We start from the raw sequence: 70,293 nt of genomic DNA, 5'->3' as shown, positions 1-70,293 counted from the left end.
TGCCGTAGTTGAGTAGTGCCTCCAACAACTCCACCTGGTGGAGAACAGGAGAGATACACCGTGACCACGTGTGCCATTGTGCCCACCAACAAACTTCCACAAGGCGGACCTGGGATTGGGGGAAGGGCTAGTTTTGTATGTGCTGACACAGCAAACAAGACTGAAAAAACTCAAATTTTGAATAGATGCCTACTTCATGCTACTATTTAATGAGATAAAACTATTTTGAGACACACATTTGTGTGCAAGAGACAGAAACATTTGGAAGATTATACACCCAATTGTCTTTCCTCTAGGAAGAACATCAAGGTTTGGCTTAGCCTTGTCTTTATTTTTTATTTTTTTGCGATTTAATTTTTTTTCACAGCATGTTATCTTGAATTGCTTGTATAAGACATATTTTTTAAAAATTCTCGAAACAAAAATTATAAAACACCACTTTTAACACCATGTACCCAGTATAGGGCTCAGAGCATTATATATATATCTGATTCAGTTTTCACAATAACCCCTTGAAGTTGGTATTACTGCCCCCACTTCACAGACAAGAAAACCGAGGCCACAGAATGAAAGTGACTTTTAGGACCAGCAGCAGGGGCAGAATTTGAACCCAGATTTATCTGATTCTATAGTTCTTGCTTTCTGCATTCTGTGTTCCGAAATCTGATAACTTTTTGTGAATCTTTACATGTGAGTGTTTTACCTCCGAGAACATTCTTACATGCCACACACAGATGCAATATTAGTGTGTCATCATTTACTTCCTCCTTCATTCCCTGAAAGGGGTCATCCTTTGGGGTCCCTGTGAGCAGCGTCTCTCCCCACAGGTTATGCATTTATTTCCAAGTTGTAAGTCCGTAAGGGAGGATCTGGGCAGCGCAAGGTAGGGGGAGGCTGGCCAGAGGGACCAGTGTTAGCAGGATGGTGAAAAGTAAGATACTTATTACAGGTAAGTTCTACCCATTTCCTCCTTAGCCTTCTCTCGTCAGAAATCTCTCCCTGATCACTTCTGCCCACACTGATCTTCCCACTATCTTTCTTATTTTAATATAGGGCCATCCATTTTGCCACTTGTCCCTCCTTGTGGAAATCACCTCTTGGTTCAGCCTACCCAGCACTTAATTCCTTCTTGTTTCAATAACAGAGTCCCTATTTTCCCCTGGGGGACCCTCCTTTCCGATCTCAGTCCATATGGCTTGGGACTGAACATCCTGGCTCCAAGAGTATAGGTGAAACCCATGTTTGTCCAATTTTTAACCACAGTGATTGACTAAAGAATGGCCACATGACTCAGATTAACCTAATGAGAGCTAGCACCTGGATTTTTAAAGAATTAAACTACAGGGGCACCTGAATGGCTCAATCGGTTAAGTGTCTGCCTTGGGTTCAGGTCATGATCTTGGGTTCATGGGTTGGAGCCCCACAATGGGCTCTCTGCTCAGTGGGGAGCCTGCTCTCCATCTCCCTCTGCAGCTCCCCCTGCTTGTGTTCTCTCAATCTCTCTGTCAAATAAATAATAAAATCTTAAAAAAAAAAAAAAAGAATTAAACTACAAAATTTTCAGACTTTCCACCAGTGGGAAAAACCTGTCAGAGAACGAAGCCAACACAGATGAAAGCAGAAGGGAGACTTGGGGAGAGATTCTTGATGCACTAATTTGAGCACCTAGATCCAGTTTTGCCTGAAACTTCTAGCCTTGGCTTTTTCCATTTGTTTTTTAGTTTTATGACCCTATAAATTCCTTCTGTTGGCTTAAGACACTTTTAGTTGGCTTTCTATTCTTGTAGTGAAAAGAATTCTGTTCAACAAACAATTTAATTATATCTTATCTTCTACTGGGATATAACGGTTGTTTGGCCCGATGTTTCAAGTCCTTGAGAACTTCTACACTTTTCTATGGCACAGAGTAGCTCTTCTCATTTTTCCATTTTCTCCTATAGGTGCCATAATATTGTTTAGTTAGCACACTAAATTAGTTAATACCTTAATCATTTCATAAATAAAAACAATAATAACTTACATTGAACACTCCAACTTTAGATTCTTTCAGTTCCACTCGTACCCTATAATGAATCAAAGAAGATTCAGAGATGGGGGCATTATGTCCATGGGAAACCTAAGCAATGTGGGGGTCCCCAGAAAGGAGGTACTGGCTTGAGAAGACACAGAGCTGAGGACAGGGTAGGGATGGGACTGGAAAAGATGGTTAAGAACTCAAATCAGTGATACAACCTTACTGGGAAGACTCACAAAGGGGTAGTGTGTGTCAGAAACTCAATATAGCTGATGTAGAAAATTTACAGATTGAGAAAAAGCAGTATTAGTAAATTCTTTAGAAATTTGGAAGTAGGGATCCCTGGGTGGCGCAGCGGTTTGGCGCCTGCCTTTGGCCCAGGGCGTGATCCTGGAGACCCGGGATCGAATCCCACATCGGGCTCCCGGTGCATGGAGCCTGCTTCTCCCTCTGCCTGTGTCTCTGCCTCTCTCTCTCTCTCTCTCTGTATCTGTCATAAATAAATAAAATATTAAAAAAAAAAAAGAAATTTGGAAGTAATGGGGGATTAGGTGGAAAGGAAGTTTGTGGAGGCAGGACCAGTGGGGCAAAAGAATTGGGCCAATTGGGGTAAAATATAAGTTTCCTTCCCTAATGGCAGGGCCCTAACATTGAGAAGAAGATCTGCTCACATCCCTACGCCCAGCTACAGAGAATTGGGTAGAGTGTCCAGATGGAAGGAGCTCAGTTGAGTGCCTCCATGTGGGCAGGAGGCTGACTTACTTTCCTGGTTTCAGGAACCCAGTGATCTTGCTGGTGTTGAAGGTCAACGTGGCAGATATATTAGTAGCCTGGAAATTCCAGTAGAAGAAAACAGGTTTAAATGAGAAAGGTTGTCACATATAGGAAGGATACTATTTGGACCTGCTGTTTCCTTTAAACAAACAACTCAGTAAGTTAAAGCAGGAACTTATTCACTAGACTGCAGACTCCCCGAAGGCTCATCATAGGTACTCAATAAATGTTTGAACTTGGACTTGAACATTTTTTACTTGAAGTTGCTGACTGTGATAGTGATTGAACTTTGAATAGATTACCACGAGGTATAGAGTGCCTATCCCTGGAGATCTCTAAAGGGATTGTTTCAGGGCTAAGAGTCAATTCTAGTGGTGATAATAATAAAAATAATTTTGTTTTAATTTATATTTTGGGATATTTTGTTTTAATTTATAACATATAATAACAACAAATTTGATAACAACAATGACAAATCAAATTGTAGATATAGCATTTAGAAGCAATCATCCCTCCAGAAATTTGTCTTGTTGAATTTCAAACCCGAAACAAGAGAGTGAAGTTCTTCAACCAGTGAGCAGGAACCCAGAAGGACTCAGAATCCCTTCGCTCTTAGGGTACATTGAGAAAGGAGAGACACCACCCCCCTCAATATTTAATTCAGAGGGACTTTAACATAGGGACTTGGCTACACGAATTATGGAATTGCCAAGAAGCCAAAGAGAGTTAGAGGGGCGACTCAGGTACTAGCAGAGGCAGGAAGCTGCTTCCACCCCAGGACTGGAAGAGCAGAAGGAGGAATTGGGGTTATGGGAACCACCATGGAAGAGACACAGTCACTGCTTGAGTCTCTGTCCAGGACAAAGACAGAGGAAGAAATATTCTGTCTTCTTCCTTCTTCCTGCCCTCTATTCTCTTCACAGAGCTTTTCATTTGCTGATTTGGTTAGAAGTCAAAGTCCAAGGGAGCCTGGGAAATGTAGTCTTCAGGGGTCAGATATAGATGCAGAGCAAACAAGTCAAAGACCCCTACTATGCCTTCCTCTCAACAATAGCCCTTTCTCACTTAGTGGGAAACATATGCATTAAGCAAATAAACCTGCAGACAGCAAAGTAAGTATCTTTATAATAAATGCTATGCAGAAAAATAATAGGGCGCTTTAAGAAAACAAAATGACAGGGGGCCTCAGGTGGTAAGAGGCAATCCAAAAAGTCCTCTCTGTGGAAGTGATATTTAAGTTGAGATCTGAAGGAAGGGGGAAGAGCATGCAGGAAAAGGGAACAGCATTTGCAAAGGCTCTGAACCTTACCACACTAAGCTGGAAGACAGGCTCCCTGCTGGAGCTGGGCAGGAGCACAAAGGCTTCAATCTCCATGAGGGGTGCCAAAGACAGATTCCCGGGGCTGAAGTTCAGGAATGGGGCTGAGGCCATTGTTCCCTGGAGTTCCAAGTTCATGTTGGGGTACAGTCGGGCTAACTGGGGGCAGAATGACGATACTATGTCAAGAGAAGGAAATATGCAGGTTTACCAGCGGAACCCCGAGGGAGTTGGATGAAGCTGAGAATGCTTTTTAATTGATTCTATTTTCACAAAATGCTTTGTTCCCTTTATCTCTTAATGGTGCAACTGGAGATCTTGCCCTGTCAGACATCCAGAGTCTGCACCATGTATTTCGTGACTGCATTGGGTTCTATCGGGCCTGGGTAATGTAACCACAGTGGGCATCAGGTGGTCTCCAAGGTTTTGTCATTATAATGATCACTGCTATGTGTACCTTGGCTATTTGGGAGTGAGGGTGGGAGGATGGGGGATGTTCCTAGACATGGAACTGCCGAGTCAAAGGGCAGGGATATTTTTCAAGCCTTTTATGGGTATTATCAAACTGTCCTCCAAAAACATTGGGCCAAATGTGTCACACCCCTCCCTCCCTGAGCACGGGGTGAGAGCTATTGTAATTGGGTAACTGTACACGTGGAGACCAGACCCCAGCAATTTTGAAATAGGACACAACTAGATCCCACAGTTTCAAAAGTACTCACAAATTTCTGTTTAACTAGTATTTAACTTAGGGGCAAAACTGCTCCTTTTTAGGGGGAAGGATGACAGTCCCTGTGAGCTTTTTGTTGTTGTTGTTATGAAATGTGTAAACTTTACATCCTCTTGTAAAAGGGAGGCACTGTAAAGGTTGAAGAAGGTACAGAGCTTTATTTAGAAGGTGGGCTGAATTGCTTCTCTGCCAGGTTATTGCTGACATGAGCAGGAAGAGGGAGGGAGAGTATCTTCCTCTTTCTAGGACATAAAGGATATTGGAGCCAGGATGTGGCCACCAAGGGCCCTCCAAATCTAGTTCTGACAAATTGGCAGCAGGATGAACGGTTCTGGGGCTCAAGGGAGAGAAAGGGCCTATGAGGGCTACCTTATGGAAGGACACGACCCAGGCACTGCAGGACTTGAAGTTTAAAGTCTTTTCCCATTATAATTCTCTCCGCCATCCTCGGGCCTTCTACAAGCCATGTTCAACACGACCGCCTGTCTGAACTGTGTCTTGGGAGGACTGGGAAGGTGGGGGAGAGGACAAGTGGATTTCTGCGGGATTAAATGACGAGCTAAGCCCCGCGATGAGAGTTGCAAGGTTAGTCACTGCAACACTGCTGTAGCAACACCTGGCGACAACTCCAAGTCCTTCCTGGGAGACCCATTAAGCAAGCTATGGGGTAAGTCCATACAATGGCCGGCTGGGTGCCCAGGAAAACATGAGTATGGAAGCTCCTTTTCTACCTCTGCAGAATGATCTCCTAGGACGGTAAGGCAAAAAAATAAGGTACAAATTGGTGTGTATAATATATCTCTGTTTTGTATAAAAATGGAAAAGATTCACAGCGTTTGTTCTCATATACATAGAATATCCCCAGAAGAATGTAGACTCCGGATGGGAACTGGGTGGTTAGGGGCCAAGAGTGGACAGAAAATTTTCCACTCTAGGATCTCTTATGTCTTATGTGTTGAACCATGAGAATTTAGTATTGAGTCAAAAAATAAATTTTAAAGGACCAAGAACAGTGCCTGGTCCCTAGGGTGCCCTCTGCAATCATCTGATATTATTAATTAGGGTGCATTTGGTGGGACATGTTAGCATTCTTTGGGATTCTCAGATATCGTTGATAAAAGACTGGGCAACCTGTGGTCCCAGGGACATGGGGCTCAGGTCTCTGTTGTTTGGGCTTTGGAGAGAAGGGGTCCTGAGGCCTGCAGAAGGAAATCCCTGCCCTCAATGGGGGCCTCACTGCCACATTCTGACTCTTGGTTAAACTGAGAATAGTACCGAGGATTTTATTTTTTGGTTTTTTTTTTGTAAAGATTTTATTTATTTATTCAAGAGACACACAGAGAGAGAGGCAGAGACACAGGCAGAGAGAGAAACGGGCTCCTTGCGGGGAGCCCAATGCAGGACTCGATCTCAAGACCCTGGATCTGGACCTGAGCCGAAGGCAGACACTCAACCACTGGGCAACCCAGGCATCCCTTGTATCATGGTTTTAAAGAGAACCCCTAGAAGGCTAGTGCGTTTGGCCTGCATCTGCCTAGGCCTGAGAGAAGGCTTACCTTGGGGACTAAGGGGCGGAAGGACTTGGTGGTCAGACGAATGTTAGAGCCAGGGGGAACCTGCAGCAAAGAGATACAAAGTTTTATTTGGGTGCTCCCACTGCAGCTGAAGGTCTAAGAAAGATGGGGAGGTGAGGGGCAGGGATACCATACTACCTTGGTTACCATAGCAACAGTGAGATACCTGCCCTGCACTCAGCACAAGCAGCAGTTGCCAGAGTCCTGGCCACTCTCCTCGGGACATAGGTGACATGTGGGGCACACCCAGAGGGTCTGTGGTGGGGAGATTTGCAGTCATAAGGACCTAGGGATGGCTCCTGGCTTTGTTACTGTGTGGTCACAAGCCAGTCCCTTCACCTCTCTGAGGTTCAATGTCCTCATCTATAAAATGGGGATAATAGGAGCTCCCACTTCTCAGGTCATTGTGAGGGCTAAGTGGGACAGTGGGTACAAAGCACCTAGCACAAGGCCCAGCGCATAACTATTATAAAACACCGCAAGCATGATCCAATCCACTAAAAGAAAGGACTGCACCACAGGCGGGGTGGGTTATTCAAACACGATAATAGAAGTAAAAGGCCTGTGTGTGAGTGTGAGAAGTTACTGAGAAGACAAAAAGCCACTCCATCCACCCACAAGATGGCCCCTCAAATATTATTAGAGCCAGCTGATCAACCAAGTGGGACTGCACTGCATTTCCCTCATCATCCTGACATTGTTCACGAGTCCTCAGCTTTATAAAAGGCCACAAGAAATAATTTTCTGAAACCCAGAAGTATTAAAGAAACTTGAGAATTATTAAAGATGTGATCCACTATAAAATTTAATATTCCTTATACAAAGTCCCACTTGAAACACTTGTTTTAGAGGTAAATCCTAGGAAGCCTTTGTCTCTCCTTTCACCAGGAATCATGAAATCATGGACCTTTTTCACTTTGGCTATAAGGAAGGTCCCAAATAGATTTTTTATAAGTGCTTTCATAAGTGTGCTTTACTTTTAACTTGGTCTTAATTTCCTACTCAATAAAACTTTATGCATTTATTAGTGTATCTATTATCCTGCCTCACTTACTAATTTTTTAGAAGTTTTTAAAAAAAACTTCTACAAACCAACATGAGAGAAAATATTAATTAGAACAACAGGTCTAGAGGGGACAAAAGTAAAACACAGACAAGGAAGTCACAGTCTTTCACGGTTCTGAGGGAGAAAGGATTTTGGCTTGAACTTCCTGGCAACCAAAATGAAAAGGGAAATTGTGCTAATGTAGATATTTCCTTGTCTGAATCTTTTTTCTCAATAACTTCCTATTTAATTTATGTAAATGGGATGGAAAGGAAAGAAGGAAGAAGGACAGGTTACCCTGTCATTTGTGAGTGCTACTTTGCCACCATCCTCACTCACCATGTCATCTGTGATGGTGAAGTTCAGGTAACCTGTCTCATGATAAACCAAGCTGGCTGTGTTGAAGACATAATCAGAGATGGCGAAGTAGACCATTCGGTTGTGTTCTTCAGGAAGGCTCATGACAGGAGCCAGGAAGGTAACTGGGGAATAGTGATCACGGTTAAAGATTTCACCCTGGAGAGAGAAATAGGATGCATTTGAACTTTTCAAAGTCTACCCCAGGGCTAGACATCTGACCTGGGCAGTTGCTCATACAGCCTGATGAGGGGGCACTGGCAAGTCGTTGCCTAAAACTCTCCCATGAAAAGTATTTTTCTTTGGATCAAAGGGTTGTGTATCCAGAATTTATAAATGAAAAACTCCCCGACTGTGGCAAATTAGCCCATTGTACGCTTTCTGCCATCTAGCCCAGTTCTGATTGACCTCACCTGCATGGTAGTCAAGATGAGGAGGGGAAGAGGGTGAGTTTCAAGTCCCAAGAGTTGTAAGACACCTGTTGGGGCCCGGGCTCTTGAAACACTCCCCACCACTCCATGTTGCCCCATCCTCAAAACAGCTGGAACCACTTGGGAGATGAGGACAGATCTGAAGCCAGAGAGACAGGAGGCCCTAAGTAAGGGCTGCCCCTGAGGGTACGGTACACTGGGGCCGAACCCATCCAAGCCCCTGGTCTAGGACTCTCACCTTAAACATCACGTCCAGCATTTGGGCTGTTACCCGAGGGGCTTCCACTAAACTGTAATCAATGCCAGCGAAACTGTCGATCTGTGTTGTGACTGTGAACCAGGAGAGAGGAAGAATTAGGAGCCAGGTGATGGGGGCTCCGACTGAGCCACACTCTTCTGACTTTCATCAGGGCCCCCTGCCCCTCTGCCTCGAGACCTTCTACCCAGCCCAGCCCTGGAGCAAAGAGCTGCTTCTCCAAAGAGAGATGACATGGTTCTTCTGTCCCATTGGTGGGCTTGCGATGAAGAGGTGGTATGCTCAGCTGGGGCCTGAGTGGGTTCCGGGTTCTCTCTCCCTCATACAGACACACACACACACACACACACACACACACACACACCTGAGGGCAGGAGGAGCCCAGCTCTGGTATCCCCTCCATACCTGGAACTTCATGCCAAAGAAGCCACAGAATGGGGAGAATTCTGTATATATATATATATATATATAAAGATTTTATTTATTTATTTATTTATTTATTTTTAAATTTTTATTTATTTATGATAGTCACACACAGAGAGAGAGAGAGAGAGAGAGAGGCAGAGACATAGGCAGAGGGAGAAGCAGGCTCCATGCACCGGGAGCCTGACGTGGGATTCGATCCCGGGTCTCCAGGATCGCACCCTGGGCCAAAGGCAGGCGCCAAACCGCTGCGCCACCCAGGGATCCCAGATTTTATTTATTTAAGAGAGAGACAGAGACCGTGCAAGCAAGGGGAGAGGCAGAGGGAGACAGAGAAGCTGACTCTCCACTGAGCAGGGAGCTCAATGTGGGGCTCGATCCCAGAACCCTGGGATCATGATCTGAGTTGAAGGCAGACACTTAACCAACTGAGCCACTCAGGTGCCCCTTTATTTTTATTATTTTTATTATTTTTTAAAAGATTATTTATTTATTCATGAGACAGAGAGAGAGAGAGAGGCAGAGACACAGGCAGAGGGAGAAGCAGACTCCTCGCAGGGAGCCCGACGCGGGACTCGATCCTGCGTCTCTAGGATCATACCCTGGGCTGAAGGCGGCGCTAAACCTCTGAGCCCCCTGGACTGCCCCCTTTATTTTTATATACAAAAGAAAATATCTAAGGGGTTATATCCCAAACAGAAGTTACCTCTTAGAAGAAAATCTGGGGGTGAAAAGGATACTTAAAGTTATTACTTTCTACATTTCTGTCCCATTTAAAGTTTTATAAGGTATGAATATGTGCATATATAAATTAATAGAGTATTCCAGAGATGGATGGAGTAGCCTACCCGGCAGAGTTTGGAGATAAGGCTGTAGATCAGAGGTCACCGATTTCTGGAGCATTTCACAAATCTGAAACACATGGGAGGAGAAAGCCTGAGTGGGTCCCCCTGGCTTTGGTCTGCCACTGTGCTAATTGCTTTAGTCACGGTCTTTCATACATCTGCCCATTGGTCGATTCTACAAAAACTAGATCAGTGCTTATCATGTGCCACGTGCCAGGAAACAGAAATGATCAAAACCATGCAGGCCCCCACGTGGACCTCAATAGGGTCCAACCGGACCTTTCCAAGTTCCCAGGGCTAGACATCTGAGCTAGCTAGTCAGCTTCCCAGCCTGGCGAGGGCACATGGGCTGGAGGTGCTGCCCGACATTCTACCTTGAGAGATACTTTCCTCTGGGAGTTGCTGGCTTCTCAGAATTTAGAATTGAAGAGCAGAACTAGATGGTCAGTAGAAATAGCCACACACACAGGTGTACTTAGTAGATACTTCTCAAATGTCATCCCTTAACAAGTTGGCTGGACTGATCAGTATTCCACGTTTCCCCTGATGCTCGTGTCCAGGAGGCCGCCACACGGTAGGCACGCACACTTCATGGTGGCCACTTGAGTGACATGCACCTCACGAAGAGGGAATGTGTGTTCCCAAACCTGTTTGCTATACTTGCTCTTGTAATCGTTCGAAATATTTATTATGTAAACCAAGATTACGACCGAGGGAACCTAAGTACTCTGGAGAGGTGAGCTGCTTAGAGAAAATACTGTTAGACATTCTTGGTGTGAACAAGCAAACGCTTAGGAGGGAAGAAATCATAAAAATCTAGAAGGATTCTTCACTGGGATTGCTTTGCAAATGTCTTTGAATTCTCATTGTGGTTAAAGCAATCTGAGCTGGAACGTGTAGCAGATCAATGTTTCATGCACGAAAGACAAAGTCCAGTGTCAATCAGGAGACTATTTTCAAAGAACAGTTCTGGGCCCTGTGTGAAAAGATAACAAATGGATTTGTATTTACTGTATCTTAAAATGTTTAGATTTATATGTAAATATTTCCTGTGTTCATGTGTGTATGTGACTCCCCACAGTACACAGTTGTTTTGACTAAGCAGCCACCACCTCTTGTGCAGATGGATCCACATATCTAAGGGGGGTGGGCTCCACCAGCGTGGGAGGTGACATTTTAAGGGCAGGTGGAAAGATGAGCAGGCATAAATCAGGCACATGGGGGACATGGGGAAAGGTCTATGCTGGACGCTGGGCAGGCAAGAGGTGAAATCTTAACCTTCCTTTTGCAGCTGGCTCAGTTTTGGGAGGGTTTGTGGCCAAAAAGCAAAGAATGGAGGTGGTGACAGCTCAGTTTGATCAAGGGTTGTGGCCAAAAAGCAAAGAATGGAGGTGGTGACGGACAGTCACAGTTGATTTCACAGGAACCAGGAAACTGCTGGCCTCACTGGAGACTCTTCCCTTCTTGCTTTTCCCTGAGACAAAGGCCCATCAGATCTTTCTAAAACCTCCCTGAATGCCCCACCCCTAATGGGACCTGCATGATGGGGCAGGGAAGGCTCTTTGGCCCTCAGGCCTCCTAGAGAGGCAGGTTAAGGGTGTAGTAGGTGAATTGAACAAACTTAGGTTCAAATCCTGTCCAATCCTCCCACCCCCTACCAGCTGTGTGACTTTTACAGAATCTCTCCCTGCTTTTGAGTTCTTACCTACAGGATACAAGGCCAAGTGCTTCCCAGAGATTGGGCTGGGAGAAACATGGGATGAGACAGTGAGTATATATGACCCAGAGAGCAAGCATACAGGGAGTGCTTATTCTTAGTCCTGGTGGTCAGATACTGCCAGTGGGGAATTTGAAAGGTCCTGTACCAGGCTCTTTGTTTTCCTAGATGTAGCAAATCTCCGAAGACCCATAAGGGTCAGGGATCAGGTGAGATCTCTACCATTCCCAAGACACTCACCCCTAGAAGACTTTTGGTACAAACTGCCTCACATTCTAGGAACTTCGAATGCTGACCTAGTGCCTCCCTAGCAAGGTGACCACTGGGCAAGTTACTCCACCTCTCAGAGCCTCCTAGGTCAAATGTGGGAAATGGCACTTTCTTCGAAGGTCATGATTAAGGTGGAGAGCTTGTTCAGTGGTTGAAAGCTTAGCACACTATTCCTGGCCAAACCACAGTCTCAATAAATAGCCGCCATTGTTATAGATAAGAATAGTTACACAATGATATATTCTGTATCACATTAATTATATTATTTAACCAAAGCGAAACGAATTGCATATATCAAAACCAATTGTAGTATATTACTATTATTGTATAATAGTATTGCTAATCTTTATTTGAACCGTCATCAGCAGGGTAGTATAAATCCACACCGCTGTAGAATACTGTGTCCTACTGAGAAAGGCATGGCTACATGGAAATGAGGTGCTGAAGAAGGAAGTTGACATATTTCCCAAGCTCACCCAGACCCCAGGACCCCAGAATAAGAAAAGGAATAGAATGCAGTTTGCCACTCCTCATCCGTGGGGTCTTCTGCTATTCCCACTATTCCCACTTCAACCACCAGGGGCACTCAAAATGAGACTGGCCTTTGGACCCAGTGGAGACCATGCGCGCGCGTGTGTGTATGTGTGTGTGTGTGTGTGTGTCTGTGTCTATGTGTGTGTGTCTGTGTTCCTCTTTCCTCCTTCATGACTTTCTCCTTCCCAAGCACAATCATTGCTACATACGTACCTCCAGGTTCATGATACCTCAGAAATGGTATTTTGGAGGTGAAGTGAGTATTTGCTAACATGAAACCTCTGTTTTAGCCAAAGATTTTGAAATTTGGAGATTTCACATAGGGTTTTTTTTTTTTTTTTTTTAATGGGGAAAACTGACAGCCTGTGGCTGCCTTCTCCTCCTGGGCAGGTGCTCATGAGGTAGGAACCAGAGCTCTCACCTGGTTCTCACATTCCCCAAGTATCCTGCCTGGTATCTGCAGGCACCTAAGTGCTGATTTCCTATTTTGGCCTTGTGGAGTGCAGGGCATTGGGGAACAGTGAACAAAGTCAAGGAGAGGAAGAGGCAGGAGTCCCTGTTGGGTCCCTGCTGTGTGAACCACTGGCTGAACATCTAACCATTCTCTGCCTCCCTAAACATACTTAGAGTCCAGAGACCTACATTTTGCCCAGCTTGGCCACACACTGGCTCCATGACCTCAGGGAAATAATTCATCTTCTCTGGGCCTTGGGCCTAAGTACGTCTGGGCCAGTCCTCCTGGCCATCCAGCGCCAAAATGAAGGCTTACACCTAGCTCTGGAGTGGCACAGCAGATGCCAGCAGTTTGGACATTCCTACCTTGCTCTCCAATACTCTGCAGAACTTGGACTCAATCTGGTTGTGGAAGAGATTCATCAGCCACCTGGGGAGAGAGGCACAGAGGACGGTCAGCTGTGTGCCTCTGAATGTGGGGACAGTGAGGCAGCAGAGAAAGCCAGACCTTGGCCTTTGGCCAGGCCGGTCCCCAAGGGAACTCTTCTCACCCCATCCTGGGACCCTGCTCTGTCTCAGAATCCTGGACAGGATAAAAATGCAGTGTCCCAGCTCCCAGCACACTCGCTGATTCAATGCATCTGGCATCCCAGCCCCCTGCTGCACCCAATCAGATTCAGTAGATTTAGGGAGAGGCTTGAGAATCCACATACTTCTAATCAAGGAAACTCGGACAAAAAGATATGTATCCGAGGACTTGTACATTGTTCACACACTCTTCTTCAGCCAAAAGCCCTTGTGTTTCTCTAATAGATTTCATTCACCTAATGGTGGTCCCCAGTGTATTCTGGCTCAAGTCTGCATCTGTTGTTCTCAGCAGGGTCCCCCAAAGAATGACCTCCCAGTGCCTGTGATGTGCCCCTGCATTACACCTGGACATGTGTGCTTATCAGAGGCCAGGCCTTGGGTTGGATGGGGCTTAGGATGCACCCAGGGGTCCAGCTGGCCAGTGTGACTTACCCCAAATCTCCTGATATGTCCACCTCCACATCTTGAATGTGGCTGCTGCAGCTGGAGGCAGCGACGGTGGGCCTCCCAGAGGGCTCCCTGCCCAAGACAAGGTTCACTGAAATGGTGATACCCTTGACCTGCACATCAAAGGAACCCTGTAGTTTCCTGGAGGAGATGAGAAAAGCAATCATCAATTCCTAGTCTAAGATCAGCCACCATTTAGGGGGAAAGATGAGCTCAATTCTTACCCCAACATAAGAGGAGCTAGAGCAAAATCTTAAATATGAAAATTACTATGAAGTAAAGATTTATTACAAATAAGACTGTAAGAGATCAGGAAAAAAGCCTGGGTCTAGTTATTTGTGGGAGGGGGTGAGCAAAAGCCTTCCTAGGCAGGATCCAAGTCTCAGGAGCCTTAGAGGAAATGGCTGATAGACTTGCCAGCATAGAAAATTAAAACTCCAGTGAACAAAAAATGCCATATTTGAAGTAAAAAAGAAAAAGGCTTTGCATGGTGAGCCAGCCAAAAAGCTAATTTCCTTAATACCCAAAGAACAAGCTCATATGAATTAATAAGGAAAAGACGAAACAACTCAAAAGGAAAAAAAGGGTGATCAAAGATATCAAACAGGAAGTTCAGTTGCAAATAAGCATATGAAACATTATTAAAAATGAAAATACAATGATGCCAGTTTTCACCTGTCGTATGAAAGTTCTGAAGCTTGAGAAGGTGTGGGTAAACAGAAGTCCCAGGTGCTGCAGTGGGGAGAGCACCTCTGGAATACAGATTGCTGGGATCCATCCTAATGCATGTTTTTGTCCTAGGAATTTTACTTCTAAGACTTTACTCTGTGGCTCTTCCTGCCAAGATATATGCATGGGGCAGCTCATGGCAGCATCACGGGTCATAGCAAAAAGTGATGAACCACCCAACTCTCAACTAGTAAGGACAGATTCAGCAAGTTGTAGGCATCTGTGCTATGCAGCCTTTGAAAAGAATGAGGGTAGAGGCACCTGGGTGGCTCAATTGGTTAAGTGTCCAACTCTTGATTTTGGCTCAGGTCATGATCTCAGGGTCATGAGGTTGAGCCCTGCATTGGCTCCGTGCTAGATGTGGAGGAGCCTGCTTGGGATTCTCTCCCTCTCCCTCTGCCCCACCCCTGCCCCTTTCAAAAAAAAAAAAAAAAAGAATGAGGGTAAATATGGTCTATCTATACAATGAGATATTAATCATCCATAAAAAGGAATAAAGCACTGATGCATGCTATGATGTGGATGAACCGCAAAAATATTATGCTAAATGAAAGAACCTAGACACAAAATGTCATATATTGTATGATTCCATTTGTATGAAATGTCCCAGATAGGCAAATTCATAGAGAACTAATGCAGATTGGGGCTTGCCCAGGGCTGAGGGAGGAGACGGTGGGCAGTGATCTCCTGGGAAGATGAAAACATTCTGGAGCTAGAGGGAGGTGGTGGTTGCACATCATTGTGAATGTACTAAATGCCACTGAATTGTTCACTTTAAAATGACTAATTTTGGGGCACCTTGGTGGCTCAGTGGTTGAGTGTCTGCCTTTGGCTCAGGTCATGATCCCAGGGTCCTGGGATCGAATCCTGTACTGGGCTTCCCACAGGAGACTGCTTCTCCCTCTGCCTATGTCTCTGCCTCTGTTTCTCTGTATTTCATGAATAAATGAAATCTTTTAAAATATAAATAAAATGGCTAATTTTACATTACATGGATTTTGCATTATGTGAATTTCATCTCAATGAAAATATTACATTAAAAAATATAAAAAAAAGAATGAGGTAGATTTTCAAACACTCATACAAAAAGATCTTTGAGATACTTAGCTGAAAAAAACTCAGGACAGAGAGCATAGTTTGCTTGTTTTCCTGGAGATCGAATGAATGTGCACTATGGTGACGTGTATCCTGCACATCTTTGTAAAGCAAAAGAAATAGAATGTGAATCCCATAGGCAATTAAAATATTTCTAGTAGCCACTTTCAAAAAGGCAAGAAGAAAGAGGTAAAATTAATTTTAATAATAAAAGAAAAAAAATTAATTTTAATAGTATATGTTATCATTTCAACATAACAATATAAAAATCACTAATGATATTTCTTCTGGGTTTTTTTTGTACCTAATCTTCAAATCTCATGTTTCACCCTTATAGCAGATCTCGATTTGTACCAGCCATTTTTCAGGTACTCAGTGAAAACACATAGCTAGTAGCTACTCTATCGGACAGTGCAGGTCTAAAGTATCAATACAGTCAGGTTGCCCAGAAAAGACTGGTCAACCCTTCTGTGATGGACTAAATTGTTTGTCCCCACCTCAAATTCACATGTTGAAGGCCTAAACCCCAATACCTCAGAATGTGACTACATTTGCGACACAGTCTTTAAAGAGATGATGCCATTAAAATGAGGCCATTAAGGGGCCACCTGGCTGGCTCATCAGTGGAGCCAGAATTGATCTCAGGGTTGTGAGTTCGAGCTCCACATTGGATGTAGAGATTAAATAAATAAACTTGAAAAAAAAATGAGGCCATTAGGGTGGGCCAGAATCTAATCTGACCCTTATAAGAAGAGGACACAGAGTGCATGCACACAGAGGGACAACCATGTGAGGACATAGCGAGAAGGCCGCCATCTGCAAGTCAAAGAGAGAGACCTCAGAAGAAACTAGGCCTGCTGATACCCTGATCTTGGACTTCAAGCTTCCAGAATTTTATTTTATTTTTTATTTTTATTTTTTTTTTGCTTCCAGAATTTTAAATCACCTAGTGACATTTTATTATGGCAGCCCGAGCAGACTAACCCATCTTCCATCCATGGACCCTGGAGATCAGAGAACAGTTCAAGGTGCTAGAGAGTTCGTGCTTCTGGGGGCCACCCTTGACCAAGGGCCAACTGGAAGAAGGGGCCATAATGGCTGAGTTGGGGTAACTCAGAGGTGTGCTCTGCCTGCATGGTCTCCAGAGGTGCCCAGGAGGACAGAGCTCCAATCAACTGCCAAGCTGACGTCCTTCCGTCCCTGCCTCCCTTCTCCCCCGCCCCACCCCATGGACATTTCCTGAGGTCATTTCCCAGGTAAAATACTTATATTTGAATTCTTGTCTTGGGACCTGCTGCTGGGGAAAGCAAACTAAAAAGATACAGGATTCTCTCATTTAACCACAACCCCATCAGGGAAGCATGAGAAGGGAAGAGACTCAACCAAGAGCCAGGACTCAGACCCCTGTAGGCTCCTTCCATCCACCATGTGGCTTCTCTGATGAGCTAGGACCCAAGAAGGATGGGCCCAGGGCCCGAGAGCCTGGGAGCAGAGTCCACTTACACGAATGCTTTGCGTGCCTTCCACTCGCCCTGGACTCTGATGAAGGAGTCAGAGATGGTGAGGCTCAGGCCCTGGCTGGGGAGTGGCGTCAGAGCAGAACCACGCAGCTCACAGCTGTGGACACTCAGGCTGAGGAGAGAGACACAGTGTGGACAGCATTAACCCCAGCTCCGAGCCCCGCCACCCCCACTCCCTCCCCGGGGGACTGGGCTGAGCAGACTGGGGACCTGTCTGCTCCAGGCAGGTGTGTGCTCTGTGCTGAATCATGTGGCCATGCTAAGCACGTGGCATCCGTTATGTCACCTAGGCCTCTCAGAGGGGTCAGCACCATTCTTGTTCCCTTTTTACAGATGGGGAAATAGAACCACTTGGAAGAGATGCATTTGGTCAAAAGTCACACAGTCAGGATCTGAGCCCAGGAATCTCATGATCGTGGGTGGGATCCAGAATAGAGGACATCGACACACTCCTCTGGGTTGGCAGCTCCTTCTTGGAGCCATCCTCTCCCTTGACAGATCCAGGTAGGGGGATCAGATTCAGGGAAGGCTGAGGCCAGCCTCAGGAAAAGACACAAAGTGCTGGGAGAAGCAAACCAAGACAACACATATTGGGAAAACAGTGGTCAAGTTCCATTTTATATGCCCAGCACATCGTAGTAGGTGCTCAATAAATGTTTGCTGATGGACTGAAGAAAAGAAAGAATGAGTGGAGCCATCGATGGGAGTGGGCAGGGAAGGGGTGATGAACTGTGACTCAATTGCTCTTCTCCGTCACCCATTTCTTCACAAGTGTTTTATGCCTTTTTATTCCCCTGGCATCAGCTGCTCATGTCTTGTGATCCTTTGAAGACTCAGCTCAAATGCCACTGTCTCTGGGAAGCCTTCCTTGACTCCCCTGGGTGGACACACCTCAGCTCTAACAGTTGGGCTAATGTATTTAAAGTTTAAGGTCTATGTCCCCTTCCAGACTACATGCAGGGGCCAGATCGAAGGCTGGAGTATCACAGAGTCATCCCCGTGTTACAGATAAGGAAACCGAAGCTCAGGTCACACAGCTAGTAGGTCTTCACTGATATTTGTTGGATGAGTGAGTGAATGGGGGGAACCTAACTCCCCCCCCTCCCGGACTTCCCTCTGAACGCTGTGAGGAACTCTCCCTACTGCTGGCCCAGGGAGGTCCTGGGGCTCTCCCTCCCCTCCCTCCACATCCCCACCCCTCCTCCCAGCCACCTCAGGGCCCCACCTGTGGAAGTCATAGTGCCCACGGCCAATGGGCTTGATCTTGAAGTCCCCGGCGAAGTCGGGCAGCGTGATGCTGAGCAGTTTTTTCTGCAGGGCCACCAACCCCTCCTTGGCCACTGTGGATAGGAAAAAGCTGCAAGTCAGCCTGTCCTGCCTGCCTGCCTGCCTCACCTCTAAACCCTTCGGTGGCTCCCACCTGCTCCAGGGAGAAAGGCCGACTTGCTTACACACATTAATGACAGTTACAGAATATCGAGCCCCTGCTGTGTACCAAGTGACAGGAGAAATAGGAGCATCCCTCCATTTCACGGGGTGCCATTATGTTGATGCCCAGGTTATGGGTGAGGAAACAGTGTCTTTGTCAGCAACCCCACGAGGGCAGGAGTGCTGCGTGCGTGGTGGGTGGTCCTCTGTCCTGCCCTTCCCCGCATCTAGCCCGTGCGGAAGACACTGTGAGGCCTAGAACCCCCGCACCGGCATCTTTCTAGCTGGGTGACCTTGAGCAAGGCTTCAGCTTCACGTTCTCCACGGCAATGGCAACAGAGCTTTGTTTTCTGGGCTGGCATGAAAATGAAAAGATATCATTGCAGGGCAAAAAGGGGGTTCGGAGGATAACGGGCGCACCTAGCTTGGTGCGCGGCACAGAGCAGGCACTCAGTAGATGCCTGCGACAGCAGGGTTTATACTATGACAAATATGGAAAGGACCAAAATGTCCAACTCTAGCCAATCAGCTAAGTAAACATGGTACAATCGTCAGTCACACAGGGGAAAGGAACCAAAGGCACATTTTGCCTGATGTAGGATTTCAATATAAACAGTGCTTATTAGCACCCTTTGTTCTGATATGCAAGGGATCCGGGATTCTGCAAGGGACGCGTGTAAACGCAGAAGGCCGGGGCCTCCCCTCTTTCCAGCTGGCACTCCTCCCTCCAGTGAAGGCACGTGCCAGTCCTTCTGCCCGAATGCTACCGCTCGTGCCTGGCCAGGTGCCACTCACCTTTGTGCCTCCCCTAACCTCCTCCAAGAAGCCTTCCCTGATTTCATTTCTTTGGCTCCCAACAACCCTGCCTGGGGAAGTGTTACAATTTAACAGATTAAATGTTATCAAATTAAATGTTATCATTTAACAGTCCCCCATTTAACAGATGAGGCAGCTGAGGCGCTGGTTCAGTTACTGTGGGGGGTGGTGTATATACACCTCGGCTCCCTACGGATGGATGAATCCTGATGCTTTGTTTCAGCATCGTTTTCAAAAAGTCGTCCTGCTTTTGCTCGATTTAAAATCGAGATATAACATACACGAGAGACACTACCAGGTAATATTTAAAGGTTTAAGTACCCAGGTAGCCACCTCTCAGAGTCAGATGTTGCATATTCCTAGCACCGCTGCAGGTTCCCTCCTGCCCCCCACTCTCACCCCCCAGGTCATTGCCTTCCTCTGGAGGTCATGACCATTCCATTATCATGATTTAAGACATGTTTTCAAGCTTGACTAAGAACCTAAGAACTTTCCAGTGGAGTTGGGCCAGTCACTGGGTAGTGGCTGGGTTAATGACATCTTCTGGTTGCCCTCCCTCTCTCCTCTCACCTTCCCACTCCACTACACCATGTCCTGGAATCTGCCCCTCAATCAACTGTTTGCTCCAAATTCTTATCCCTGTTGGCTAGTGAGGGACCCCGCCCAGACAAGCACCATGCCCAAGTAGCACAGTGGGTGGGTGACCCGGCCAGACTGGGAGCCAGGGCCGCCAGACTGGGAGCCAGGGCCACCGGACTGAGGGAGAGCGCCCCATTGGTGTCCCCCACAGTATGCAGAGCAGTCTGGCGCCCAGCAGGTCGGCCAAGTCCAGCCAACAGCCACAGCTTCTTACCATACTCGAGGCCCTTGTCAGTGATCCTGACAACCAGGCCGGGGTTGGTACCCAGGGCCCCAGGGATGGATGTGAGCAGGAATCTCAGCAGTAGAGAGGACAGGACCCCAGCCAAAACCTTCATCCTGGATTCCCAGTGGAGTGACCCAGGCTGGGCCCCGCTCCCTTAAGTAGCAAGGGGGCTGGAGCTGGAGTGGCTCCTGAAGGGGGGCGGTTCCTGGGATCTGGTTCATTGCATCGGGAATGGGAGGCACAGAGACTGGAACTTGCTTGCGACACAGCTGGGGTCATGGGTTGTACTTAGAAACCAGTTACTGCTACACCAGGTCAGAGGGTGGGTTGGCCTGGCCCCAGGTGACAACCTCTGTTTTCCTTCCCGCAAAAAGGCCCCATGTTCATTGCTAGGAAGGCTCGGTGTTACAGACTAGGAAACCGAGGCTCAGAGAAGCCGTGTCACTCCCTCTGGCAAGTGGCAGAGCTGGGAGTCAAAGCCAGGTCTGGTGCCAGTCAGATTCTTTTCTCTTTTTTAAACAAACAGAATTGAGTTTCCCCCATGGGAAACCAGGCTTTCTCAAGCCTTGCTGGTGGTAAAATGTTCTGGGAGGCGACTTGGCAAATCTTTAAATGCTTGCATGCCCAGTAACCCTAAAGTTCTCCTTCTGGAATGTAAGTACATAATTACATCAGTGTGCAAATATGTCACTGCACCACGGTGCCCATTGCTGCACGGTATGAAACAGGCAAGGGAGCAGTGGGATCCACCCTAAAGGGTCTACCAAAAGGACATTGGCCAAATTAAGTGTGATACTTTTATTTTTATTTATTTATTTTTAAAGATTTTATTTATTTATTCATGAGAGACACAGAGAGAGAGAGAGAGAGAGGCAGAGACACAGGCAGAGGGAGAGGCAGGCTCCATGCAGGAAGCCCAATGTGGGTGAGACTCGATCCCTGGTCTCCAAGATCACCTGGGTCTCCTTCCCTAATCACCCCCACATTTCCCTGGATTAGAGAGAGGTCCTCCTCTGAGGTCTCAGAACATCTGCACTTTCTCCATCATAGCATTAACCACTCTGCTTTTTTAAAATTGTGGTCCTTTAAAAATATGTCCACAAATTCTTTTATACTCTTTCCATCAGAAGGTGGAGTCTCCGGGTCCTCCCTCTGACATTGGGTTGGGTCTCTGTGACCCCCTCAACGGGCCAAATGTGGCGGGAGTAACAATTTCTTCCCAATGGTTCATAAGAGGCACTGGGATTGAGGTTGAGATCAGAATTCCCCCCGTTGAACACACAGAAGCCTACAGCCCACACCTCTGCTCCTCTCTACCCTGTTGTTACTACCCTTTGGGCCGAGGTTTGTTGGGGTCCCTTGCACACCACCCCTGCCCCCAGCCTGGATGCTCCTGAGGGCAGGGCTGAGGCTTCAGAGTCCTGTGACCCCTGCAGCATGCAGGAGAGGGGCAGGAAGGGGCAGGAAACCAGTAGCTATGGGCTCCTGCCCTGTGCCAGCCACTGCAGTGGTTGTGCACACTTTTTGGCCCTCTCACGTGGTGTGTCTGTCTCATTTTAGCTGAAGGATCTGAGGCTCGGAGAGGTGTAGTGATGTTGGTCACAGTCACCTGGCAGGGATTTGAACCCAGATCTGTGAGCATCATTCCAAAACGACGGTCAGGGGATGCTTCTCTGAGATGATGTGCTGAGCCGAGACCCCAAAGATGAGCAGGAGCCAGCCTCTGGAAGAGCCGTTCCAGGCTGAGCCATGAGCAAGGACAAAGCCTGGCAGCCGGCCAGGGCTCCCCATGTGCCAGGGGCATCTGCTCCCCTGACTCAGCCCCCGGGAGCAAGGAGGGGTCCGGGGCTGCGAGCTGGCAACCAGGGTTCTGACCCGGCTCAGCTCCGGCCCGGTGTGTGACCCCCCAGCAGACCTGTGCCCTCCTTGTGCTTCAGTTTGCCTCTGTAAAATGAGGGAGACAGAGCAGGTGACTCCCATGCAAAGTAGTGGAGGACAGTCTGGAGAGTGGGGACCGCCTGGGGACACCGGAGTCATTCCTCTGGCAGCAGTCTGAGGATGTCCCAGACTGGGGGCCATTGGCAGTGGCGGGAATTCCCACAGCAATGACCTTTGGACTTACACCTGCCCAGCCAGCCAGCATGCCACATGGCCCCAGGCCAGGCCTCCACCTCCATGGGTGCCCCCTCCTGGTTCAAGGTCCCTGCTGGTGACCCAGGACCCAGCAGAGGCTCCTGGGAGCAGTGTGACTCCAAGGCTGCTCAGAACCCCTGGGCTGGGGGTTCTTCTCTCTTCTATCAGGCTGTCTATCTGCTTGCATGACAGCGACAGCTGCCACTGTGCTCCTGCCACTCTCAAGTCCTACGGCAGTGAAAATGCCCTCCTTTTTAATGAGAATGGTGTTTGTTGTGTTCTGATTACTAAAGTATTGGTTGAAAGAGTTTGGAAAACACAGTATTTGGAAACCTCGGTGCCTGGAATATTGAGCAGCACATAATAGATCATTGTTGAAAGAGGGAATGAACATAAAGCAGGAATTAGTGTGAGGTTAAGGGGCCACAAAGGCTGTGCTGAATCCTGACTTGCCCCCTGTGTGATATCGGGCACTCTGTGACTCAGTTTCCTTATTTGTAGTTGGGCTCAGCTAAGGGGCAGTAGGATAGGAAGCCAGAGGTGTGGAAGATAGAAGGACCAGGGCACTTCTCAGCTCCCTCCTTTGGACTTTGGACTTCAGTCCGACAGTGGCCAGGTCGCTCCCCGAAACCCCTCACCCGTGGCTCCAGCTTTCCCTGGAGTTGGACACCAGATTCCTTTTCTTAGCTGCTTTAAGCCAGAAACTAGGGGTGCTAGTTCCTGGGTCCCTCAATCACCTTCTGCCGGTGTCCTTAAGCCTGTCCCCCACCTCTATAAATAGCCGCTTAATTCAAATCCCAAGAACCAACTGAGTTGGACTCTCTTCTCCTGCCTGGACGCTGATGGACACAATTAGCACACCGAGCATTTTTTCCTGCACTTACTGATCTTTTGTAGCAGTGCCTTCCTCTTGTGGAAAGCTTTGAATTCTTTTCCAAAGTCTGTACAGGTCTTTTGTGGAGACAGCAGGCTACAAAAGACAGTGCTAAAAATATACAGCAACCCATGCGCTGCCACCCAGGGAGTTTCTGGGGGCCACTGAGGAAGGCTTTGTGCAGAGGCGGCATCCTGCTGCGTCCTGAAGGTCACATCCATGTTTTGCAAGAGTTGAGAGCAAAACACAGAGCCATGAGATGGGAAGAACTAACAGCAAGGAAGCCTGGGTCCTTTTCCAGGCTTTGCTCCTGACAGGCTGTGTGACTCGGGGCAAACCACGCCCCTCTCTGATCCTCACTTTCCTTGCCCGCCAATGCAGATGAAGGCTTTGGACCAGGACGGTATTTCTCAAATCACCCAGGAATCCTGCTTATTTATTTGTACATGTATTTTTATTGAGGTAGAATTGGCATATAAATTTAAGGGTATAATGGGTCGATCTGATACATTTACATTTTGCAATATGATTACCACTGTAGAGTTAGGTCACGTAGTTAACATTTTTGTGCGTGATGGGAACAGTTAAGATCCAGCCTCTTTGCAACTTAGAAGTTTGTGATACAATATTGCTGTCTTTAATTCTACGTGGTGCATTGGATCTCCAAGACTTATCTACTGGTACAAGTTTCTGTAGATGTTAAATAACATCTTCTCCCCCCTTCCCCCCAACCCCAGCCTCAGATAAAAACCATTCTACTTCCTGTTTTTATGAGTTTGGCTTTGTTAGATTCCACATGTAAGCGACATCATAATAGTATTTGTCTTTCTCTGTCTGACATCTCACCCAGCATCATGCCTCTAGTTCCATCAATGTTGTTGCAAATGGCAGAACTTTCTTCTCTCTGGTGGCTGAATAATATTCCATTGTGGGATGTGTGTGTGTGTGTGTGTGTGTGTGTGCGCACATGCATGTGGATGTGTAACCTTTGGATATGGAGATAAGGGAACCCTTGTGCACTGTTGGTCAGAATGTACCTTGGTGCAGATGACTTTTTCTAATTATGGAAAACAGTATGGAGATTCCTCAAAGAATTAAAAATAAAACTACCCTATGATCCAGCAATTCCACGTTTGGGTACATATTCAAAGGAGATGAAAATAAAATCTCAAAGAGAAAAAAAAAGATCTCAAAGAGACTCTCATGCCTATCGCAGCATTATTCACAGTAGCTAGAGATGGAAACAAGCTAATTATCCATCCACAGATGACTGATAAAAAAAGTTGTGGTGTATATCTACACCAGGAATCTTGTTAAATGCAATTCTGGGGGATCCCTGGGTGGCTCGGCGGTTTGGCGCCTGCCTTTGGCCCAGGGTGTGATCCTGGAGTCCCGGGATCGAGTCCCACATCGGGCTCCTGGCGTGGAGCCTGCTTCTCCCTCCTCGTGTCTCTGCCTCTCTCTCTCTCTCTCTCTCTCTCTCTATCATAAATAAATAAATAAATCTTAAAAAAAAATAAATGCAATTCTGATTCATCAGGTTCCTTAAGGGCCTGAGACTCTAGGGCATTTCTTTTTGTTTGTTTTTATTTTTTTTAAGTAATCTCTATGCACATGGTGGGGCTCGAACTCACGACCCCCAAATCAAGAGTCACATGCTCTATGGACCGAGGCACTCCTGAGACTCTGCATCTCTAACAAGCTCCCAGGTGGTACCAATCTTGGGCTGTGTTTTGAGAACAAGGGACTAAAATGAACTCTGATTTCCCTCTAGGCTCAGTGATTCTATAACTGTTCATTCCTATTTTCATGCAGCTTTCTATGACGGGGCCCACACTCCTGATACATCAGCTCTAGCTGAAAGAGACCAATGTTATGAAGACCTGCCACTCTGGATCTCTGTGGGGTACTTCGGGATTGAGAATTTGATATTTATGGCAGCTTCCTCCCCCAGCCCCATCACCTGCAGATCTGTGCGTTCAGATTTACAGAAGAAAATAGTACTGTCAGCGATGATCCAGTGTGGTTTGAAAATTGTGTCACCTCCTGGTGCTGCTGGATTCACAGCCCTTCCCCCCAGGGGAGCTCTGAGGAACCTGAGGACCCTCCCCCATCCCTCGCTCCACCCTCTCTTTGCCTCTGCAATTGGCAGCATCTAAAATCCCAGCCATAGCCTCATTTTGCTGTGTCTTGATAGCTTTGGGGACTCTAAGGAGCTTCTGTTAAAATGAAAATTTCTCAGCAAGGAAAGATTCTTTAATATTTGCCAGAGTTCATGTTATTGGATTCCTTTCCTGGAATTCCAGTGGGCCCTGCTTTTACAGATGGAAACTGAGACCTAGAGAGGGGGATGGGCTGGCCACATCAGGAGTGCATCACTGGAACCAGATTTCTGTGGAGCCCTTCTTGGGGTTAGGGCTGTCGAGGCAGGCAGACCCAGATCACGCTTTGAAAATCATGACAGGGTGGCTTTGAGTCACACAGATGTGGATTCAAATTCCAGATCATTAAAAAGAAGGTATTTATTAGGGGGCCTGGGTAGTTCAGTCGATTGAGTGTCCGATTCTTGATCTCAGCTCAGGTCTTAATGTCAGAGTCATGAGTTTGGGGCTCCATGTTGGGGTCCACCCTCGGCATGGAGCCTACTTAAGAAAAATTAACTCAAAAATTAAAAAAAAAAAAAAAAAAGAAAGAAAGGGATCCCTGGGTGGCGCAGCGGTTTGGTGCCTGCCTTTGGCCCAGGGCGCGATCCTGGAGACCCGGGATCGAATCCCACGTCGGGCTCCCGGTGCATGGAGCCTGCTTCTCCCTCTGCCTATGTCTCTGCCTCTCTCTCTCTCTCTGTGTGACTATCATAAATAAATAAAAATTAAAAAAAAAAAAAGAAAGAAAAATTAACTCAGGGCAGCCCCGGTGGCTCAGCGGTTTAGCGCCGCCTACAGCCCAGGGCGTGATCCTGGAGACCCGGGATCCAGTCCCATGTCAGGGTCCCTGTGTGGAGCCTGCTTCCTCCTCTCCCTGTGTCTCTGCCTCTCTCTCTCCTCCCTGTGTATTCTCATGAATAAATAAATAAAATCTTAAAAAAAAAAAAAGAAAAATTAACTCAGTCAGTTAAGCATCTGACTCTCAGTTTCTGCTCAGGTCAGGATCTCAGGGGTTGTGAGATCAAGCCCCATGTCTGGCTCTGCTCTCAGTGGGGAGTCTGCTTGAGATTCTCTCCTTCTACACAACCTTCCTCACCCATTAGCATACACACACACTCTGTCTCTCAAATAAATAAATAAATCTTTTTAAAAAATTTTAAAAAGTAAAAAAAAAATTTTTTTTAAGTATTTATTAAGCACCAACTGTCCAGCAGGCATTGGGAACCTAACTGTGACAAGCCAGATACAGCCCTTACAGTACAGTAGGAACCACTGGGTGTATTAATAGGTAGAGCTTACTTTGGCTTCTACCTGTCAGGTTCTGTACCCCCGGTTTCACATATGTTTCATTCTCTTAACAACTCAGTGAGGTAGAGACTACTGTGGCCTCACTTTGCAGGTAAGAAAGCTGAAGGCCAGCTAATTGCCCAAGGTCACACAGCTAGTAAACAGCAAAGCTGGGATTCGAAACCACCACGTCTGGGACCATAGCTCATGCTCTTAACCACCATGGTGTGGACTTACTAGTTGTACCACTGATTTCTCCCAAAAACCTCACACCAAAGATGAGGGCAAGGTTTTATCTCTACTTTTCAGGATATAAAAGGATCAGAGAGGTTAAGTAACATTTGGAAAGCTGTGCAGCCCATGTGGGGCTGGGTTGACCTTTGAAACCAAGCTCTGAGCTCAGTGATCTTGGGTGGGCCGCATAGCCTGTCTAAACCTCAGACTACACCTCGCTCCCCCTGCCCCCACCACCACTGTCTACCTTTGGAAGTGGCCATGAGGATTGAATGAGATAATAAATGTGAAGACATTGGCCCAGGGAAGGGCCATATGTGGTCACCAATAGGATGTGGCAAAATGGCGACTGTAGTGGTTGGACTCCCTGGGACCTGCCTCCTACTCCCTACCCCAGTAGGGGACACCCACTGCATATTTAACAAGTTGGCATGTGCAAAAGGAACCCCCAAAGGCAATGCCTAACCAAGAAGGGAAGCTGCTTGAATGGGGAGCTTTTAGGCAGTCTGGAGTGGCGATTTTTTTTTTTTAACAGCTTTATGGACATATTTTCCCCATACCATAACGTTCACCATGCAAGTGGATGGTTCAGCACTTTTTAATGTGTTCATAGAGTTGTGCAACTATCACCACCAGCTAATTTTAGAACATTTTCAACACCCCCCAAAGAAAACCCATATACTTTAACCATCATTTGGAACAGGCGATGCTTAGGCTAGAAGGAGAAGTTGCTCAAATAGTGGTTTTGTTGGCAGCGTGGCTGATTATTTGGAGCATGGTAGGGAATACTCTGCAAATCATACCTCGAACAACTGCCTATTTCTCCCATTAGAGAGCCATCCACGGGGCACAGTGTGTTCCGTTCACTAGTCTTTAGGTCCAAGAAATAATTAATTTTTTTTCTGTAGATAGTTTGGTAGGGGCTGCCTGAATGTGTAGAAAGTAGAGGGTCAGTGTGGGAGGGGCCGACTCACCCTAAAGAGGCCTATGGCAGAGGAAGTAAGGGTAGGGGAAGGCAGGGCTGTGTCCCGTATTTAGCAGTGATGCTTCCCACCCCAGCCAGATGGGTCTTTCAAAATTGCAAATTGGATTGTGTTGTTCTCCTTAAAACTCTCCAATGGCTTCCCTTATTTTTTGGAAGAAGATCCAGAGTCCTTAGTAGTCTGAAGTCCTCCCAGCTTCATCTCACGCTGTGCTTCCACTCGTGCTCTTCCTTCTAGCCTCACACACTGCTTTTCTGTTCATACCCTGCCTCTATGAGCTTTTGGCAAATAGAAAAAGTGCACCCTCTTGGTGGACAAATTAGAGAAAGGATTTTGTTCGTTCAGCCTGATGCCTTTCTACAGTACCCGACCTATGCAACTGAACACTGTAGTTCTGCCTTAAACATGCCGAGCCCCAAACAGACAAGATTTTGATATCTGGGAGGAGTGGAAAGAGCATGGGCTCGGAGGGCATCTCTAAGGGTGGGAATCCCAACTCTGCCACTGGCCTGCTGTGTGACCCAGGGACAGTGATTCAGTCTAAAAGGCATGTGCAAAAGGTTGAATGATTCCCACCTCGGGGGTTGGAAAGAGCTGTGAAGACTAATGAAACCATCCGTGTGCTGGGCTTGATCAAAGCTCCCTGTCTTCCCCTGTGTGGCCCCAGAATCCCTACCTCCATTTAAAAACGAATCAATAATGTTAGTGGAGCATATGCATTTTTCTTAAAAAACAAAAATTTGGGGGACGCCTGGGTGGTTCAGTGGTTGAGCGTCTGCCTTTGGCTCAGGTCATGATCCTGGGATCCTCAGATCAAGTCCTGCATCAGGCTCCCTGTGGGGATCTTGCTTCTGCTTCTGCCTATGTCTTTGCCTTTCTCTGTTTCTTATGAATAAATAAATAAAGTATAAAAAAAAACAAAACAAAACCACACACACGCACACACATACACACACACACACACACAAATTCTTCAATGTCTTGTATCTGCTTCTCCCCACTACATTTTCATTAACCAATCTGGATGAAGTCTGAACAACAGACTCCTAATCTGTGCCCAACCCCTTCCAGCCTTGCCCCTCCAATGCTTTCAGGAGTCACAACAAAAGATTTTTAAAACCAAATCCAATCATGTCATCCCACACCCTACTGCCTGCTGCAAACTCCTCCTCCTTCTGGTCTTGGACCAAACGTGAAAGAGTCTTCCGGGACTGCTCAGTCAATGCTAGGAGGACCTGGCTAATGGCCCGAGGTGACCACAGCTGGAGTGTCATGATGGAATATGGCCCAGAGGCCCCAAGGAAACTCACCAGGGGCCCAAGGACAGTCTGGGCTGGTGGTCTGGCTTCCATGTCAGCCTGGAGAGTCATGGGGAAGAGCTAACTGCAACTGTGGGGGTGGCTAGCTAAAACCTCTAATGGCCTCTGTCCCCTGGCCCAGTGTTCTGCTTTGGGCTCGACAGCTGGGCAGGAGAGCTTGGGGAAAAAAGGAAGCACATGGCCAGCTGAGGGCAGGGAAACAGGCTGTGCAGGGTGGCCGTTCAACAGCGACACCGTGCGGTGGCGACAGGAGCAGCAGGCGCCGGAGCTTGAGGACCGCACAGGAAGACACCAGGCTGCGCGGGCCAGCTGCTCAACAGCGACACCGTGTGACAGTGGCCAAAACAAAAGCCCAGGGGATGGATCCACTCTAGATCCTCTCTCCCTGACCTTAGGAAGCAGGACCGCTCCCTTTGGACTAAGTAAACCCCAGGTACTCTTGGGAAGTGTGGCATCAGGGGTGACCTCAAAAAGGGACAGTGAGGGGCGCCTGGGTGGCACAGTCGGTTGAGCTACCGACTCTTAGTTTCAGCTTAGGTCTGATCACACGGCCCAGAGATGGAGCCCAGCGAGGAAGCTTCTTGCTCAGTGGGGAGTCTGCCTAGGTTTTTCTACCCCTCTCCCTCTGCTCCCCCACCTCAAAATAAATAGGTCTAAAAAGAAAGGGACAATGAGATTTTCTGCTAAGAGGTGCATGTGGGGGCTCAAGATATGAATTAGAAGAATGGAAAGAGGTGATTGTATCCAAGCTGTGAAGTGGTGCTGCAGGGATTGCTGGGTACTGCCAACCAATGAAAGAATGAACAAAACCCAAGAAACAATACCATCACTCAGAATTCCATAGCAAAAAGAAGTGGGTTTTTTTTTGTTTGTTTGTTTTTGTTTTTTTTTGCCGGGGTGGGTGGGTGGCGAAGCACAAAAGAAATATTGTGGTAAAAGTGGAAAGCCACTCTTGGAGGAAATCTCGGAGCAGACTTCGGGCTTGAAGGAAACTCAGAATCCCTAAAGTACACACACCCCACACTTTGTCAAGGAACAAAGTTTCTGTATTTAGATCATTTCCGAATCTGAGTTCGCAGACATTTGCAAGGGTGTCTGGTTCAAGGGTTGGAGAAAGGCAGCCTGTGCCCCACGGGCGGGTCAGGAGCCAGAGCCACCAGCCCCACACCTCCTGGCCGGGCCGACAGCCCCCGGGCACCCACGCTGAATTCAGGACTTCAGCCACTGTAGTGAACATCTGCACCAAACAGCAGGAAGTCCTAGGGGAAGATGGGGAGATTAGAGTGCTGTCATTGGTGGGAAACGCACCCTGGCCCTCAAGCAGGGGCTGGGGGGTGGTTCGCAGGAAACTTCAGAGCAGCCTGCCTGCTGCCAGGAAGGGGAGCAGAGCACCTCCCCCGTGGGGAGAACGGGGGCACCAAGGGGGGGAGGGCCCCGTGTCTGTGGCTGCCAGCACCACCCCCGCAGCTGTTCCCCTCCATGAGCTGCAGTGCGGGCCTTCATTTGTCATCCTTGCCTCGTGGCAGCTCAAGGCAGCCTTGTTCCCAGAGAGGCTGCAAAACCACTTTTCTTTGCTCCTTCCTGCCCTTCACTCAGAATTTTCAGAAATGAAGAAATTACACTATGCCACGGGGTCATTTTTTTTTGTTGTTGAGGATGAACTTGGTACAATGTGGGGGACACAGTGGGGGGGATGTGTGTGTGTGTGTGTGTGTGTGCACATGCACACACCCACGCGCACACTTTCTAGGCTCTTCTGCAGTCTCGGCCGCCTTTGCAACCTGGTCTGAAGAACTGGGGGCTGACTGACTGGATGGATATCCAGGGTGAGGGAGGGCAGGGAATCTGGGCAATGGGGCCGCTTGTCACAAGGGCCACATGGTTAGCAGGACAGACACCGAGCAAGGTAAGGACTGCAATAGTGGGTGCCAGTTTCATTGCCCAGTTACCAGTTTTGTTGGGACACACTAGGCTTAAGGGGCCTCGGGGATGGAGAGAGCATAGAAGGAAATGGAAGCATAGCTGGGTCACTGGGTGGCACACAGGTGGCTGTTAGCCTGAGCTGATATAAGCCAGCAGGGAAAGCTGACAGTGGGGAAGAATCAAGGCCTGGGCAGAAACCCTGGAGAACTTGCAGGGAGGGGTAGAGGAGAGGGAAAAGGAGGAGGAGAGGAGGGGGAGGGAGTATTGGGGGGTAAGAGCCAGTAAAGAAGACTGCATTGACCCAGTGAGAAGTGGCTGGAAACCAGGAAAGGCAAGCTTCCAAGCTAGGAGAAGAAAGTGTTCCTAAATCGTCTCAGACGCCGTTGTGGGTCTGGCTGGAGGACAGGCAAGAAGAGGCGATCCATTCTGGGACGGAAGTCCCCACTTTGTGGCTCCCGTTCTACCGCCCCCACCCACTGCCAGAACATTGGCAACAATGCCTAGAACATTGCTGGCCGCAAAGCGAGCTATACAACACATATTTGTCAAATATGTAAATGCATCCACTTATAAAAGAGGCTCTGCGGCCATCGGGGAGCTCCATTTTTACCGAACATAGTGTGGGGATGCTTCAAAGCAGGACATGGCCGTGAATTTGGACTCAATGCTTAGCTGTGCAGCTTTCCTGAGCTTTACTCTTTCTTCCGGGTTCATTAACAGCCCACCCACCTTGCAGGGTGCTGAAAGGGTAGAGAGTGCTTGGTACACGGCTTGCACACATCTGGTGAAAAGAGACCTTTGGACCTACCTGGTGGGTCTGAAGCACCAGGTTGAAGAGCTGCACGTTTTTAGGCATGGGGAGCGGGAAGCCTTCCTGCAGCCGCTCTGCAATGGAGGGGAGGTCAGTCCTCAGGAGGGAAGGCAGAGGCCCGCCCCCGAGAGCCAGGTGGGCAGCCTCCCTGAACCAGCGTGCCTGGCTCTGGGTAGGGATTGGCAGGTACTTGCAAGCTTGAAAAGTTGGCTGCCCTGGAGACTCTCACTCTTCACCACACTCTGGGGACTTGGGAGCCTTGCCTTCCTGCCCCATCAGCCCCAAGAAGCCACATTCAGAAGCCATGTAGGCCTCTTCCCCAAGACCACCCTCCTGAGGGTGAGGGCAGTGCTGGTGTACACGGCCAGGGGCGGCTGCTGCAGGCGGGTGGACAGCCCGTGGCATGTGGTTGGGAGTATCTACTGGCGTGCACACGGAGCCCCTCAATGTTGAGGATGAAACCAGAGATGGGCAGTAGCCAGGGGCCAGCTCCCCGCATACCACCATATCCAGATGTGGAACTCCAGAGAATCTAAACTCAAACCTATTCTCTCAGGTCATTATGAAGCTACATTTGTCAAGGTAGGAAGAGAAGTCTATTATTATAGAATAATTTGTGGCCTAGATTTATAGTTCTTAATCATTCTGATCTTGGAGTCTGTGGGCCTCTATGTGTACTCTTGCCCTGGCTCCGCAAACATTAGGCTTTTCTGAGTGTGTTGAGTGTAAGCGGTTAGCTGAGGCTAGCCCTTCTTCCCTGGCACTTCTCTCCAAGGTGGTAAAAGACTGAGGGCTCTGGCTTCAGAGCCGGAACCAAATCTCAGCTCCATCTCTCACCTTCTCTGTGACCTACAACAAGCCACCTGACTTCTTGGATCTCCCGTTTCCTCCCATGAAAATCCCCATCTCATGGGGCTGTCTTAAAGATTGGATGAAATAATAGATGGGTACATAATAGGAACTCAACCCGTGGTAGTTCCCTTTTCTCCATCCCTTTTCTGGCCAGATACCATTTGAGGTTCATTTGATATGACCACCTCCCAGCCAGGTTATTAGGCGACTCTAGGACTTGACCTCACCTGCCTCCCCTAGGACTAAAAGTCACTCGTCTCCCAAAGCTCCTTACCGTTAACCTTGGGAAGCACAGCAGTGGGCACAACATAGTTCATGATAGACTGCAGCACTGCAACCTGGAAATCAGGAGGACAGGACCCACATCAGGGCACCCTTGGTGTCGTCGTTGGACATCTTCTGCCAAGCTCCCTCCCCGACAGAACAACCTCAAAGCTAGGAAAACTGCTGAGTGAGGGATATAGGATGACAGGAAAATTCTACAGCCCTATCAGGTCACCCAAGTGATCTCTTTTGCTCTAAAGGTTCCAGATGTAAAGCATATTCTAGATGTAAGGTATCAGGCAGAGGAAAGGAAGGTCGTCAAAACATTTGTGTAAGACAATGCATGGTCTCAGACACTGCAGGCCACAGGACAAACTGGTTCAACCTCTCTGAGGTTCTATTTGGCCATATTCAGCAAAAGCCTTAAAAATGTGTGTGCCTGGGGGCATCTGGGTGGCTCAGTTGGATAAGCATCTGACTTCAGCTTAGGTCATGATCTCGGGGTCCTAGGATCAAGCCCCAAATCAAGCCCCGTGTCAGGCTCTGTGCTCAGCAGGGATCCTTCTTGTCTCCCTCCCTCTGCCCCTCCCCCTGCCCTCTCTCTCTTTCAAATAAAATATAAATAAATAAATAAACAAATAAATAAATAAATAAATATGGCTGATGGGCCAGCAAATATTCCTGTAAGGCATTCATCCTAAGAAAATGATGAAGGGTGTAGGCAAAAATTAATATGCAAGGATGCTCACCAGAGCCATAAATTCAACCAAAACAGTAAATTAACAACTAACAATTGGGGAATTATCTGGGGGACATGGTGGCACTTTGACTCTAGGAAATAGGATGCAACTCTTAAGAATAATACTGTAGGAATTTCATTATCCACACAGAGATATTCATGATATATTTTTGAGTGAGGAAAAGCAGGCTATGGAAACCACATAGTCCACTGTCCTATTGAATATGCATATCAAATGGTCAGGAAGGATATACTCCAAATGATTAACTAAGTAGTAAAAATAGGAATGGCTTTTATTCCCTTTGGTTTGCATATCTGTAGGCTCTGATTATTCTATAATGTAGATTTTTACTTTTGCAATAGTAAAAAAAAAATATTCAAAAATAATGTAGCACCTTAAAGATGATTGCTTGGTGACATTTACAACTTGTAAATATGTACTTTTTTTTTCTCTGGAACAACTGAGTTTCCTTCCCCAGGCTGTAAATCCCTGGGCTCATAAAATGTGGTGCCCTTCTTCCTACAAATCTGAGAACTTTAAATTTTTATTTTCTGCAGAAGTAGAATTTAGCTACTCACTGAATCAAGCCACTGTAAGAGCCCTGGCACAGTAAATCCATGAAAATACAATGATGTTGTTTGGGTCCTTCTGTTTGTTGTAGTCTTACCAGATGGAAAGGGCTGGATTTCCATCCAATTTGGAGGGAATGTTGGGATAGTCCAACTTCAGGGCTGAGTGGCTTACAAGGCACCCACTTGGTGGGGATCTTTGGGAGGCATTTCAGAGATCTAAGGAAATGTTTTCCAGGGGTTCAACAAGAGGCCCCCTGGGACATTTGGGCTATATGTAGCAAGACACTTCCACAGAATCAGCACACTGTGGCTTCTAATAAGTCACAAGGGCAATGCTTGTTCAAGGTGGCTGGTGAAGAGAATTGAGCTGCTATCGACTTGGGCAATTCTGGGGCCCCAGGGTGACTTAGGAGAGAGGCAGGGGTGAGTCTGCTTAATTACGGTCATTGATTCCAAGTAGTGGAATCATTTGCTGGGCTGGTGAGATACTTGCCCTCCTCCATTCCACCTGCCCTTCTCCACCTCTACATGACTCTGCCACTCACCTGGCTATTCAAGCCAAAAATTCAAGAGTCCTTCTTTATCACCCCCACCACATATATCAAAGCTCTCACCAAGTTCCATCTAATTTCACTTCCAAAATATGTTTCCAATCCACCATCTTTCTCCTTCTTCATAGACAAACGCACCCACCTCCCCACTGATCCACATGGTCTGACTCTTGTCCCCCAAAGTCCATTCCCCTTACCCCAGCCAGGGACAACTTCTATAAAGGCATAAATCAGACCAAGTCACCCCCTGTGTGGAACAGTTCCTCACTGCCTTTGACCACAATCTATGCTAGGCCAGAGCGCCCAGAACCTAGCCCCACCTGCCTCTCCAGCTACATCTGTTTTTACACCTCCACCCCCAGCTTGCTCTGCTCCAGCCACAGTGGCTTCCCTCCATTCCCCAAACATGTTGAACTTGTTCTTACCACATGGCCTTGCTTCTCCTGTTCCCTCTGTCTGCAACAGATCTTCACCTTGTTGGCTCTTTTGTCCCAAATATCACCTCCTCAGAGAGGCTTTCCCTGATTACATGGTCTAAACTTCAACCCTCCCCATCACTTGCTACCCCACTCTCACTTTGTCTTTCATGCAGATGGAAAAGATTATGGCTCATTTGAAGAAAGATTTGAGGTTCAGGGAGGGGAAGTGACTTGCTCAAGGGCCACAGTTAGTAAACATGGACCAGTGATTCTAGCTTAGGTCTGTGGGCCCATAAAGCTCCTCTGGTCATTACTTCACATGCAAATTACATGCAAATGAACAGGTGGCTCTGGAAATGATGCCAGGAGCCCGAGTGGCCCTCAGGTCAGTTATCTCAAGATCAGGGGAAAGGAGGGAGCCACCAAGGGCCTCAGACTCACCGAGAAGGAGCCGACGTCCGAGTGCTTCAGTTCTAGGAGCAGCCTGTGAGAAGGGGAGGAGGAAGCTGAGACCACCATTTGCCTGACCTGTGTTAGAGTCCAGTTGCTGGGGAGAAGGCACCCTCTGTGGTGGATGCCACCTGGTTTTCCCCCCTAGTATCCATTCCTTTCCCCCTGGTCACAGCCCCCTAATTGCTCCTTTGGGGCATTTAGTGCTGAGCTCTGGGGTATGTCCCTTACCACAGTGATTATTAGGAGGATGGACCTGTGACCCATGCTGGTCCAATGAGACTTGGCCCCAGGACTTCTCCTGAAAATATTGGGAATGAAGTGTTCTTTTCTCCAGGAAAATTAGGGAGGTACTGGTGACCATTTTTGTCACCACTTGGTGACAGCCAAGAAATGGAGAGAGTCAGAATCCTAAAGACATCATTTGAGCATCTGGATCCACCTTTGCCTGAAACCCTTAGACTTTTCAATTACCAGAGCCAATAAACTATCCCCTCTTTACAGTCTTTGTGGCATTTTAACAGTGATCTAAGAGAAAGGAGGAAATAAATGGCTACTTATTGAACCCTATCATTCACTATGTTGTGTGCTTTACCCCATGGAAATCCTATAACACCCTCAGAGGCAAGGGCCATCACTCACATTTCACAGGCAAGGAAACTGACGCTCAGAGATGTCAGACAACTTGCCCAAGGTCACACAGCTAACAATTAGCAAAGTAGAATTTCAAGAGATCTCTCTGAGGCCTGAGCTCTTGTCTCCAATACCCTACAAGGCTTGAAAACTCACCCTTGTTCACTAAGAGGCTGGGAGCCCCAGGACTCCTGGCCCGTGGACTCTCACACCGCACCCCTGCATATGTGAGCATCTGCTCAGCCCTCACCCAGCTGTATCCTCTCCGGCTCCTCTACTTGAGAGGCTCATGGGTGTTCAAGGAAAATTAAATCCACATGTATCTGAAGCAGTAACACTTGTCAGAATGAGGCCAGGAGAAATAAGCAGCGTGTAAACCTCAGGAGCCAGTCTCAAGGTTAAGAAGGACAGCTCTGTGCTGCGGAGAAGGCGGAAATGGGCAGGAATGTAGGTCAAGACTCAATTTAAACAGCGGGAGCGTGATTAAGAGGCAGACAGCAGGTCCAACCGTCGGGGTCATCGTGTCTGCTCTGCGAGGGTCTCCCTATCTCTTCCTCTGTGTGCGTCCTTTCCACTCTCTCCCCCTTCTGGGTCTGTCTCTCCATCTATCTGTCTCTTTTGCTCCCACTCTTTTTCTGTCTCTCTTGCTCTGTGTCTCTCCCTTTGTGTGCATCTCTCTCTGAGAGTCTCTCCCTGTGTCTCTGTCTCTGACTTGCCCTGTCTCTCCCCCATAGCTCTCTTTCTTTTATGTCCCTCCCTCGCTCTTGCTCATGGAGCACTCAGATTCCTTGTGTTCTCAACACTTCAGTGCATGCTGAGTGTTTGCCAAGGTGAGCTGCGCTTCGAACACAGGTAGCCTCCACACCAGAGCCCGCATGCCTGACCACCTGCCGGGGCTCTCCCAGCCCGAGGCGGCTGACAAAGGCCCAGGGCTTTATAGCCAGGACTATAAAGAAATCGATGTGGGTTTTCTGAGGGCTAAGGCAGGCCAGGGACACGGGTGACTGGGCGCTGCTGGGGTTCGGTGTGGAGTAGAATCACCGGTTGGCACCGCACGGCCATGAGTCTGCCCAGGACTGAGGGGCATCCCGGGATTCAGGACCTTCAGTGTGAACACGGTGGGGCCACAGCTAAACCAAGATGACTGTCACCTGTGGTGTAGGACCCTGGGGGAGGGGGGGCCCACTGCATCTCTGAGCATCAGATTTACTGTCTGCAACACAGGGCTCTGGTGCCCACCGTGCACCATTTGAGGCTTAAATGTGATGGATGAACAGGAAAGTAATGACACAGGGCTGGTGTGTTGTAGGGCTGTTGCTGGTCCATGGGCACCAAAAGTGGATGGGCAGCCACCTCCTGTCATCCTCACGGGATCACTTACTTGTCCAAACTGAGCTGTCCGACAAGCCTGTCAGGCCTGGCGCTGACCTCCATGGAAAGGTTCATGCTCTGCAAAACAGCAATCCAGAGAGTGAAATCACCCGAGCCAGGGGCTGAGGCCTTGGCGAGTTCTCCAAGACGGGGAGGGTCAGCTTCATAAAGGCTTGGCAGAGGGGCCCACACGGAACCCAAGGAGGAGGGGCTCTTCCTTTTGCTTTCTGCTAACTGGTGAGTCTTGGGCTGGCAACCAATTACCATTTTCTCCCACTGCCCTAGGGACCATTTCAGATTCCCAGGCCACTCTCATGAGCCAAGCCAGGTGAGACAGATCTCAGGGCTGGAGTCCAGGCCAGCCCTATTCTCAAGCCATTCATTCATTCATTCATTCATTCATTCATTCATTCATTCATTCAATATTTACTGAGCCAGAAAACTGAGCTCCCCACCTCAGCTTTGCTGCCCACTGTCTGCGTGATCTGGGGCAGACCCCTCAGAACCCATTTAATTGGCAAAGTGGGGAAAATGGGTCTTGACTTGAGAGAGGGCAGACCTGCCTGAGGCCTGTGAGCCCCCCCTGGTGGGGAGAGAGTCTGGCCTTCCCCTCCGCACCACAGAGGGTGCCGCCAAATATTCACCAAGTGACAGAGTGAGCAGATAAATGAATGTGCAAATCAACGATGGACCAAAAACTTGAATAAAAGGAGGATTACACACACAAACGAAGGAATACACAAAGATATGCATGAATGAATAAATGACGAATGAGTGAACAAATATCCAAATGAATGATTAATTGAACAAAAGCATAAGTAAATGAATAGATGAATAATGGAATAAATTAATACATGTCTGAACCAGAGCGGGTCTAGCCTATTTCAAGTTAGCAACCTAATGAATAACTGAATCAATGAACAAATTCATAACTGCCTAATTCAATGACCAAAGACAGGAGCGAATGGATCTGAGACAGGACACATATTTCAATCCAGTGATGGAGGGAAGAACTGAGTCTGCGAACCCCTGCAGGAACCAGAAGCAGTGAGTACGGGCTCTGGTCTCAGGCCCCAGAGCATCTGAATCTGGGCAGGATTTGCCCAACTCCGAGAGCAGTGCCCTCATCTGCCCACAGCTGGGAACAGCTTACCAGGCCAAGCACGAAGAGGGGAGCCAAGGAGGAGTTCGGGAGGACGGCAAAGGCCTGGGTGTCCAAGGTCGGGGTGAAGATGAGGCCGGCGGGGCGCATGGTGAGGTGCGGCGGGGAGGAGGCCCAGACGTTGAATTGAACCGTCATGTTGGGGAACATCTCGGCCACCTGCAGCCCCCAGGGGGGACAGCCAATAAAGTGACAGTTTTATTAAAGTGTCTTCAAAAGAAATAGAAAATAAAAAATAATAATAAAGTGTTTCTAAAGCCTGTCTTGTCTTGACCCTGCATGAACATCTCTGATGTATTCCTATTGCTTCTTGAATAAATCATAGAGACAGCACGCACTGGCAGTGGGTGCCTGAGACCTCACTCCCCCAGGCCTCTACCCCTTACTTTCCAGCTCCAGCCCCATGGGACTCCTTTCTGTTCCTCAGACACACAACCCACTCTGTTCCTGTCCTAAACCCTCTGCACTCTGTGTTCTTTTCTCTGAATGCCTCTCCCCTCATTCTTTTCCAGCTTGGCTCTTTCCCTTTCTTCAGGGGTCAGCTCAAATGTCACCTCTTCACAGAGCAGTGGTGGCTTCCCGGGGGAACTGAGGAGGCTTTGGTGATATCCCCAAGCCTCTAGTCCTCTCCCAGGTAAACTCATGGTCTCAGAAAAAACATTGTGATTGTTATGCTGTAAAGCTTCAAGAGGATTTCCGCGACGCCCCTACCAGTCATGCCCCCCCACACACACCACTACCCCCACTATGGAAACTTCTGGAAGTGCCACCACTGGAAAGGCTATTATGGATTGAATGTTTGTATCCCCTCAAACTCATGTATTGAAGCCCTCGCCCCCAGTATGGCAACAGCTGGAGATGAGGCCCTGAGAAGTCACGAAGATCAAGTCATAGATGTGGGGCCCCGATCCAAGAGGATCAGTGTCCTCATAAGGAGAGATGCCAGAGCATGCTTGCTCTCTATGTGCTCAGAGGAACTGCCATGTGAGGACACAGCAAGAAAGTGTCCATTTACTAACCAGAAAGAGGGCCTCACCCAAACCCAAATCTTTGGGTAGCTTTAGCTTAGACTTCTTGGCCTCCAGAACCATGAGAAATACATTTCTGTTGTGGGAGCCACCTGGTCTGTGGCACTCTGTGATGGCAACCCGAGCAGACTGAGACAGATATTCTCCTTTGAAGTGACCTCATCAATCTGTTGGCTTCATTTAGAAATGGTGGTGTGTACTTTTTAATTGTTTCGGGTGCCTGAAGAATAATTTTCTCTCTTCACTGGTTGGGGGCTGGAGTTGGGCAGGGATACAATCTGCTGTGCTAGATGCCAAGAGCAGAGCCCTGGCTGCATGGTGAGCATTCAGTAAATATTTGTAGGGTGGGTAAGCCCCCAGCGTCTACCCTCATGCCTAGTCACCAGGGCGCTTGGAGACTTTCTCAGCATCCAGGAGGGGCTGACCAAGGCTGTTTCTACTCTCGGGCTGGATTGCCTCTAGGTCTGGTGAAGGGGGCTCTCTTCAGGCCACTCAGTGCGGCTCAACCCTCGCTAGCACCCCTAGATTGCCTCATGAGCAGACAAAAAGGGGAGCAGCCTCTTTCTTACCTGGGGTATGAGGGTCCCCAAAAAATCGGTTGTCAGTCGGAATTTGGATTTCTTTGGTATCTGTAGCAAGGGAAGAAGAGTAAAGGATCTTGGGGGATTATGTTGTAGATTGGGGGGTGCAAATTCTATATGAGGGGTGAGAGACTGAATACACAGACAATGGCCAGCCCCTATGTGACAATAATGCCGATCACTAACTGCAGCAATCAGCCCAGAATAGTCAGGATATGACCAGCGACTGCCAACTTCCCTATTTTTTGCCCTGAAAAACTCAAATATGCTCTTCAAACCAATCACATAGGATGCCCAGCCTCTATCAGCTCACTTCCAGCTTCCTTGTGCCCCAAACCTCCACAGGAGTATAGTTGTAAAGGTATAAAGCCATCAAGCTCCCCGTCCTCTGCATGCATCTGTCTCTGCCAAACACAAGTGTGGGTGGCTGACTCTTTCACCCTGAGGAGTTCTCACTCTGGTCTTTGTTTATTTCCAAAGGACATGTGGGGGCTCAGCATCCCTTTGGTGCCCCTACAGAGAGAAGGAACCTGGCACCTCTTCCAGGAGCAGCGTAGGAGGAACCCCACGTGGCTGGCAACCAGGCTTCACCTGGATTCTGGAGACGATGGTCATGTCTTCATTTTATAGATGGGTAAACTGAGGCCCAGAACAGGACTCAGCCTATCGATAGACACATTGAGGATGATGATCATGGTGGTGTGATGCTAAGACTGGGTTAGGGCGAGTACTCGGGCCACATTGGCTGTATAACTTTTATCCCTCATCAAGCACTTCCTACGTGCTAAGCATGTGCTGAATGCTTCTCGTGCATTCACACCTCACTCCACTCTGTCACACCCTTGGGAGAGAGATACTGGTGTGGGTGTTTTACAGGCGAGGAAACAGGTTCTGAGAGGTTGAATGACTGGCCAAAGGTCACCCAGCTAGAAAAGAGGGGGCTGATATTCCAACTCAGGTCTGGCCACCCTAGAAGCTGGAATATGATCCCTCCCACTCCCATGTGAGCACAGGTTCAAGTCCGGACTGTCTGCTGTTCTCTGAGGCCCCTGCTTTTCCCGCATCCACCCCCGGCCCGGCCTTACCATGTCGTCCGTGATGGTCATGTTTAAGGCCCCTGCCTCTTGGTACACAAGCCCTGCTGTGTTGAAGAAGTAGTCGGAGATGCCCAGGTACACCATGTGGTCGTGATCGGGGGGCAAGGCCATTGCTGGTGGGGTGAAGGGAGGGGATCTGGGGTGAGCCAGACTGAAGAACTCTCCCTGGGGGCAGAGGAGACAGGGTGAGCCTGGGCTTCCCTTCAGGAATTATAATTCAGTGTCTTCATTCCAGGAGAAAACGGGTGGAGGATACCAATCATGCAGTCAAGACAGAGGAGGAAGCCGGGAACAGAAACGTACAATAGTGTCATATGCCTCCTGGGTGCTAGTTTCAAGGGCTTTTCTTGCCAACCCTGCGAGGTAGGTGTGATGATGCTCATTTTGCAGAAGAGGGCACTGAGGCACAGGGAGGTGAAGTGACTTGGCCAGGGCCACTTGGGCAACATGCCCAACTTGCTTGGCACCCTCCTGGTCACTCCGTTGGCTTAGCTTCAACCTTGCCAGTGAGCACAGAAATTCTACCAAAGGAACAATACGGCTCTGCTTGTTTGTTTTCATCTGTCAAGTTAGTAAAATTTTAAAGAGAGAGGTAAACTGTTTTAAGTGTGCGTGTACTTCAAAGCCACGTGATCTAGTGTTGGGTGAGACTGTTCATATGCTGCTGGGGAATATATGTTTATAAGTTTCTGAAGAGCAATTTGGCACCACGCTGCAAAAGTAGATCATTTATTTAGCTTAAAAAACAATGTGGAGTTATAAAAGAGCAAATCGTAGATGGATACATATGGTCGAATACCACTTATGTAAAATTTAAAGGCATATAAAACTACTATGCAAGAATTATCGACGTGCGTAGATATGTAGCAAAAGTATAGAAAGTATAAAAACGCGGTTAAGAAGGATACACACCAGCATCATATTGGTGTGATTCCCTGGAGGGTAGAGGGGACCCGAGGAGACCTCAGATTTATTTTTAGAGTGTTCATTAAAAACAAAACAAAACAAAAAAAAAAAAACAGGGGCAAACTTGGCAAAATGGTAACATTTCTTAAATCTGGATGATGGGTTCTGTGTATCTGTGCATCATTTCATCACTAAAAATTAACTGCCACAGCACCCGTCTTACAGAATACCGACAAAATGCGACTCTTAAAAATAACAAGTGGACCCATGTGCCAACCAGGAACCAACTCTAATGCATGTCATTAGGTGAGAAAAGCAAGTGAAAGACTGATGTGTATCCATTCATGCATATGGATTACCAGCAAAACCAAGTGGGCTTACCCGTGCACGCGTGTGTGCCCCTGAATGCTTAGAGCCAGGGAGCCAAGGGCGCCTGGGGGGGCTCAGCCGGTTAAGCATGTGCCTTCTGCTCAGGTCATGATCCCAGGGTCCTGGCTCCCTGCTCATCAGGGAGTCTGCTTCTCTCTCTCCCTCTGCCCCTGTTCTTCCTCTCTCTCTTCCTCACTCTCAAATAAATAAATAAAATATTTTTAAAAAAAGAACTAGGGACCAGGAGGTTAACACTCCCCATGGCTCACAGCTGTTACCTCTGGGCAGGAGCCTGGGGGTGAGGGGGAGGAACAGTAAAGAGGACATTCTCATTCACTAAAAAATATTATGTATCATTTTAATCCTTTTTTCCACTGTTTCACTTAGTTTTTATTTTTATTTTTTATTTTATTTTTTTTATTTATTTTTTATTTATATATGATAGTCACACAGAGAGAGAGAGAGAGAGAGAGAGAGAGGCAGAGACACAGGCAGAGGGAGAAGCAGGCTCCATGCACCAGGAGCCCGACGTGGGATTCGATCCCGGGTCTCCAGGATCGCGCCCTGGGCCTAAGGCAGGCGCCAAATCGCTGCGCCACCCAGGGATCCCCTCACTTAGTTTTTAAAAATTATACTATTTGGTCCAGTAATGCCACTTCTGGGAAGTAGTCAAGGATGGACAGGGATCCAGATACAAGGATGCTCGTGGCAGCTCTGGTTACATGTGTGGGAAAAAATGGACACAGAGCCCAAATATCCCGGAAGGCGGCACTTGCCATGAATCTTATCACAAGCTATTCACCAAAAAACCCAGCAGCCAGTAAAAGGTCTGCGGGAAAGATGTTCACACTACACTGTTGTATTTTGAAAAGTTGTGTAACAGTATGTATAACATGACTCATGTAAATACATGTATGTGTGTATTTATTCCTATTTCTATATATGTGAGTTTTTTTTTTATGTGTATTTGTTTCTGCCTCCTTTATGCGTGTGTGACAGGCCATGATCTTGGGATGCCTGGGTGGCTCAGTGGTTGGGTGTCTGCCTTCGGCTCAGGGGGTGATCCTGGGGTTCTGGGATCAAGTCCCAAATCGGACTCACCACAGGCAGCCTGCTTCTCCCTCTAAGTATGTCTCTGCCCCCTCTCAGTGTCTCTCATGAATAAATAAATAAAATCTTTTTTAAAAATAGTGTATATCTCTGAGTTGTAATATTTGGGTAATCTCTATCACCCTTCCTTCCTTCCTTCCTTCCTTCCTTCCTTCCTTCCTTCCTTCCTTCCTTCCTTCTTCCTTCCTTCCTTCTTCCATTCTTTCCTTTCTATTTATTTATTTCTCTGTTCCTCTGTAGTTTCTAAATCTTGACCTTGGTTTGTTGAGGACGTGCAAGGCCAGTGTGTCTGGCTGGAGGGTGGTGAGTGTCAGGAAAGTGGCATGAAATGAAGCTCCATCCATCCATCCACCCATCTGTCCGTCCAATCAAAATATTTGCTAAGCAGCTAATAGATACCAAACTTAGCTCCATGTGCTGCCCCTGCACTCAGGAACAAAGCAGCAATAGCCCCTCCTCCTTCATCACCCTGAGGGACACCTTGTGACCGTGTGTGCATGTGTGTGAGTGTGTGCAAGTTGGGGTGGGGGGGGTATCAGTAATAAGTAACACTAAGAAAAATAAAGCAGGATATGGAGGGAAAGGAGGAAACTATTTCAGTAAGTGTGGTCTGGGAAGGACTCTCTAGGGAAAGGGATATTTGAGCAAAGACTGGAAAAAGGAAGGGAGAGCTTAGGTGAATATCTGGGCAAGAGCTTCTGGGCAGAAGAAGGAGCAAGGCAAAGGCCCTGGGGGAGTGAGCAGGCATAGGGTGGTTCAGGAGCAGCGGGGAGGCCAGTGTGAAAGGAGCAGGGAGGGGACACCTGGGTGGCTCAGTGGTTGAGCAGCTGCCCTCTGCTCAGGTCATGATCCCGGGGTCCTGGGATCGAGTTCTGCATTGGGCTCCCCGCAGGGAGCCTGCTTCTCCCTCTGCCTATGTCTCTGCCTCTCTCTGTGTCTCTCATGAATAAATAAATAAAATATTTTTTAAAAAGAAAAACAAAGAAAAGAAAGGAGCAAGGAGAAGAAGCAGAGGTAAGGATGATGAGGAGCCCTAGGAGAGTCCAAGGCAGAGGCCGGAGGGTATATATGTTCCTCCATGTAAGTCTCACCTTCAGATGCCCATCCAGGTTATCTGCTGTAGCTGTCGGAGGAGCCACCAGGGAGTAACTGATCCCAGCAATACGATCTATTTTGTATGTCACTAGAGAAGAGAACAGGGACCGTGAGCCGGCTCCACACAGCGGCATCTCTGGAGTCTGAGATGCAGAGTTGGCATCCGCCAAAGTTGAATCAGGGACAGCGGTGCCGGTTCCATTCCCACCTCCTCCAGGGAGCCCTCCCAGGGAGGGAGGGAAATGAACCCACACTCTGCGTAAACGGACATCATCTCCTTCCCTTCTTCCCACAGCCCCAGATGTTGTCAAGGAGCAGAGGGTTGAATTGAACTCTACATGACCTCGGACAAGTCCTTTCATGTCTCGAAGCCACTTTTTGTCATTTGTAGAACAAGATAATACTAGTGACCACACAAGTGCCCTGCACGTGGTAGGGGCTCAAAAGCTGAAGGGACCATTACTGGCAGGGATAATACCCCAGGCTGAGCCCAGGCTGGCTCAGGGCCGAATGCTTTCTGTGTTTCTCAACTGACATGAACGAGAATTAAATAAATACTGGTCCCCTGCTTACAGCTTTCCTTCCCGCGTTAGAGGGAAAGAAATGAGGCTCAGAAATGTAACTTGCCCAAGATGGCACAGCAGGTGAGTGATGGAGCTGGACTCCAACAAAAATCATTTTCCTGCCTGCTGGACACATTTAATTGCACAAAACATGCCCAGGATGCGCCCGTCCCTGGGGAGTGGAGGGGGGGTGCGGTGCCTGGGGACAGAACACGTCTTACAGGAGCTCACACCATGTGCTATGGGGCCTACTCGACAGGGCGGGCGCCCGGGTAGCAGCTTGGGGCACAGGCTCTGGAGTAAGAAAACCTGACTTTGGATCCTGCTTCTGTTTCTTTCTGGCTTTGTGACCTTGGGCAAGTCAGGGATCCTTTCTGAGCCTCAGTTTCCCTGCTGGTAAAATCCGGATCATACACCAACCTCCGTGTGGTGTTGGGAGGCCAGGAGGAGACAGTTCTGCTGGGTGCGTGGCACATGGCAAGAGCTGGCCAGAGGCCTCCTCTCCCGACCATCTGCAACTTGTCACAGTTTACCACGTACTTAGGGATGGAGAGAATTGTCCCCATTTTAAAACTACGAAAACTGGGCAGCCTGGGTGGCTCAGCAGTTTAGCGCTGCCTTCAGCCCAGGGCATGATCCTGGAGACCCGGGATCTGGTCCCACATCGGGCTCCCTGCATGGAGCCTGCTTCTCCCTCTGCCTGTGTCTCTGCTTCTCTCTCTCTTTCTGTCTCTCATGAATAAATAAATAAAATCTTTAAAAAATAAATAAAACTATGAAAACTGAGGCCCAGAGAGGCAAAATGATCAGCCTCAGATCTCAGGCCAGCTGTGTGTGTCTGGCCTCAGAGCTGGAAGTAATTTGGTTGTTTGGCCCCAGACGGGTAGGGGAATGAATGGGTGTGGGCTGCTCTTGCACCTGCCACAAGGGCCTGGCCCAAGAGGGATCCAATGCCAGGGGCCATTTGAAAATAATCTGTTCTACTCATTCCCACACCCGGCACCAGCCTGTCTGGGAAGCTCGCTGGCTCAGCACACGGTCGTCCCTGTTTCCCTCCCCACCCCCACCCCATACACACTTGTATCCCAGCCTCCTTGATCTCGCCCAGTGCTCACCTGGCAATGTCTTTAAATAAGACTGCAGCCTGGAGGACACGGAACTGCTCACCACCTGGCAGATCTGGAGAGGACGAAGAAAGTGACCAGTGAGTGCTGCCCATAGTGGAAACTGTCCTTTGGGAATAAGGAATCTGATACATTTTCCTTCCCTTGAATGTTTTTTTGAAGGAAGGAGAGAGGGAAGGAAAGAATGAGGGAGGGAGGGAGGGAGGAAAGAAACGGAGGGAGAAAATTGGTTTCTCGGACTGTGTTTCCATCACACAAGAGGTGTGACTCTGCATGCCCCGAGAATATCATCCTCCCAGGAGCCTGTGCCTCTGCCACATGGCCCAAGGGTGGGACGGCCCCACATCTGGTAGCTGGGGCCCCGGCCCAGCACCTGCCCCTACTGCCCTCCAAGGCCACTCACCCATGAGGGCCACCAGATGGCTCCAAACCACAGGAAATCACATCACAGCCCCCGGGAGCAGGCTTTCTGCTGCTGCCCCTCTGTGTTCCATCCTACCTGCCCCCCCACCCCTCCAAACACACGGTGCATCATGGGGAGGGGGTGGGGTGGGGGGGTGGCCTCTTCCCTCCCTCAGATACCTACTCTTCACTCTGCATTCCTGGGGAGCCAACTGCCCAACTCATTCCTCGTCCACCTTTCTACTATCATAGACACTGTGTGACTCCTTTATTCATCCCTCCATCCCTCCTCCCTCCCTCCATCCATCTACTCAAGTCAGTACTGTTTTCTAAAGAATATCTTATTCTGATTAGGAGCTTCCCCTCTGAGGTGGGGGTGGCCTGGGTTTGAACTCCAATACTATCACTTCTCCCTCTGTGCCTCAGTTTACTCATCTGTAAAATGGAGAAAATCATGACACCCACCCAACCACCCCTCATCGTAAGGATTTTGTGCACATTAAATGCTGGGGTCCTTGTAGAGTTCTAGGCGTCATGCCAAGCCCACTCCATGGATGTAGCACCCTCTTGCTCCTTCTCCCCATCACCATCGCTGACAGCAGCACAGTATTACTTTTTAGCTTGGCCACTCTTACGGTGTTACCAAGAAACACTTTTGTTTTAATAGTTCCAGTGTTAAATGTTAACATTCCCCTGTGACTATCGCCTAATTACAAAGACAGTTGAACCATGGGTTAGCCGGGCAGTGGGGTGAGCACACCACCTGCCTCACCTCCGTGATACTTCCAGCAGCTTGGTGTCAGAGGTATTTACGGCCCCATTTTGCCGATGGTGAAACTGAGGTTCTGATATTTGCTCAAAATGACAAAGCTAGTTAGGGCCCTGGAGTCAGAATTAAGACCCAGAGACTCTGACTCTAAAACCCATTCTAGGGCAGCCTGGTGGCTCAGCAGTTTAGTGCCTGCCTTCAGCCCGGGGCCTGATCCTGGAGATCCGGGATCAAGTCCCGCGTCAGGCTCCCTGCATGGAGCCTGCTTCTCCCTCTGCCTATGTCTCTGCCTCTCTCTCCCTGTCTGTGTGTCACGAATAAGTAAATAAAATCTTTAAAAAAAATAAAATAAAATCTTTAAAAAATAAAAAATAAATAAATAAATAAAACCCATTCTATAATCTACTGTATTCAGACACATGTTAACAACCATGCGCTATTTTTTTTTAATTTTGTTTTGTTTTAAAACTTTGACAGAATGCCTTCAGACCCATGATCTGATTTGACTGATATCTCCCTACCCTCATTGTCAGTGCCTAGGACCGGGAACCCAGCGACTCCCATCTAGAAGACCATAGAGCTTCCTCAGTCTTCCTGACATGCCCTGCTTCTTTTGGCGCCTCTTGTCATTCTTAGGGCAGCCACAGAAGTGTCTCTAAAGCACAGATCTGGCAAGGTCACCCCCTTGCCTAAAATCTTCAAGGGCTCCCCACTGCCCTTGACTCACTTGGCCTGTGAGGCAGGCTCAGGGCATTCCTGGAGCTAACTGTATTCATGGAAAATCGGCCCAATGAATGGCCCCTTTTCGCAGCTGAAGAAGCTGGCCTGGGTGGATTTAGGGTGAGGGCATGGTTGGGGGAACACTGGCTGCTACCAGTTCCAGCCCTAGGGAATAGTTTGTTGGCACTCTAGCCTAGCAGCTTCCTCAATCATGTGTGTTATTCAAGGGAGGGAGCACCCAGCAGGGGGCTTGGGGTGCTGTGGGGATGGGGGAGGAGACCAAAGAGCTCTGAGCAGAGGTTTCAGAGGCAGATGAGGCAGGAGAAGGCAGTTTGCCTGCAGGGAGGAATGAGGGAGGAAGAGCAGAGGTGGTCCAGCGGGGTGTGGGGAGAGTACACTGTGGCTGTGTGCCGGGACCCTTTCCTAGGCTCTTGCTGGACTCCTCATGACCAGTTTTTAAGCCGGACCTGTGGTTTCAAAGAACTGTGAGCTGTGAGCTCTCTGGGGTGAGAGCAGAAGGATCCAGCAACACACATACTGAGACATCCCTCCACTCCCCCCCCCCCATTCCCAGGACTCTGAGCATGTCCTACCTTGTTGTTCATGGTCTTTCGGATCGAAGACTCAATTTTTTTGTGGAAGAGTTGGATCAGCCACCTGGAGATTGACATGTGGGGACAAGCATGAGGCTTCCCAGGTGTCCCTGGGTTACATTCGGGAGGGTACCTCATGTGAGAAGCCTTCCTCCCTCTTCCAAATAGCCTAGGCACCCTTGTTCCTGGGCTTCAACTGTACATGCTCCCATTAGGTACTTGGCCCTCTGGGTGCAGTGACTCATTTATGAGTTTATTTCCTCAATTGATGCATGGCTGGACCCCCACTCTGTCTCAGCGTCTTTCCTCACTACTGCTCTCCCCCTCTTGCACTCCAGCCACACTGTTCTGCTGTATCCTCTTGTGTTCTTTGCTCCCTCCCACCACAGGGCCTTTGCACATGCCATTCTTGGTGTTTAAAACACCCCGTCTCCAACACCCACCTAAATAACTTCTACTTATTCTTTTCATTTTAATTCAAATGTCATTTCATCAAGGACGAACCAGTCAGCCCTCAGACTAGGTCAGATCCTCCCATCCCATGTAACGTTGGCAACGTTGTACCTCCTTTTCTTAGTTCTTACATCCTTTTGCAATTCATCATGAGCCATTCACTAGTGCAATGATTTGACTAATATTTATCTTGAAGCAGGAAACTTCAAGAGAATAAGGATTCTGTGGCTAAGAGTCTGTGGCCAGACAGTTCTGGACTGAATCTCTTTTTAACACTCAGTAGGTATAAAGACTCAGGATATTTCCTATTCCCTCTCTGCCTTAGTTTTAACTTCTGCAAATGGACGTAAGAATAGACTAACTTCATTGTGTGGATTGGTTGAGACAATTTGCAAGTTTAAGAGAATGCTTGGCACACAGTGATGTGAGCCACTGATGTTACCTATTGCTAAATTGTAATTGGCCACTATTATTTCCCGAGCATGAGCCCAGTGCACAGCAAATTCTAAGTTGGCATTTGCTGAGTGGATAAATAAATGCCTACAGATTGGTGGCGAGGACTGTATAGTTTAGTGCATATAAAGTGGTTAGCCCAGAGCCTGGGGCATCACAAATGCTCAGTCAAGTCTGTTGAACAAATGTTGGATGAACAAGTGACTCCTTGAGGCAGGGATGGTGTCTGCTTTGTCCGTGGACCCTGTCCTTCCCCTACACCTGAGGCCTCTGAACAAGACCCGGCAAGGAGGTGGCACTTGGCATGCCTTCTGAATACAGACATGATTAAGACAGTGCTTCTTGAGGTCCCTCCTCCCACCCACAGTCCCAGGAGATCATACCCCAGACGGCCGCCTGAGATGTGAACGCGGACACTGTCAATGTAGTTGTTGCAGCTGGAACAGATGATGGTGAGGTGGCCTGAGGTGGGGTCGAAGCTCATATTCAGACCAGCCGAAATAGAGATGCTCTCCACACTCAGGTCAAAGTTGCCGCTGGTTTTGCTGTAGAGGAACACAGACAGAAGAATTGGGGCAAGCACTCTCTTCCCCGCTGCCATTCAAACTTCAAGCCTGGGCTGGCCGGTGGGTTTCACTATTTGAGACGGAGTTCAGAGAGGGGAGGCAGCTTGCCCAAGGTCACAGAGCACTGAGTGAAGTGCGGGTCCATGTCCCACCAGGGAATGCTGCTCTTACCTACTGCCTCTGCCCCTGTTGAGTGACTTTGGGTGTCCTAACTGCTCTGAGTTCCAACGGCCTCACCCAGACTCTTGGCCAACAGTTGAACCCTGGCTTTGCCCCTAAAAAGTTGAGGGCTTGGGGGTCGCTGACTTTAATTAATTAATACCCTCATTCATTAAATGGAGTTAATAACTCCTCCTCCAGAGACAAAACGAGTTTGGGTATGAGAGCAGATGTAACATATTTCGTCAACTCTCCTTCAATACAATGAAGTACTGTCATCTTTTTTGCCATCAGTGAGTGAACTGATAAGAGGCAAAAGAGCCCATGTGAAGAACTGAGGGGGCACCTGGGTGGCTCAGGAGTTGAGCATCTGCCTTTGGCCCAGGGCGTGATCCTGGGGTCCCGGGATGGAGTCCCACATGGGGCTCCCTGCAGGGAGCCTGCTTCTCCCTCTGCCTGTGTCTCTGCCTCTCTCTCTCTCTCTGTGTCTCTCATGAATAAATAAATAAAATCCTTAAAAACAAAACAAACATTAAAAAAATAAATAAGCAATTCTTACCGTGAGGAAAGGACAAATCAGCAGTCCTGAGGGTAGGGGTGGGTGAGTCCAGGAGGGCAGATCCATGACCCTCTCCCCAGAGTGCCTTCTCCATTTTGCCCCCGACTCCTCACCGTCACTGAAGTGATCGGTCATTCTGAGCCACCACCACTAGACGGCAGGCTTATCGTGGTGCGAACCCAGTATTAAGATTCAGAGTTGTAGTTTGGATGATTTGCCTCAATTTTTCACCCCTTTGCCTATCTTAGGGGGAGTTATGTGCATTTCCAAGCTCTTGACTTTGGGCTTGGCTGCATGATTTACTTTGGCCAATGGCATATGAGTAGGAGTGATCATAGGCCATTTCCAAGTCTAGGCCTATGGGTTTCCAGTTGCCCTATTTGCATGTCTGCCATCACTAAGGATATGCTCTCAGTAGCCCACTGGTCTAAGGGGGAGGAAGAAGAGATACATGTGGAGCAGAGCTACCTCAGCTGAGCCCAGCCCAGATCAGCAGAACCCCAGAGGACACATAGATACATGGTGATAATGTATGACTATTGTTTTCAGGGGTTGAGTTTGGGGTGTTTTATTACACAGCAACAGCCAACTGATAAAAGGGTAAATGAAAGGTCCCACTTAGCTTTCCATCCTAAACCACATGTATCAACTCTTGACAATGTCTTGGATTGTGATGTGGACAAATGCTCAGCTATTAATCAAAGGCTATTTTGCATCTTCACATGTGAAAATAACCCCAGGAGTCTTGTGGGGACAAGTGGTGATGGATAAGGCAAAAATTGGGTATTCCGGAGACCTGGCTCTGGCCCCTTCCAAATATCACCAGGAGCTCACCCACATACTCAATAAACTGCAAGCTTGGAAACGTACATGAAATTCTTTCGTGCCTTCCATTTTCCACTGATCTTGATGTTGGCGTTTCTGATGGAGAGATCAAGGCCCTTATTGGGCACTAGTTTTATCTGGGAACTGGGAAGCTGGAATCCACGGATAACCATGCTGTGAAGAAGAAACGCTATTAGCCTCCTGGGGACCTACACAAAGACTCAGTTAATGGTTAGTGCAGACTCACCCACCTCTACCCCCAATCCATCATTGCATCCATTCCAGGAGAACCCAGAAGCCATGAGAGCAGCTTGGGAACTCTATGGGCAGAGGGGCTAGATGTTAAAGTCAGACACATCTGCATTAGAATCCTGTTCTTCAGTGTACTGTTGTGTGGCCCTGGGCATGTCACTTAATCATCCTGAGCCTTGGTTTTCTCATTTGTAACATGGGCACAATAATCTCCATCTTGTAGGAAGTGTGATGATTAATGAGGATAATAAATGTAATCTCAATTGGCTGCAAGTTCTGTAATGGGTGGAATGTATCTCTCTTCGTTCACTGTTGTAGCAAAACCTGCTGGGTCACACACGTAGTAGGTGCTCAAAAATATCTGTTGAGTGAATAGGTGTATAAAATTCCATAGAGGACATTTATAGGTTTTCTGCCCAGCACCCTCACCCCCTTCTTGTGGTAACAGAACTGCCTTTTTACTTTGGGGGAACCCCTCCTCACATCTGCTCTATGTTGTTCCAAAGAAAGTTGACTTCTCCTCCACCTTCGCAGAGTGAAGCTTCTGACTTGGGCATAAGCTAGTTAGTGTAGGGTAGCCCTGGCCATATGTGGGTCCAGGGAGGTGTACATAACCTAAGATGGGGCAATTGGGGGGAATTTTAGGTTTTTTGCTTGAGTTGCAGGAGAAAATTGCTGTCCTTCCACAGGATTTGCAGCACTGAGGAAATGCTGGTGGGCCATCTTGCATCTTCGAGGGGACACCCTACCTGAGAGTTGGACCTCCCCAAGGGAAGGGATGCTGAGAACAGCAAGGCAAAAACAGGGTCCAATGACATTTGGGCCCACCTCAAGCTGGACCCAAAGCCAGGCTATTCCAGAGACTTCTCAGACGTGTGAGCCAATAAATTCTGGCTTGGGCCATTTTGGATTAGGCTTCCTCTCCTTGAACCCTACTCCTTCTAAATGCTACTTGTTATATGGGCCTGACACAGAGTTTGGAGGTTCACGACACACACACCCCTTGCCTTGGGAGTCATGGTGAGTACCTTCTGTGGCATCCTCCACACTCAGCTTGGGGGATTCTATTCCGTTGGGGTAATGTCAACACTAGTTTGTGGATCTCAACCTCCTCTCTGAGTTTAGGAGTTTGGGGCTCTGTGCTTCTAGGTCTTGGTGGCCCCAGAACACTTCATGCTCCGTACACTCAGGATTGAGCTCGACTAGCCTCACCTGTAGAAACTGTAATGTCCTTTCCCAAGATGCTTGACCTTGAAGCTTCCTGAGAACGTGGGGATCTTGATCTTCTCCAGCTCCTTCTGTAGCACAGCCACACCTTGCTGGCAGGCTGAGGGGCAAGAACAGGGCAGATGGTCAGAAGCTCAGCCCATCCCCATCCATACTGGAGTGGGGGGAGGTCTGTAAAGGCTCAGATGGCAAATATTTTGGTTTTGTGTCTCATTAGTGTTTCTATCAGGACCACTCGGCTCTGCTGTGATTGCAGGAAAGCAACTATACCCAATATGTAAATGAATGGGTGTGGTTATGTTCCCATAAAACTTTATTTATAGACACTGAAATTTGAGTTTCATATAATTTTCACATGTTGTGACATAGTATTCTTTTGATTTTTTTCAACCATTTAAAAATGTAAAATGTGAATGCCACTCTTAGTTCACGGGCCATATGAAAATTTGGCCCAAGGGCTGTCATTTGCCAATCTGTGGTCTCAAATATCACCCTAAACACTCAGTCATGTGTCCTATGTGTATTTATGGAACACCGACTCTGTGCCTCTCTCTGTGCTATGCCCTCACAGGTACGCCATCCTTCTGACTTTTTGGCCTCTGCCTCCATAGGACCTTTGCTTGTGCCTATACCTGCTGCCTAGGAAACCCTCCCCTCCCACCTTCCCCTGGCCAAATTCTAGTCAGCTCGATCATCACTTCCTCCAGGAACCTTCTCTGACCCAGTAGATGAGAACAATCTCCCTTGTCATCATTCTCACGATGTGGGCATCTCCTGAGGAGCCCCCATTGCTATCTGTAAGTGCACCTCTATTCAAGTGACTTTGTGATTACTATCTCCTCCCACTGCTAGACACAAGTCCTTCAAGGCTTGCAGCAGGAATGTCTATTTTATTTATGAATGTGGCCCTTACATTTACCACAGTGATTGGCACTTACTATTAGAAGGCACTTAATATTTGTTGAACAAATAAATGAATGAATGCCCAATGTCAAGAATCTTGCCATCTGTTATTATGCGGCTAACAGCATAATAACCAGTTGAAAGACAAACATGTTACTTAAGAAGGAGGAAGTAAAGAAGACGGATCCCAGGCTTTGTGTTTTCCAACAGCCAGTTAGGAAATGACAACTGTCATCACCACCACCACTACCATTTATCTGTGCCAGGCATTGTCCTGGGCTCTGGTACAGGTATTAAAATATTGAATCTGAATAACTCCAGGAAGTAGGTCCCATTACCACCCCCAATTCACAGATGAGGAAGCTGAAATTTGGGGAAGCAGCCACACAGCTGACAAGGGACGGATCAGGATTTGAATCCAGGACTTCTGGTCCCAGAGCCCATGCACCAGGATGGGTCTCCTGGAGATTCAAAAGTGAACAATGCATACATAGTCACTGACTGGAGGGGAAGGAAAACGTACGATGGCCAGGACCTGTGAGTCAGTAGGGGCCAGGCCTTAAAGGGTCTCAACTGCCATTCCAAAGGGTCAGGATATCTTGACCCCCAGGGCTAAGAGCAGATTTGCTGCATTTCAGGAAACCCACTCTGGTTGCCACATGGGGAGATTGGGGCTGCCGTGACAGAACATGAAGACTTCTGGGTTTAAAGGCTGAGCCCACGCCACTGCTCCTGGGAAGCCCTCAGACTAGCCATACTCTTGTCTCTGAGCTCACATGGAGCCTTCTGGCCGCACCCCTGGGATTCAGAGGTGTCCCACCAGGTCCCCCTGGGTGCTGTCCTGATTCCCTCAGTGGAACACCAGCTGACGGGCCTCTGGCTCCTCCCTGGTCTGATTTCTCTGCGGCTGGCTCTCCCCCACCAATCCACGGTTCGTCTCTCCACCCCTGGGAGACAGCATCAAGCAACCCCACGCGGGGACATTGGCCAAGACTGGAGGTCCCATCCAGACCCGCCAGTCCCTTCTCCAAATTTCGGTTTGCTCATCTGTAAATTGTTTCTAGTAACAGTATGTCCCACCCAGGGCTGAAGTAAAGGTGAAAGGAGATCAGGTGTGTAAGGTGCCTGGCAGAGATCCAGGCAGGGCAGCAGGGGCGGTTCCAGGCCACTCTCTCCTCCGTCTGGGCCTGGGTGAGTGGCCCGGAGGGAACCTCTCGGGGGCATCCAGATGGGTAATGTGCACAATATGGCTGTGCCAAGCCCCTGCCTGGGGGAGACCATGAAGAAGGCCCTCCCTTCCTCCCCTTCCCCATCACTCAGCCTCCTTGCAGGGCCTGGGCACTGCCCACGCTGGAGACCGAGCCAGGGATCTCAAGGCAAATGACAGGACTGAGAACCAGCTCTGGAGGGAAGATAAGGGCCTAGAAGCCTGAGTTGGCGGCTGGGGAGAGAGAGGGAGGGGACTGTGAGGACCCATGGGGGCCTGAGCACTGGCCCTGGAGTTCTCCAGACCAGCATCCGATCACAGCACTGCCGCTTTGCAGCTCTGTGACCTTGGGCAACTCACCTTGTCTCAGTTTCTTCATCTATGTGACAGGGGATAAGAGAGCCTCCTTTGAGGAGCAGTGAGCTCCTGGATTTAAATGGCTGCACACAGCAGGTGCTCAATAAGTGCTCTTTAGGGGCAGAAGAGGAGGGAAGGAAGGCATCTGATTACCGTAGTCCAGGCCTTTCTGGGTGATCCTGGCCACGACGCCGGGGTTGGTGGTGGTCACAACAGCAGCTGTGCCCAGGATGGCCAGCACCAGCAGGGTTGCCCATCTCAGTGCGTTGTCAGGGTGCCTGGCCATGTCTTCGTCCTCCAAAGCTGCCAAAGCCTTGAGGCCTTGAAGGGGAGCCAGGGATCTATAAAGGAGCTGGCTGGGGAAATGCAAGCCAGTTGGATGTAGAAAGGAGGAAGGAAACTGAGTGGGGGCGGGAGAGGGGGAGGGCTGTTGCCTGCCATGGTTGGGGCCCAAAGTGGAGCCTGGGAGCTGGGGGGTGAGGGGGAGTAGGTGGGCATGGGACATGTGTGTGTGCACGCATGTCTGTGTGTGTGTATGGGGTGGGGGTGCGTGTTTGGCAGGCATGTATGGTGTGTGTGTGTAGCAATGTGTGTGGTGGTGCTGTGTGTGTGATATGTATGGGGATGGTGGTGGTGGTGTGGGGGGGGGGTATGTGTGATATGTGTGGGGTATGTGTGGTGTGCGTGCGTAATAGGATGAGATTTCTGGCTCTGGGCATCATTCCCTAGGCATCCCCATACCCCTCTCTGAGCCCTCATCCAAATCCCTCCACCTAAGAACTTCATTGAAGCTGGATCATTGGTATATCAGGATTTGTCATATTTTTCTTTCTCTCCCACACTATTGAGATATAATGGACACATACAATTGTACACATTTACAGTATATACCGTGACGACTGCCACAGCCAAGCTAATTAACACATCCATCACCTCACATGCAGCTATCATTTGGGGGGGGGGGGCTTTAAATCTACTCAGCAAATCCAGAAAATATGTTATAGTATTCTTAACTATATTTAAACCATGCTGTACATTAGATCCCCAGAACTTACTCACTTTATAAAGTTACATTTTTCTTTGCATTTTTAATATCCTTGATAATTTCCATAGTAAACTATTTTTTTAAAAACAGACCCTTTAGCATTTTCCCGTCCCGAGAGACAGTAGTGGTAATCATTAAATGCTTGGATTGGGATCCCTGGGCGGCGCAGCGGTTTGGCGCCTGCCTTTGGCCCAGGGCGCGATCCTGGAGACCCTGGATCGAATCCCACGTCGGGCTCCCTGCATGGAGCCTGCTTCTCCCTCTGCCTGTGTCTCTGCCTCTCTCTCTCTCTCTGTGACTATCATAAATAAATAAAAATTAAAAAAAAAAATGCTTGGATTTTTGGAGCCCAAAATCCAAGGGCTTGGCTGTGGTTTTAAATCTCAGCCCGGCCACTGTCTGGTGGTCTGACCTGGGTCAAGCCCCTTAACCTCTCCGGAACTGAATTTCCTCTTCTGTAAAGTGGGGACAATCAGAGTACCCTCCTTCCTTGGCTTATTGTGAAGACAGAAAGGGCTTTCAACCTCGTAAGGCACTTAGCACAAGGCCCTGCGTAATAGGCACAGAAACGGTAGCTATGACCGTCTCTCTGACTTTAAAAGCAGCCCATGTTCACAGGCCAAAATTTGAGAAAGAACCAAGAGAATAAAACCGCGTGGAAACCCCGATTCTAGAGACAAGGTGTTTTGTGTTTCTTAGAGTATCCTTTCCCCCATATTTAGTAAGCATAGATAGTTTGTTTGTTTGTTTTAACAGAGGAAAATGGGATCACACTGCTCAGTGCTGTCAAGTTCCCGTTTTCGGTCACCAGTAGTGAATGTTCTCGCTGCAGCCACATCCCTCCACACGCACCGTGTATTATTGCTTCCTCATCCCACAGCTTTCTTCGCCAAGCTTTTGTTTTTGCTCCTTTCCACCCCTTCCTTGGACAGACACAGGAGCTGAGGCCTGGGGAGGGGAACTGCTCTTCCCACGGTCACGGTCACGGTCACGGTCACGCAGGCTCCGCGGGCCGAGCGGGGCCCCCGCGCCCACCGCACCCGCGGCCGCGTCCCTCTGCGCTTGGGGGGTTGGGGGGGCCCCCGTGGGCGCTCCCCACCCCCACCCCAGCTTTCCAGGCGGGGCTCGGTCGGCTCGGCCCGCCCCTCCCTTTGGCAGCAGCCTCAGGCCCTGGGTGGGCCGGAACCCCGCGGGGCAGCCGGCTCAGTCTCCATGGTGATGAGAGGAGGGGCGGGGCGGAGGGGGAGGCCCGCGTCTCTCCTGCTGGGTCCCCGACAGCCCCCTGGCGCCCTGTCTCCCCGACTCTAATTTAATGAAAGTCTAATGAAGCCCGCTGAGCGGGGAGGATGTGAGACCGGAGTTGGTTGGGTTGGGTTGGGTTGGGTTTGCTTCTCTTTGCCAGGTCCTCAAAGGCTCTCCTTCCTGCCCCCATCCACAACAAGAATCCTTCGGGCTGGCTTAGGAATGAAAACAGTGGCCACGTACAGAGCATCTACTGTGTGCCAGACGCTTTACATATATTCTCTCCAGGCCTAAAAACAACCCTTGAGGGAGGGATGGGAGGGAGGGGTGATTGTTCTCTCCATTTTGGAGTTAAAAAAACGGAGCCATTTTATGTCCCTGTCAAGGTCACACTGCCTTTCCTGGAGAGAAGACTTCCCCCTCTTACTTGGGGCAGTTGCCAGGAGGACTTGTCACCCTGGGCCTTCACCCTAGCTCTACTTTCTTAGAGCCCCAGAGTCAGATGTCTGTGTTAGAAGGAAGATAGCAGTCAAAACACACAGATTGATGATTTGTCAAAAAAATTAGGCTTTTGTAAAAATTATGTTATGTAGTTTTGAACACTTGCAGTTCTAACTGCCCCAAATTCCTGAGTCCCTTGGGGCTGGGAAGAGGTTGCATGGGTGAGGGCGTCAGACAGGAAAGAAACATTACAATGGAACTCATGTGACTATGACTTACATTGCCACAAAAAGGAAATCTTAAAGCCAACTGGCAAGTTTCTGAATAAGCTTCCCTCTGATGGCTCATGCCCAACCAAATCTAGATGAATCCATTGGTGACCCTACAGTCTCCTCTTCAGTGCTGCTACAGGCCACGGAGGTGCCCTACTGCTTCAGATCTGACTCTCTACTCTGCATGAGTGTCATTGTTTTCAACCCAAGTAACAGAAATCCCCAATTCACATTGACTTCAACAATAAGTGTGTTATCTCAGAGAAGTCCAAAGAGAGAGCAGGTATAAAGTTCGAGCTGATTCAGCAGCCAGTGGACATTTGCCATTTCTCCAACTCTCCACTCTGTTAACCTAGTGTCTCAGATTTACTCTCACACTGGCTTCTTCCATGGCTGTAAAGTAGCTGCAGCAGCTCCGGCCATCACATCTAAGTAAGCTTCTTCCAATGCCTCCTCCTCCTCTGCTCCTCTTCTTCCTCCTTTTTTTTTGGGGGGGGGGTCTTATTACTATTATTGTAAAATATTTTAAATATATAGATAAGAATAGACTACCAAGGTTTATAAAAATCTTATCATTATGCCATATTTTCTTTTTTTGCCATATTTACTTTCTTTTTTTTCCCCAAAGATTTTCTTTATTTATTCATGAGAGACACACACACACAGAGAAAAGCAGAGACACAGGCAGAGGGAGAAGCAGGCTCCATGCAGGGAGCACAATGTGGGACTCGATTCCAGGACTCCGGGATCACGCCCTGGGCAGAAGGCAGGCGCTAAACCGCCGAGCCACCCAGGGATCCCCATGTTTACTTTCTATAGTTTCTTCTAGCTCTATAAATTTTCATAATGTGTAGTTCTAGGTAACCAGGACCACATTAAGAATTAGAATATTCCCACGATCCTCTCACACCCTCTCCTGCTATCCCAGCTCAACATGGCTGAAAGCATAAGGGAAGTACCTGATCCCTGCAGGAACTCCAAGGTGCATGGATCAAAAGTTGGTTAATTCAGGGGCTGGTTTTGTTCATCTCTCTGTGGTCCTTAAGACATTGAATTTTCCCAGAGGAAAACGCATTGAGTTTGGAGCTGATGGACCCGGGTCCATTGTTCCAGCCAGGCTACCCACTCTCTGTGCACCTCTGATCAAACTCTTTTACCCTTCTGAAATTTATCCTTATTTAAAAATGGGGAAACACTGCCCCTTATGTGCTATGTTCTGAGGATGACATGAGATAAGGTGTGAATTAGTTTGCACGGAGAAGTTGCTCAGTGCATAGTCTTAATCCGACCTTCATCACTAGCTGGCTGGAGAGTCCTGGAGCCCCCGGGAAAACACACCATGGGGCACCACACTGAGCTCTCCAACCTCTGAGCTTTGGGTTTGGGCTGGATACATGTAGGAGAGAGGAATCCATGGCTCACATTGCCTCTGGGAGCCTGCACTTGTGGTGCTGTGAGAGGTGATCCCTTCCCACACAGCAAAGCAGTCAAGAGCGTGTGGGCTGAGAACCTTATAGATGAGGCCGAGTCCCAGCTCGCCACCTGCTCCCTGGGGGAGTTTCAGCTGGTAGCCTAACCTGGCTGAACCTCAGCTTTCTCATTTACCCCCACTTGATCCTCAAACACAGGTCCTTCCTTCGTGGAGACTGGACCTCAAGGTGAGGTACCGACAAGGCAGTCAGACACTGCCCCATGTGGGTTACCCCTTGGGAGGGTGCCTCCTACCCTGTCACGCTAAAGATGTGTCTGTCTCCTGAGCCTCACTCTCATAAAAGGGCCCGCTTGGGGACCCTGGTCTGGGAGGTGCAGGCAGATCTTCCTCACCGTAGAGTATTGCTGCTGCTGTAATTTCTGCTGCAATTTCTGCAGTCCCAGAGCAGATCACAAGATATATTTAATGGTAAACAAATGAAGGGAGGATCAGAATCCAGATCATAAATTCCAGACAGTAAGAGCTTGGAGCCTGAGGACTAGCACAGCCTGAGCTGACAATCCTGCAAGGCTGCCAGTAGGAGGCGACCTCTCCTCTCCTCCCCTCCCCTCCCCTCCCCTCCCCTCCCCTCCCCTCCCCTCCCTTCCCCTCCCCTCCCCTCTCCTCTCTTCTCTCAGTATGGTGCTGATAGAAGGTTTGCTTCTGACACTGCAAGCATTGGCTTTGCACAAGGGATAGTTTCTGCAAAGAGCTGAAGGCTGAGAGAATAGAAAACAGAAAGCAAAATTGCTCTCCCAGCAGGGAACCGGGAGAGAGTGTCACTCAGTTCTTTCTTTCTGAAGAGCTTCACCTCTGTTACAACATTTGGCTCTAGCCGCCTGGACCTCCTCCAGCCAGAGGGAGGATCACAGGAAGTCAAGTAACACGCTGTTGCCAAATGGCCAAGGGCCTCCAACAGTCCAAGGCAATTCCCCTCAGTTCCATTAGGAAATAGGTGTGTGCACTCAGCCAGCCAGCCCCAGGGGCCAAGGATGGTTCCTGAGAGAACTGTGGCCTGGTTCCCTATCTGGCCCTGCCCAGCGATGGTCAGAAGATGAGGCAGGGGACACAGACAGGCTGGGACTAGAGGGGGCCAGTAAGGAACAGGGCCTGGCTTTGGCTTCCCTTCTACGTGGTTGTGCCTCTCTGGACTCCAGGATCCTCATTCATAAAAGCAGCTTCCACCTTTGGAAGGCTTAAACCATGCCACAGACAGAGCCAACCCTTGGCTAACATTCTCTTTGAATCCTCACCCATCCTGGAAAGTAGGTCTCATTGGCTCTGTTTCGCAGATGAGAAGATTGAGGCTCAGAGCAGTTAACCAACTCACCCAAGGCCATACAACTGGGAAGTGGCAAAGGGATATTGAGAGCTTCAGAAGGAGGGGAGGGGGGTGTCCTATTGGGTTGTGTGATGGGATGACTAAGGAATGCCAGGACCCCTTGAGAAAAATGTCCCCTGTGTAGGCACCTGTCACAGCACTCACCACAGATAGGCTTGGTGGGGGGGGGCGGTAGACCAGGTGGAGGAAACAGCTCCAGAAAAAGCACTGAGGGTGAAAATCCCTGGGGGCTGCAGTGTAGACTGCAAGGGGGAGAGTGCCGGGGAGGGCCATGGGGTCATGCTGTGGTCTTGTACTTGGAGGCCAGTGACCACCCACGTTTTTCAAGTATGAAAGTCCTCCCAGGACAGTAGTTAGATTTGCAGCTAGTAGGAAAGCTGGAAAACCACTAGAAATGCAGCAACTCTTTTAAATGAATTTGCATTTTTTTCTAGCCTCCAGTTTGCAGGCATTTGAAATAAGGAGCCGGGGTGGAGGGGGGGGGCATCAAATGATATTTGATGGTTTGGCTAAGGGACCTCTGAATGCCCAAAACTTGCCCTGCCTGTTCCCTGCCCCCTGGCTCTCACTACACCTGGGAGCTGAACCCAGAGACTGTCATGCTCAGAAACAAAGCATCGTTTCACTGTGAGCTGGGCCAGTGGCCAGTGGCTGAGCTGAGCAGGAACACAGGAGGCAGTGGGATGAGCCTCTTCCCACTGTCCCGCCCTTCTCTTCCCAGCCTCGGGCTGGCCTCTGTGCTGCATGGTGGACACATCTCAAGGATGACTGGCTCAGTTGGAGGGAGAGAGAGGGAGAGAGTTTAGTATTACTTACTGGTCACCGAGCATGATTTGAAGAACAGGAAAAGGAAACCTGGATGTGTGGCCCTTTAGCCACAGGGGCGAGGAAACCAGGGCCTGTCCATATCCTAGATCCGGCCAATCGGAGCAGCACTACCAAATTCCTAGAGGTGGGGGAAGGACCAGAGAGTTGAGAGGCAGGTGGGGGTGAATGTTTCTTCTTCTCACTTGAGGATGTGTGTGTGTGTGGTGGGGGGAGGGGGGGGTCCCAGACAATGCTTCATGGCTACATGGGTTTGCAGATCCTTGGGAAGAATTCAGAGCCTCTGTCCCCAACCCCACTGAGAGTATCCATACCCCGGGGGCCAGGACTTCCTTAGTGACAGTTGGAACCATTAAGTGTTTTGAGCAGAGATGTGCTCCCGTTATCAGGGAACATTTATGGAGCACTAACTCTATGCAAACAAAACACAGCAGCTTGTGCCTCTCAAGTAATTTTAATGAAGTTCACTCTGCCTTCACAGTCAAGGCCTGGAGTACTTCCCATGATTCCATAAGTCAAACTTTTATCCTTTCCATAAATTCCTTTTCTGCTCCAGTTAGCCACAGTTGGCTTTCTGTTCCTTGACGTTGGAACCCTGATTCGCAACATACCCGTGTCTGTGCGTCTGTGTGGCATGCCAGAGCATGCCCGAGTGGCTGTGAGGAACTGAGGTGACCACAGCAACAAGTACCTCCAAAGGCGGTGGTGTCCTAGGGTCTGTTCCCAGGTGTCTGATAGTCTGAAGGTGGAGGCCTCTTTTCTGAGAGCAAAGGCAGACGAGCATTTACAAAATGTCTCTGTGTACCATGTATCATTTAATTCGCTCCACCAAGGAAGGGGTTAAAATTCATATTTGCATGGATAAAGACACAGAGGATCGGGAAGGTCAGCAGGCCTCAGAGCTGCAGGCCTCACAGCTACTGACCGGTGGAGCTGAGAAGTCCAAACCCTGGCCTCCTCCCACAGAGCCCACTTCCTGCCCCATGAAGCTCACACGGGTGGTGTGAGCACCAAGTGGCTGGGAGGCAGCCAGGTGGGGGCTGACACAGTTCAGTGACATCTACAGGCCCAGAGAAAACCCTGGGGGGGCTGGTGAGTGCCCCCCGCCCAGTGAGCTTCCCAGCACATCAGCGGACCGTGACACGGCTGTCTGTGGCTTCCAACCTGGAAGGGCGCCTAGAGAGCCCTGCCAGCCATCAAGAGGCTGCTTTGTACCATGCCCTGTGCTGTACGTTCCCCAAGGACTGAACGACATTGGGGTTCTGCCCAGAACTTGCTGCCAACCCCACTGGGGATGAGGTGACTGCCGTAAAGTGAGGCCACCCTTGCTGAGCTCCTACTGTGTGCCAGACCCGGGCTGGCACTCAGCACTCACTGTGGGACACAGGAGTTGACGACTGGAAATGCTCCATCTCTGGCCAAGTCCTGTCTCCTAAAGAGAGTCTGGCTTCCCTGACTTGCCTTCTCCCATCTCCTGCCACCTGAGGACGGGGCTGCAGGGTTTTCTTGGTTTCTGGTTGACAGAATGAGGAAGAAGAGGTGGGGAAAGAGCAAGGTTCTAGGCCCAGCTCGGGGGGACAGATCTGTAATCTATCTGTGAACAATAAGGATTCTTACCTATTTTGTTCCCTGATTTATTCCAAGGATGGCTCCTGGCACAGAGTAGGTGCTCAGTAAGTGCCTGTTGGCTGAATGAGGGAGTTTGGAAAAGGAGAACCCCCAGAGAGATGGTAGTGATGGTGGCAAGGGAAGTGTCTGGCTGAAGAGAAGTATTAGACAGTGTTTCTAGGATCCTTTCTAGCATCCCTTCAGGATGCTCTAAATCATAGTAAAGACCTTGAGTTGGTTTAAAACTATTTGGGGAATAGTGGGTGTGTGACCACTATTGTGACTCACTGGGTATGTGACCCTGTGACTGCCACATGCCCTGCGATGGGACCAGTAGGCTCATACATCTATCAGCTGATTTCTGCAACAATCTTTCTACACTTAAATGGTGTCAGGTATCGTTCTAAGCTCTTTGCACATGCACACATGCACATGTACACACACAGCATCCTGACGAGGTAGGCACCATCTTTATCCCCATGTTACAGAGGAAGACATGGAGGTACAGAGAGGTGGAGTAAAGGATCCAGGGACACACAGTCGGCAAGTGATGAAATGGGAGTTGATGTGGCAGGGATCAGAGCCCGCTCTCCTGATCTTACACTCCTTTACAAGAGCACAGGGGTGCTCCAGAGGAGGGGCGAGCTGGCTCTCAGGGGCAGGCTACCCTGAACGAGGCTTCTGGGTCTGAATTTCTGTCCCTTTGTCCAGTCTCCTGCCTTGTCTGCCCAGGGAGAAAAAAAATAAACATTGACAGGATGAGACTCAGGGTTCATCTGGGGGCTGCTGTTTTCCCAGCTGTGAAGTGGCTGTCTCCTCCCAGCGTCCCCAAGCCAGCCCTGGACTCCAGCGGTTCCAAGGAGCCAGGATGAACTATGGTTGTCGTGGGAAAATGAGCAAACACAGGAGTAAAGGAAAATACAGAGGAGCTGTAACGCCTCCACTCAGAGAGACTCCTGGATGCCATTTATGATGCTGATCTGGCAGTTTGACTTTCTACCAATATGTGCAGGTATGTACACACACACACACACATACACACACACACACACAAACAGAAGCTCATTTTATAGTCATAGAACATGGGCATTCATTTGACAATAGGGTGAATGACAATAGGTGAATTTAATGTCTCATTAAATGTTCTCTTACAACGCATTTTTCTTTAGCACTCACATTGCTGGTTTATTTTAATTTACAAGGATATTATATGCCGCACCTCTTACAGTTTGCTTTTTGTGATTGAGGTGTAATTTGCATACAGTAAAAGTCACCCTTTCTAGCATTTATGTCTGAATTTTGAGAGACTCACCACTGTGTAATCACTGCCATAATCAATGTTGAGAATAGTTCATCTGAAACAAGTTCCTTGTACCTATTTGTAGCTGTCCCCTCCCAATACCCCGGCGCCTGGCAACCACTGATGTTTACTTTTCCTATAAATGTGCCTTTTCCAGAAAGTTATATAAAAGAGATCATCTCAGAGTATGCAGCCTTTGATTTCTCTCATTTTACACAGTGCATTGAGGTTAACCAGGAACTGCATCCATCAGCTGCGTTTCTCTTTATAGTTGAGTAATAATCCATCGTATGGATGTACCACAGTTTGTTTAGCCCTTCACCAGTTGAAGGAATCTGGCTTGTTTCCAGCTCTTGATGATTATGACTACAGCTGCTCTAAACATTCATATACAGGCTTTTGTGTAAACTTACGCTTTTATTTCTCTTGCGGAAATTCCTTGGGGCAAGATTGCTGGGTTCTATGGTATGAGCCTAAACAGATGCAACATTTTTTTGGAATGTGTAAAAATGAATTGCAATTTATTTTTTTTTTAATTTTTATTTATTTATAATAGTCACAGAGAGAGAGAGAGAGAAGCAGAGACAGGCAGAGGGAGAAGCAGGCTCCATGCACCGGGAGCCCGACATGGGATTTGATCCCAGGTCTCCAGGATCACGCCCTGGGTCAAAGGCAGGCGCCAAACCGCTGCGCCACCCAGGGATCCCTGAATTGCAATTTATTTGTGTTTTTTGATATTGTTATAGCAATTTGAATAATAAACAACTAACAGCTTACTGTAAATCCTTTCTTCTTTGTAATGTATGTATGAACATCCTTTCGATAATATGGAGAGAATTATACTACTATGGTTTTATAGTCTGCTTTTTTCAGTATTTCCATGTTGCCACTTTAAAATCCAGCACGGGGATCCCTGGGTGGCGCAGCGGTTTGGCGCCTGCCTTTGACCCAGGGCAAGATCCTGGAGACCCCGGATCGAATCCCACGTTAGGCTCCTGGTGCATGGAGCCTGCTTCTCCCTCTGCCTGTGTCTCTGCCTCTCTCTCTCTGTGTCTATCATGAATAAATAAATAAAATCTTAAAAAAAAATAAATCCTATTAAAATCCAGCACATCTTTTTGGATTACAACACAGTGATCCCTTGTATGGATATACGAAAATGTATTTAAATAATCCTTTCTTGTTGGATATACAAGTAGATTGTTTTTATTTCTTGGGTCTTATAAACAACATCCTAGAACTAAGTATTTTTTTTCACATTTACTGTTATTTCTTTAGGATAAATTCCTAATTGTAGACTTATTTCATTTTACTTTTTCCTCAACATTTTTTTTCTTTTCTTTTTTTTTTTTTTTTTAAGATTTTATTTATTTATTCATGAGAGACAAAGAGAGAGAGGCAGAGAGACACAGGCAGAGGGAGAAGCAGGCTCCATGCAGGGAGCCCGATGTGGGACTCTATTCCGGGACTCCAGGATCATGCCCTGGGCTGCAGGCGGCGCAAAACCGCTGCGCCACCGGGGCTGCCCCAACATTTTTTTTTCTTATGCATATATGGAAAGCTGATATTTAGCACAAACTGCATTGCCAATCCAGGGGGGAAAATGGTCTATCTAATAAACAGAGCTGGAATAATTGGCCATTCCTATGGAAGAAAATGGAAATGATTCCCTACCTCACACCATACACTAAAAATCTATACCAGATGGATTAAGGATTTAGATGTAAATGGTAAAACCTGCAACTTTAGAATAAAATATGGGATAGCCTCTTTACACAAAGATCCTTAATGAAAGCTTTTAAACATATTATACAAAAAATTTAAACCATAAAGGAAATATTTAGCAAGTTTGATTACATTAAAATTGAAAACTTCCATTAATCAAAAACCCCATTAAGAATGAGAAGACAAGGGGTACCTGGTGGCTCAGTCTATTAAGCATCCAACTCTTCATTTTGGCTCGGGTCATGATCTCATGGGTCTTGGGATTGATGGACTGCACGTTTTGCAGCAATTCTGCTGGAAAGTTTCTCCTCCTTTACCCCTTTCTCACACTCAAGAGCACGCACATACACACACTCCCTCTTTCTCTCTCATAAAAATACATAAATCTTAAAAAGAAAAAAAAGAATGAAAAAACCAGTTACGATCTGCAGTAAGGTATTTGCAACACATATAACTAACCAGAGTGGCATCAGAATATTAAAAAAAAACAACAAAAAAACTATTAGTCAGAGACTAATAAATAACACAATAGAAAATGAGCAAAAAAACATGAACAGAAATTCTATAAAAGAACATTTATCAAAATAAAAAAAAATAAAAAAAAATAAAAAAAAAAAAGAACATTTATCACTATTCTTCCAAATCCACATACATGCCTTAGAATCTGTGGTACATCCCACAATTAAAGACGATAGAAAAATCCATAATCATTTTCAATTACCTTAAAAGCAACACATCATTACCAACATAACTTCTCAGTTTTGATAAATGTGCTATGATTGTGTAAGATGCTATCATTAGGGGAACTGAAGTGAAGCCTATATCGAAATTCTTCATACTGTCTTTGCAACCCTCTGCAAACCTAAAATTATTTCAAAATTAAAAAATAAATTTTTTTTTAAGTACTACGGAAGCCAAACCATGCAGAGCCTTGGAGGCTACTCTAAAGGGTTTGGATTCTGTGCTGTGAGCAATGAGGTCACTGGAGGGTTTTCAAAAGGTGGGGCAGGGTCCAATGGATGTGAAAAGGCAAAACACAACTTCTTAAGAATCTCAAATATTGTCAGAGATATGGAGGCAGAACTTCCCTTTGACCAGATGGAGACTGCCTTGACCATGGGCCCTGTGATCCCTGTGACTGGGGACATGTGGAAGGCAGCCAGGGAGAACACAGCATCCATTGATCAGAGTGGACATCGGGTGGGGAGAGAGAGCCCCTAAGCCCGCCATCACAGGGTCCTAAGGGAGATGGGGAGGAAATGGGAAGGCCAGAGGCTGTAGGGGTTGGTGGTGGTTAGGAGGGAGGCCTGGGAACTGGGCCTGCAGGCCCCCACCCTCCGAGCTTCCTGTGTCCCTCAGCCAAGCCCCAGGGCAGCTCGGTCCTCACACCTTCCCACCCCCTCCCACCCCCTGTACCTCCCACTCAGCAGGTAGCCTCCCCACCTTTCCCTCTCTTCCAGTGCTCAGGCATGCACAGTTTCCCCCACTCCCTCCCTCCCTTCTTCTCAGCTCCCAGAAGAGACCCTGCTCTCTTCATTACTTTTTTTTCTTTTTTTTGTCTTCTCAGCTCACAAAATTCTCCATCAGAAAGTCAGATAAACCTTCTCTTTGATCCCACGGCCTCCCTCCAGCTACTGCCCTTCCTCCCCTACTCAGCCAAACTTCCTCAAAGCCCCTTTTGTCTCCCGAGATCAGACTCCCACTTCTGCCCTCAGGCCATCCTCCCCACTCACCACGCTCCCTGCACCTCCCACCCCATAGATAAGAGCAACACCTTTCCCTTGGTTTACTCATCCCTGTGCCCTGCTTTCTCTTTTCTCAGAACACTCCTCACCCCTGGAAGTATTACATTCTTACTTCTTGTCTGTCTCCCTCACTAGATTATAAGGCCAGTGTTACCTGTTGAACTGTGTGTTCTCCACCCCCACTCCTGCTGCCAAATTCGTATCTTTGGTCCTAATGTCCAGTACCACACTATGTGTCCTTATTTTGAGCTCTGGTCTTGATAGAGGTAATACATTTAAAATGAGGTCATTACAGTGGGCCCTAATCCAATATGACTGGTGTCTTCTTAAAATGGGAAATTTAAAAGCACATACAAACAAGAGCATGCCGGGAATCCCTGGGTGGCTCAGTGGTTTAGCGCCTGCCTTGGGCTCAGGGAGTGATCCTGGAGTCCTGGGATTGAGTCCCGCTCAGGGAGTGATCCTGGAGTCCTGGGATTGAGTCCCGCATTGGGCTCCCCTCATGGAGCTTACTTCTCCCTCTGCCTGTGTCTCTGATTCTCTCTCTCTCTGTCTCTCATGAATAAATAAATAAAATCTTAAAAAAAAAAAACAAAAACAAGGGCATGCCACGTGAACATGAAGATGGCAAATCACCAGCCAAGGAGAGCCATCTAGAACAGACCATATCCTCTCCTCCAGCAGGAGGAACCAACTAGGACGATACCTTGATCTCAGACTCTTAACTTCCAGAACTATGAGAAAATAAATATTTGTTGTTTAAGCTGTCCAGTCTCTAGTACTTGGTTATGGCGGCCCTACTTACTGATGACAGCAGAAACTTTGCTCTGCTCACTTCCCTGTTTCCAGTGCCAAGAACAATGCCTGGCACACAGTAGGAGCTCAGTAAAAATATTTGCTTTTTGAAGGAATGAAAGAACTTTTTCCAAACTCAGTGGATGCTCCTTTTGGTCACCTGATAATTATATTTTAAAGATATATTTATTAGACTAGGAGAAACGTGTAAGA

General features: G+C 48.2%; 2 protein-coding genes and 1 long non-coding RNA gene across 7 annotated transcripts in view; 1 reads left to right on the top strand and 2 right to left on the bottom strand.

Moving 5' to 3' along the window:
• LBP (lipopolysaccharide binding protein) overlaps positions 1-20,376 on the bottom strand; it is a 23,401-nt gene extending 3,025 nt beyond the window's left edge. Inside the window, exons 1-13 of the mRNA XM_077873138.1 lie at positions 20,218-20,376; positions 18,346-18,460; positions 17,104-17,232; positions 13,762-13,917; positions 13,108-13,171; positions 9,771-9,834; positions 8,482-8,573; positions 7,795-7,971; positions 6,393-6,452; positions 4,098-4,265; positions 2,777-2,844; positions 2,021-2,063; positions 1-34 (exon numbers count right to left, since the gene is read on the bottom strand). The exon at positions 1-34 is cut by the window's left edge and continues 30 nt beyond it. Coding sequence (XP_077729264.1) covers positions 1-34; positions 2,021-2,063; positions 2,777-2,844; positions 4,098-4,265; positions 6,393-6,452; positions 7,795-7,971; positions 8,482-8,573; positions 9,771-9,834; positions 13,108-13,171; positions 13,762-13,917; positions 17,104-17,232; positions 18,346-18,460; positions 20,218-20,341 — 1,294 coding nt within the window. The 5' untranslated portion in view covers positions 20,342-20,376. The remainder of the gene's footprint in view (positions 35-2,020; positions 2,064-2,776; positions 2,845-4,097; positions 4,266-6,392; positions 6,453-7,794; positions 7,972-8,481; positions 8,574-9,770; positions 9,835-13,107; positions 13,172-13,761; positions 13,918-17,103; positions 17,233-18,345; positions 18,461-20,217) is intronic.
• A 9,851-nt stretch (positions 20,377-30,227) lies between these two features.
• On the bottom strand, positions 30,228-58,358 carry BPI (bactericidal permeability increasing protein). Of its 5 annotated transcripts, none has more exons than XM_077873134.1 (16): positions 58,167-58,355; positions 56,423-56,621; positions 53,788-53,902; positions 52,369-52,497; positions 50,598-50,759; positions 49,309-49,372; positions 46,816-46,879; positions 45,134-45,225; positions 41,646-41,822; positions 40,549-40,608; positions 38,943-39,110; positions 37,800-37,867; positions 35,777-35,819; positions 33,064-33,127; positions 31,935-32,011; positions 30,228-30,462 (listed from the first exon to the last, which is right to left on the bottom strand). In XM_077873134.1, exons 2-16 carry the CDS (start codon positions 56,553-56,555, stop codon positions 30,421-30,423), a joined length of 1,458 nt encoding a protein of 485 aa, XP_077729260.1. In that variant the 5' UTR covers positions 56,556-56,621; positions 58,167-58,355; the 3' UTR covers positions 30,228-30,420. The 5 variants fall into 5 exon arrangements, with proteins under 5 accessions (XP_077729260.1, XP_077729261.1, XP_077729258.1 ...); XM_077873135.1 differs by having other exon boundaries at positions 56,423-56,590; XM_077873132.1 differs by having other exon boundaries at positions 56,423-56,625; positions 58,167-58,354.
• A 6,878-nt stretch (positions 58,359-65,236) lies between these two features.
• On the top strand, positions 65,237-66,598 carry LOC144298829 (uncharacterized). The gene is made up of 2 exons (XR_013365703.1): positions 65,237-65,527; positions 66,372-66,598. It is a non-coding gene; the product is annotated as an uncharacterized LOC144298829 (long non-coding RNA).
• Positions 66,599-70,293: the final 3,695 nt, after the last annotated feature.

The sequence above is a fragment of the Canis aureus genome, chromosome 26 (assembly GCF_053574225.1).
Source record: "Canis aureus isolate CA01 chromosome 26, VMU_Caureus_v.1.0, whole genome shotgun sequence".
In the NCBI taxonomy this organism is placed as follows: Eukaryota; Metazoa; Chordata; class Mammalia; order Carnivora; family Canidae; genus Canis; species Canis aureus.
Note: the sequence above shows the minus strand (reverse complement) of the source record. Positions and strands in the feature narration are given on the sequence as shown.

What these genes read in the sequence shown, in the direction of transcription:
- BPI (XM_077873134.1), bottom strand. Translation starts at nt 56,555, where the DNA reads ATGGCCAGGCACCCTGACAACGCACTGAGATGGGCAACCCTGCTGGTG. An exon ending in TTATTTAAAGACATTGCCAG is followed by an intron (nt 45,226 to 46,815) that starts GTGAGCACTGGG and finishes TCTCTTCTCTAG; the next exon opens with TGACATACAAAATAGATCGT. An exon ending in GGACAGCTCAGTTTGGACAA is followed by an intron (nt 35,820 to 37,799) that starts GTAAGTGATCCC and finishes CCCTTCTCACAG; the next exon opens with GCTGCTCCTAGAACTGAAGC.